Source organism: Chrysemys picta, chromosome 1, assembly GCF_011386835.1.
Source record: "Chrysemys picta bellii isolate R12L10 chromosome 1, ASM1138683v2, whole genome shotgun sequence".
NCBI lineage: Eukaryota > Metazoa > Chordata > Testudines > Emydidae > Chrysemys > Chrysemys picta.
This window is the reverse complement of record NC_088791.1, coordinates 165,627,004-165,699,092: the sequence shown is the minus strand read 5'-3', so window position 1 is coordinate 165,699,092 and position 72,089 is coordinate 165,627,004. Positions and strand designations below refer to the sequence as shown.

At 41.6% G+C, this 72,089-nt stretch overlaps 2 protein-coding genes across 9 annotated transcripts in view; both read right to left on the bottom strand.

Annotated features, from left to right (window-relative positions):
* Nucleotides 1-28,412: 28,412 nt before the first annotated feature.
* Nucleotides 28,413-57,819, bottom strand: NSUN3 (NOP2/Sun RNA methyltransferase 3). Its single transcript, XM_005283657.4, has 6 exons — nt 57,433-57,819; nt 50,466-50,569; nt 47,638-47,981; nt 45,840-45,994; nt 45,075-45,196; nt 28,413-29,503 (listed from the first exon to the last, which is right to left on the bottom strand). Exons 1-6 carry the CDS (start codon nt 57,520-57,522, stop codon nt 29,242-29,244), a joined length of 1,077 nt encoding a protein of 358 aa, XP_005283714.2. The 5' UTR covers nt 57,523-57,819; the 3' UTR covers nt 28,413-29,241.
* Nucleotides 57,820-67,177: 9,358 nt separating this feature from the next.
* The window catches only part of ARL13B (ADP ribosylation factor like GTPase 13B), an 80,161-nt gene continuing 75,249 nt past the window's right edge, over nt 67,178-72,089 (bottom strand). For all 8 annotated transcript variants that reach the window (XR_006175308.2, XR_006175309.2, XM_024103642.3 and 5 more), the window contains one exon: nt 67,178-69,560. Coding sequence is in view for 4 of the 8 variants with exons in the window: in XM_005283652.4 (XP_005283709.2) it covers nt 69,484-69,560 (77 nt within the window). In the remaining 4 variants the exon portion in view is untranslated. The remainder of the gene's footprint in view (nt 69,561-72,089) is intronic.

The following is a 72,089-nucleotide window of genomic DNA, read 5'->3' as shown; positions in this document are numbered from 1 at the left end:
CTCTGGAAACCTATGGAATTTAATCAGAAATTATCTCCTTCATATAAGATTTTTCAGCCATCCTACAGAATTTTTTATTAAGTATAATAGGATGGGCCAAAAACAAACATTGCTTCTTAACAGGAAAAGCACAATGTCCATTAGTGGTTGCAGAATTAGGCCACCTTTCTATGATTTGAAGTGTTTTACCTGCACATTTTATTACACCAACAGCAAATAAGCTAAATATGTGTGCTACATATAAGACTGCCTGTAGCACAAATATTTAACTGTCTCATTTCTAACACTGGATGACTCAGCAAACAGTAGCCATTAATTACGGACTGATTAAAAACACATTAAATGCTGTACTTTGGCTAAAGCTAAACTTAGATGGCAAGCTCAACCACTAATATGGATTGGCACCATGAGGCCAGCAAAAAGGATAGAGGAAGGAAAAATAGTTAAAATATAGTTAGAAAAACTAAAGAAGAGACAGAAGAATCCTAAATCTTATCCAGAGAGGTAAATCAAAGTCTCCTTAAATAGTTATGAAAAAATATAGAAATACAATACCTGAATTTAAACAAGGTCATTTATAAGAGAATATCTGTAGCATATTTTCAACCTCCTACAGTAGGAAAATTCATGAATAATATCAGGGGTATTTACATGATCCACTTTTCTCCTGGATAGTGTTTGCCTAATGTAATGAGATCTGGATTGCTTGAATAAAATACAAATTTTAGAGTGTTATACCTGAATCTGACCATGCATGTTTTTAAAAAAAGCAAACAAGAAGCATTTATGCATATAATACTTAATGTTAATATTGACAATCAACTGCATTAATATTGCAGGCTACTGGGAGTGAATTAACAATGCTCACAAATTAACAGCATTACAGGCCACACACATTATAGGAATACCTTCTGTATAACTATTCTTTGAGGTTTGTTTCTATTCAGGTCAAGGCCTTGACATTCTAATTTAATTTGAACAATTCTAATCTTATTTTGTGAGGCAAACAGTGCGTGAGAGCAGGTAATACTGATGGAAGATGGATTGGCTTTATTCACTGAAACTCAAGTTAAAAATTACTTTTGTCTCTCTCTCGCTATGTGTGTATTTCAATTGTTCCCAAACTGGGGTTCGTGAATCCCTGGGGGTTCATGAAAAGTTACAGGGGGTCCTCGGGGAAAAATTCCCTAATGGCGGACAGAGGTGTCCCTAGGGACTCCAGGCAGCACAAAGGCCAGCAGCCCGGAGCCCCTGGACTTCCAAGAGCTAAGCAGATCAAAGCAAGCACATCTATCACACTGAGGAGATTTAAATGTCAAGACTCCTTCTAAGAAATGGAAAGGGAGATGGATATTTTTTTGCTGTTTTTAAAATTAAATAGGCAGCTAGTATTGTATTTAAAATGATTACGAAGAACAAGTTTAAGCTTTGTTGTAACATGCGTTGTTTGCCTGGACTGCTCAAGACCTTAATGCTTCTGTAGGAGGAACTCTTTGAGTTGGCACCTTAAATACCTTCATGCTCTTTCACATCTGATACTCCTTGATGAAACATAGGAGCCTTGTCTTATAACAGGCTTATTCAAACTGATACAAGCTACGAAAGTGAGATCTTGGAAGAGTGTTGCCATTTTAATATAATAAAAATACTATAATGATAAATAATAATTAATGATAGTGTGTAATAAGCATATCATAAAAACAAATTTTATATTTCCAAGATCACTACTTTTATAATTTATACTCAGGTGAAGGAGAAAATTCCTGGAAATATTCATTTTTAGGAGCGGGGTTGAGAGACTTGACATTTTAATGAAAGGGGTTCACAGGTTGTTAAAGTTTGAGAACCACTGGTGGGTGGGTGGGTGGGTGGGTGTGTGTGTGTGTGTGTGTATATATATATATATATATATATATATATATGCTTATATAGCTATTTACATACACACACACACACACACACACACACACAGATGCAATCCACCATTATGTCAAGCCTTAAAAGCGGACTGAATTATATTTACGGATGCAAAAAGTAAATAATACTAGCTAAAAAACTTTCATCTTTTTGTTATCTTTCAGCACTGCATAAGTTATACAAAGCAACTGTCCCTAACGACAAAAGTACAAAAGTCTGTTGTACTGTGAGAGTAAATCCAGAGTATATTTCAACTAAAAACATGCCCATCTATGGCACAAATGAGAGCGCTCTCTTCTTTGAAACTCAAAGTAAGGAGCTTGTTAATGGTGCAGGTGTTGGATTTATTCCTCACTTCCCTCCCCCAATGCATATCTTAAAACCTCCATGGTTTCAAGTACTATGAGTATTTGTGGCAGTCCATTTGTGTACTCACCTGTTTGGGAGTTTTATCAGCTTTTGGGGATTCAGTGAATACAAACTTTCTTTCTTCTGACGAGGAGGCAGCACCTTACACTAACTGGCCTGCAGCAGATATAACTAGCACCTGATTGAGCTTGAATCCCTAAGCATGCTGGGGAATACACTCCTAAACTGATAGTTACACCATGGGAAACAAGCACTTTGATTGTGTGAGTGAGAATTTTGAGAAACTGTCTCCCTCTCAAAGGATGGGACAGATGCTCAGCTAGTGTGTTCCGTTGAAGTCGGTGGAGCTCTGCTAATTCAGACCAGCTGAGGACCAATCAATGGAGCTTTGACAATTTTCACTAGCTGAGGATCTGCTCCAGGGTTTGGCTGCCCTTTCACCCTCCCGGTTGCTTTAGGAAGGAGGGGACTAGTGTTACTTATCATGTAAATGAGCTGTGGGCTTGTCTACTTTTCAAGCACTGATGTGATACCATTTTCTTTTGTAACAAAAACTACAGATAACTTGTTTATATTTGCACCAGCCACAATGTTCTCAATATCATTTCTTAGAAAACACTCATCCTACCATACCTGCCAACCATGATAATGAAAATATAAGCTGTGGAGTACAGTGGGTCTATAGGGAAGGAGTAGAGGGCAGGGTACCTTCTGACACAGAAAAGAGATAATGTTTAAAGTGTGCAGAATCAGAACTACAGGGGAGAGCAGCTATGAAGTCTTTAAGCCTAACATTTGTATTGACATCCCTTAATGAAGTGGGTTTATGAGATAAATGTATTTATACAGATCATGGGGAACAGCTACAGGAGTTGAAATGAGAGAGTTGACAAGTCTGTATGCAAAACACAATGGTTGCTCTGAGCTTCCAGGGAAATGAAGGAATTTAACTGATGTTCAGCTGGAACTCACTTGATACCCACACGTGACAATTCTGCTACGCAGCTCAGCTATACAGAAGCTTGCAGAAGTGCTACCTGGGATGCTTTGGTGTTCACCCAGACCAGTAAGGTGTTGTATCAGTGCCTGCCCTGACAACCGTGGGTTGTCTCTGTTCTGGGCAGTTTTGGCTTAGAGTTCTGACACCAGAACTCTGTTTACAGAACCATAACCTCACCCTAGCTTCCAGCAGCCTGGTTATTCCTTATAGGGTAACAGCCCTTTTAGCCCTTAGTTTTCCCAAAACTGTCTTTCCTGTAGGATCCGGCCCCTTGTGCTAGAACATTCACAAAAGCCTTATCAAGGTCTCTGGTCCTCTGAAGAGACAGACCACAGCACCAGTTTATTAGGTTGGCTGAGGGTCTGACCCTTCAGTCTGAAACACCGCACTGAGATGGTTGTGTAATGAAACAAGATTAAGCTTATTAACAAAGAGCAGATATTTAAGTGATACTAAGTAGAAGGAATCAAGACAGAAATGGCTACAAACCAAAATTAAAAATATGCTTCTGAGACTAAAACCACACTTAACAAACTAGAGTTGTTTGTTCAAAGTAAGATTCTCACCCCAGTTGCTTTTCCAGCATGAATGGCCAACGCTTAGCCAGGATCCAATCACAGAGCCCAAAGCACTTGGTTTCTTCAACTCATCAGCTGAGGATAACTTTCCATATAGTCCAGGAAACCTTTGCAATGTATTATCCTGGAATGTATCCCCAAATATAGTTCCTTTCATAGAATCATAGAATATCAGGGTTGGAAAGGACCTTGAAAGGTCATCAAGTCCAGCCCCCTGCCTTCACTAGCAAGACCAAGTACTGATTTTTGCCTCAGATCCCTAAGTGGCCCCCTCAAGGACTGAACTCACAACCCTGGGTTTAGCAGGCCAATGCTCAAACCACTGAGCTATCCCTCCCCCCCTGCTGGGTGTACACATCATGTTGGCTTCTCGCTCACTTGTGATTTTTTACAATGCAAATGATCTTCCTGCAATCTCAGAAACAAATGAATAGCCCGCTCTCATTGGCCACACCTGACTTGAGGTGTCAGTTCCTTCTGGAAAAAAAACCGTTTATCAACTTCCCCTGACATGCCCAGTTTACACACATTTTAATTAAATATTTCCAGCACCTCTGTATAATTCTTTGTAGGTGAATCATACCTACATCACAGAAGAATATTAATGATCAGTGAATAGTTTTCCAGTGATTTATACATGCCCCCTTTTGGATCAATATCATGACAACAATGGGTGAGATATACTGAGCTGGTCAGGCTAGCTAAGACTCATTGCTATTTACGAGGGAGCCCTACGCTAGCTACTCAGACCAAATTCAGACCTTGTATAAATGGATATAATCCAATGAAGCTTATGGAGTTACACCACACTACACCAAGCCTGGATTTTGCTCTTTGTTTGCACAGGGCTTTGTAAATTTCCCTCCACCCTTCAGGAAAGATATTTGATTGATACTTAGCATAAATGGTGGTACTGTATTTTAGATAATGAACTAATGAGTTTTAGCATAATAGACCATCATAATTTTGGGAAGGGGTGGGTAAAAATGGCTGGAATCCCAAACCCTACCATCCAGATGAATTTATATATAATTTTCTTCTGAACAGGAGACTCCTTACATCCTGATCCCTTGCAGACAAAGCATTAAAATGAAGTCTACCTGTTCTGGTCAGAGTAACAGAGCTCATAGAATTGTTCAAAAAGGTCAAGGGCTAAGCCCAAACTTCTCCCAGCAGAGCATAAAGGTCAAAGAGGAGGGGGAAAGTCTTGCAGATCAATTTCACTTCATTAGTTTTCATTGCATGAGTGTTCTGTGAAAGTTGTAATATAAGGAGACTTTAATAATATCTGAAGAACATTTACACTGGCTCCATGGTAATTAATAACAAGCTGCGCCAGAAGTGTAGGATGAGACAGGCACACGACAGGAGACACTTGGGTTTCAGGCCCTGCCTCCTTCACACTGTAAGCACATTAAAATAAACACTCACTTGGAGCTATTTTAATAAGAAATCCACAAAAGAAAGATGGGGCAAGGTCAGCTGCCGAGTATCGTTCCATGTGGCAGGAAGCACTATTTTCAATTTAGGAGAGAATCCTTTGATTTCTTCCTTATGAGTGGAATGAGTGTAAAGGGCAAAATTGTAATAAGTCTTTATAGATAATGGACCGCACCCCACACTAGTGTTACACCTTCAGTGACAAGGCTTTAGTTTTTGAAGCATAACTTAATTACCCTTTGAATTCTGACCAAGCTTGGGAGCATCCTGCAGACAAGTCCTCCCAATTCCCTATGCAGTGCTCTCCCAACACACCATTCACTGGTGACAACAAGAACCAGCTTGAAGCACCTCCATCCTAACTGAAAGGAGCAGCTCCCATTTCTCTCACTGCATAATTTATATACCTATTAACAAACAAATGGATACCCAGACAACATTCAAATTTTTTTCATAATATAAACAATGCAAACCCATTTCTTCAACCAACTTTATCCCTGAGTCCTCATACTAGTCAGCAGCTGTTTTGCACAATGGGTCATGCCAGCATATGTGCATTGTTTCTTTACATGGCTATAACAGTGTCTGTAAGGTCTTATATGCACTACAAATTAAAAGGTGCTCTCTTGATGCAAATGGTTCCAACGCACAGTAAGGCCAAACACTGACTGAACACATTCTGGTCTTAGATAAGACTGAACTGGGCTTTTTTAAACTATGGTCCTAAATACACTACTGGAAATTTTACCTTTAATTATTTCATTAAGACTAAGTGGCAATAGCATTATTCATTTAAAGATATCATGCAAAGATGAAAAAAAGGGGATTTTCTTATTTTTCTTCTTCATGAAGAAGTACCAAAATCTGTAGGTTTATTTTAATAAAGGCTTTTTTTTCTGCTTGATTTATTTCTTTAATATAAACAGAAATGCCAATTTTCACCCTCACTCCTTTCCTTTGTTGGTGGACATTATGGAAGGCTCATGCTGAGAAAGATTTCTCAATCCTCGATGGAAGGGATTGAATCCCGAACAATGAGGGCTTTTCTCCCAAGCGTTCTAGTAAGTGGTTGTTAATAAAAAACAATGATGAATCATACACTCTCAATAGAAACAACTCCCTACTTTAGTTAATCATGGTGTACCTGCTTATTATCTCTGAAATCATAAACCTAGTAATACTTCATGGTGTCTTCCAGGGGAGAGGAAGCCTACATTTCTAACTTAAAAAAGTAGGGCAGAAAAGCCCTTTATAAAAATACCAACCTTTCATGCCTTCTTTATAGGAAAACAGAAATTGCTAGACTGTATCAGAGGCAGGGTCCATCTAGTCCAGTATCTTCCCTGTGACATTAGCCAGCACCAGATACTTCTGAGGAAAGTGTAAGAACCCTGTAGTAGCAGATGTTGGATAATCAGCTCTCCACATTGGCTCTCATCCTAATCTCTAATAGTTAGAGATTATTTTAAACACTGTAGCAAAAATGTTAATAACCCTTCCACAAAATGCGTTGTTATTAATTATGACAACTTGCGGTATCCTTGATATCCATATAAAAATTCAACCCCTTTTTAATCTTGCTAAAGGTTTTGGCTCAATGACTTCACATGGCATGGAATTCCATAGTTTAATTACATGCTGTTTGAAAAAGAATTTCCTGTTAGTGATTTTGAATTTCACACATTTTCATATTACTGAATGTCCTCTTGTTACTGTGATATGAGTCAGGAAGAACTAAAGTTCCAGATCTACATCATTTACATATCAGAAAGCATTAAAAAAAGGCACAAACCCAATCTTGTCCCCCCCTTTCTTACAGATCATTGATAAAGGCTTTCCACTGTTCCTTAAAAAGCTCTGTTGAAATGGCTAACACTTGGATGAATGCATGAAGGCTATAGTCGTCAGAACTTCCCCAGTCACCTATTTTTCCAGTTGTTCATTTTATGCTCACCTGCAGTATTTCAGAGCTTAAAAAATAGTTTATACATATGTGTCCCCCCCACAACTATTTGCAGTTTTCATTCCAGCCATGGCTCCTTTGGGCTTCTGTCACTGTAGCAGTAGCATCTGGCATAAGATATTTTTTCTCTTAATCTTAACAAAAGAGCTCCGAGCTCCACTTTGACCCCACAAAAAACCCAACACAAATGTTTTGTTCCGCCATGTTGTGCAGGAGCCTCCCCAGAGTAACCCCATACTCTCAGTGAACTTTCCCCTCTCAATCCCTCCCTTATCAGTATTGTTACACTCCTGCTTCCAGCTCACAGCACTCCATTTTGTTGCACATTAAGTTAGACTGGCAACTTTTTGGACCATCCTATGCCTTCTTCTCTGTCAGCATGCACACTTTGCTGGCAATGCAATATGAAGAAATGGAATAATAAATGTTCTTTGTGCTTCTTGGGTTTGGCACCAGTAATTTCAAAAAGGAGCAGCACGTTTCACATCAAGGTGAGATTGAATTGGGTGGTTGGTGGGTTTTGTATTTTGGAAAAGGCTAGGGGGAAGGTACAGGACTGTTCTGTTAAAAGCCCAATCCCATCTTTTTTATAAGAAATAACTTTTTCACCTTTTGTTTGTTTGTTTGCAGATTACGCTCTCATTTTAATATTCAACATCACTGGAGCTCACAGTATTGTCAGCCACTACTGTGGCATCTGCTAGTGAAGGTGGAACAGAAGAATTTGCAGGCTACCAACCACTGCTGTGAGTTGACAGGTTTCTTCTTGTAATATAGGATGCAGGAAGAAAGTTAATGACTAAAGCTTCCCTCAACCCTACCCTCCACTATAAACATGTAGCTTGAAATACTCCAGGCAAAAATAATGAGTTCTCTCATTCAAAAGCAGCCCTGTATTTTTAAAAGTAAACGGTCAAAGCCCCAGTAATAGTTTGTGTGATTATTGACAGAATTACGGTACTAGCTGCATAATTTCAGATTTTTAAAAGCAAACCTACATACATAGTTTTCATCACTGGAGCGCCTGTGCGCCTCAGAAATATTAGTGAATTTATCGTAGCCACCCTCCTGTGAGGCAGGGAATCATCATTCCCATTTTTGTAGATGGGAAAAGGCCTAGTGAGATTAAGAATGAGATTTCAAAACCACTCAGCATTATCCAAACTCTGCTCCCAGTGAAGGCAACAGAAATATTGACGTCAATGGGAGCAAAGCCAGGCTAACCGTAAGCACTTCTGAAAATTCCATCATCTGTGATTTGTCCAAGATTACACAGAAAGTCTACAGAGCTAGGAACTGAACCGTGATCCCCAGGCTAATGTCTTAGCCACAAAGCCATCCTCTCCTAGCAACTGTAGTAGCTTTTGCCCATCAAGAACAAGCTCCATTATGATTGCATATTTAAGCAGTGAAGTCAGGAAATATCAGAGCTAAGATTGTACATGCAACTCTGGGTTTTTGATGCTCAGTCAGGGTCTTTGAGCTCTCGAGGACAGATAGGAACCTCTAAAAGATCTCAGCGTAGCAGATCAAGTCTACCTTGTATTCGGACTTTAAAAAGAAAAGGGACAACAGCTTTCTCTTCAGTATCTCCATAAGTACCACTAAGAAAAACAAAAACACTGAACACACATTCAGAGTAGTTCTGTTATTTAGAAACATGTGTACAAACTCTGCAGGCAAGCCGATTGCTCATACACACAGAAAACTTAAGTCTAGTCTGTTGTAAACAATGCAAATATGCTTCAGCTGGGAAATATCCGACCACCCAGTTCCAGAGTCTCCTCAGCACAGCACAACTAACTGAATCAAAATGTAAAGGTCCTTTCCTCATTGATCTTCTCTCCCTGAACAGGGGCAACTGCAGCTCAATGCAATGTATATCCCTCAGGGGCTGTCCTGTCAATGAGACATTTTGTAAGTTTTGCACAAACCAATTTCAGGACGTGCGACTGCAGCCTGAGCATTGAATGAGAGAATGCACTGCACCATAAGACTAGGTGATCAGTCACCTGCAGCGCAGTCTGATGAATTATTTAGTCTTCCCTGGTACACTACACTTTAGGAGTTTAACTTCAAAATCTCACACTTCCCATTTGGGATCTTTGCAAACCCTGCTCTCTCATTAAGCTGTGAATGTTAATGCCATTGGATAGACATTCTAGAAATCATCAGTATAGAGGAGAAAAGGACGGTTTTCTAGATAAAACCTGGGACTAGGATATCTGAGCTTGGTTTCCAGCTCTGACACAGACATCCCGTCTCACACTGGGGAAGTGGGGTTGGTGATACAAACTCTACCTCGGAAGGATGCTGTGAAGCTAAATTACATCTACACTGCAGACTTCTGCCAGCACAGCAGTGTTGGTCAGGACAGTGAAGAGGTGAGATCCCTGGCGGACGTAGCTATGCGGCAGTAAGCCTAGCATAGGTACAGCTATACTGACAAAGCTGCACCTTTACTGGCATAGCTTGTTTCTCTCATGGGGAGGGGTTTTACTATACTGGTGCAAAGTGCAGCTTTGCTGGTATAGCTGTGTCCACACTAAAAGTGCTTTGCTGGTATAGTATAAAGGTATTCCTATAGAGATGAAACACTCCTAGTGTAGACATGGCCTTCTATTTCTAAAGTACTTTAAGGGCCTCAGCTAAAAACAACTGAGGAGAGTTGGCAGTTTTTTCAAAGGGACACTATTAAGGGCCCAAAAGCAAGCTATTCCGCTGGTTACGAATGATAAAAAATGTGGCAAAAGACCATCTTGGCTTAACCACGAGATCTTGCATGATCTAAAAAATAAAAAGGAGTCATATAAAAAATGGAAACTAGGACAGATTACAAAGGATGAATATAGGCAAACAACACAGGAATGCAGGGGCAAGATTAGAAAGGCAAAGGCACAAAATGAACTCAAACTAGCTACAGGAATAAAGGGAAACAAGAAGACTTTTTATCAATACATTAGAAGCAAGAGGAAGACCAAAGACAGGGTAGGCCCACTGCTCAGTGAAGAGGGAGAAACAGTAACAGGAAACTTGGAAATGGCAGAGATGCTTAATGACTTCTTTGTTTCGGTCTTCACCGAGAAGTCTGAAGGAATGCCTAACATGGTGAATGCTAATGGGGAGGGGGTAGGTTTAGCAGATAAAATAAAAAAAGAACAAGTTAAAAATCACTTAGAAAAATTAGATGCCTGCAGGTCACCAGGGCCTGATGAAATGCATCCTAGAATACTCAAGGAGCTAATAGAGGAGGTATCTGAGCCTCTAGCTATTATCTTTGGAAAATCATGGGAGACGGGAGAGATTCCAGAAGACTGGAAAAGGGCAAATATAGTGCCCATCTATAAAAAGGGAAATAAAAACAACCCAGGAAACTACAGACCAGTTAGTTTAACTTCTGTGCCAGGGAAGATAATGGAGCAAGTAATTAAGGAAATCATCTGCAAACACTTAGAAGGTGGTAAGGTGATAGGGAATAGCCCACATGGATTTGTAAAGAACAAATTGTGTCAAACCAATCTGATAGCTTTCTTTGATAGGATAACGAGTCTTGTGGATAAGGGAGAAGCGGTGGATATGGTATACCTAGACTTTAGTAAGGCATTTGATACGGCCTCGCATGATATTCTTATTGATAAACTAGGCAAATACAACTTAGATGGGGCTACTATAAGGTGGGTGCATAACTGGCTGGATAACTGTACTCAGAGAGTTGTTATTAATGGTTCCCAATCCTGCTGGAAAGGCATAACAAGTGGGGTTCCGCAGGGGTCTGTTTTGGGACCGGCTCTGTTCAATATCTTCATTAACGACTTAGATATTGGCATAGAAAGTACGCTTATTAAGTTTGCGGATGATACCAAACTGGGAGGGATTGCAACTGCTTTGGAGGACAGGGTCATAATTCAAAATTATCTGGACCAATTGGAGAAATGGTCTGAGGTAAACAGGATGAAGTTTAACAAAGACAAATGCAAAGTGCTCCACTTAGGAAGGAAAAATCAGTTTCACACATACAGAATGGGAAGAGACTGTCTAGGAAGGAGTACGGCAGAAAGGGATCTAGGGGTTATAGTGGACCACAAGCTAAATATGAGTCAACAGTGTGATGCTGTTGCAAAAAAAGCAAACATGATTCTGGGATGTATTAACAGGTGTGTTGTGAGCAAGACACGAGAAGTCATTCTTCCGCTCTACTCTGCGCTGGTTAGGCCTCAACTGGAGTATTGTGTCCAGTTCTGGGCACCACATTTCAAGAAAGATATGGAGAAATTGGAGAGGGTCCAGAGAAGAGCAACAAGAATGATTAAAGGTCTTGAGAACATGACCTATGAAGGAAGGCTGAAAGAATTGGGTTTGTTTAGTTTGGAAAAGAGAAGACTGAGAGGGGACATGATAGCAGTTTTCAGATATCTAAAAGGGTGTCATAAGGAGGAGAGAGAAAATTTGTTCACCTTAGTCTCTAAGGATAGAACAAGAAGCAATGGGCTTAAACTGCAGCAAGGTAAGTTTAGGTTGGACATTAGGAAAAAGTTCCTGTCAGGGTGGTTAAACACTGGAATAAATTGCCTAAGGAGGTTGTGGAATCTCCATCCCTGGAGATATTTAAGAGTAGGTTAGATAAATGTCTATCAGGGATGGTCTAGACAGTATTTGGTCCTGCCATGAGGGCAGGGGACTGGACTTGATGACCTCTCAAGGTCCCTTCCAGTCCTAGAATCTATGAATCTATAAGGGCATTACATAAGTGAAACAAGCCTATTTGTAGGAAGTGGTCCTAAAATATTTCATTTCTCTCACTGTGAAAGTATTGCAATGGGTCAAATTCTGCTTTCAGGGACATTGGCACAACCAAGTCACAAACATGTGGAAAGCGAATAGGCAATCCCTCCCATGCTACTCTCCAAGGGCTGTCTACACTAGCTACACAGCTGTACTGGCAATCCCTCCAACTGGAGAGTCAGCTTATAGTACACTTTTGCCAATACAGCTCATATCAGTTCTGCTAATGGAATAAACTATGCTGGCAGGAGCACTTTTTTGTTGATATAACTGTAGGGCTTTTGTTGGCATAGTTATGTCAGTTAGGGGTTGGATTTTTTCACATAGCTATGCCAGCAAAACTTTGAAATGCAGAGCAGGGTTTGAAATAGATAGCAGAAGTGTCTCTCTTTCCATCTCTCCATCACAGGCTAATAATGCCACTATTGCAGCCCTCCAATGTTATTGCATGGAATAAAAACCCAGATTATCTCCTTTGGCAGCACACAGTGCAAAATATCATGGCTCCAAACTGGGGCCTTACCCTGTATTTACACATAATTGGTTCCCGAGCTGATGGGCAAAAACAAAGTAGTATAATTTCAATTTATTTATCAAAGTACAGAAACAAGATTCCGTTATCTCAAAGCTGAGTTCTATGAGGATCTGGATGTTCAGGGTAATGGAATACAGGGCATGTCACATCCAGATTGCCAGCATGACACCAGCCTAGTTCAGTGGAGACCAAAACCCAACGATGGCTGGTGGTTTAAGTCTAGCTCTTCGTAAATTTGTCTAAAAAAAATTAAAAAATTCACACACCATCAGATTTGGCAATAATTATTTTTCTAGCTGCAGAGACGTAATGAATAACCTACGACAGGGTGTGCATTCATAGGCCAGCAGCATACACTTCAGATTTAAGGAAGAATACCAAAATTCAAGTGTCATCCACACAAGAAATGCATTAAATTCTCATCAACACACACCCTGCCCTGGGTTATTGCTGTTAGAACATGGCTCTTTCATTTTACATTTCATTTTAAAATAGTTTTTTGCGGGAATGGCAGAGGTCTTTATGTCCTTGGAGCTGCGGTGTTAGATACATTAGCAGCGTGCCGATTCAGCAGATCTCAATGTTATTCATAAAGAGAGACCACAGGCTTGATTCAGTGGAGAAGGCGCTTGGCCAGGTTTATTGTTGCCAAAGCATGGTACTAGTGCCCCCTGGGAGCTACAGGTACACTAACATGTGACAAGTACCAGCTCAATCAACAGAACATGATGCTGTTTTGTTGATTGGCCAGCACAAAAGGAGAATGCCCTTCCTTCCATTCTCCCTTTATACCCAGATACAAACAAGTTACCTATTACATTTCATATGCTTTTTGTTATTATCCTGTGCCTTGTACCTTCCAGTGTGAACAAAACATCCTCATCCATTATCCTGTCATTCCCTCCCTTTGCTTTTAGGAGACAGAGCAGAGGCTGCACTGCCCCTTACTTTAAACTCGTAGGCAAAAATTAATGAAGGAATCCATAGCAACACTGCCTATTTACTCCAAACAACAAATATGCACATTCCTATTCTAGACCATCAGGCTGTGTAAGAGCCTTTGTTGAGTAATCACTTACTGTTACCTCCCCATTATTCTTCCTCCATCCCCTTCCTACTGTCTTGGTACCTCTGTGTTACAACATGTTTAATTTAGTCTGTAAGTGCCTCAGGACAGGGAGCATGTCTTCCTTCTGTTTGGGGAAGTGCCTGGCACACCTCTGAGCCCCTTTAATTAGAAACAAATATTTTAATTATTAAAATTAAATAAGACACTATTATTCAGGGCAGACACAATATACATCTAACAGGTACACCTGCAAGCATGAAGGAAACAACACTATGAGAATTGCTATTCTTTGTGTTAAGCTTGTTAGAGATGAGAGCTTTGCCTTGTTATTCTGTTTGAATTGTACTGAAGTGCTGGAATAAGATTACTTGAATGCCATCCACTCTCACAGAACCAAGATGCAGATCTCAGGAGACTTTCTCAAGCGGCCAAATAGGTTACCTGAGACCGAAAAGGATCAGAATGAGCTTGTGCTACAGCTGTAGAGGGCCCATCGTGGACAGATGCTAGTGTATAAATATCACACTAGTGTAATATAAATAGTGGCTGAGACACGGGAAGAACCCATCCAAAAATCTCTAGAATCCCTACAAGAGCTACCGTGACACTGCATGAGAATAAGCCTCTCATTGCTTGTTTTTGCCCACTCTCATTGGTTTGGCTACTTTTAAGGCATAAGGTCACACCAACAAACGATATGACCATCAAAATTGAATGAATCGTCTTCTATGTTGTCCACCATATGCATAATTTATTTTTAAAAATGCCCTAATAATTTGTAAAAGTGAAAGTTTTACTCACATATGGGTAAAGTTACAATTTTGTCATGGATATTTTTAGTAAAAGTCAGGGACAGGTCATGGACAATAAACAAAAAATCACGGAAGCCGTGACCTGTCCCTGAATTTTACTAAAAACATCCCTGACAAAATGGGGAGGAAGGAGAGTCCAGCACCCTGCCCATCCCTGCAGCAGCAGGGACCCCATTGCCCAGTGGCGGGGAGGGGTCCCCCTGCCCCCACGTGGGGCTGGGAGCTGCAGGGAGGAGGGGCCCTTTGCCAGCATTGAGCAGCTCCGGGATCCAGGCCGGTGCAAGGAAGTTTCGCGCCCTAAGCCAAACTTCCAACTTGCTCCCCACCCCACCCCCCCAGCAAACCCCACCTCCCCGCGGCAGCTAACCCAGCCCCCCACCCAGGGAGCCCACCCCCACCCCCGCCCAGGGAGCCCCCACCCCGCAGCAGCTACTCCCCCTCTGCAGCTAACCCCACCCGGGGAGACCCCCCCTCCGTGGCAGCTAACCCCACCCGGGGAGACCCCCTCCCCGCGGAAGCTAACCCCGCCCGGGGATCCCGCCCCAGCTCACGTTGGCTCCGCCTCCTTCGCTGAGCACGCCGGCGCCACTCTAATTCTTCTCCCCTCCCAGGCTTGCAGCGCCGATTGGAGGAGACTTAGAGTGGGGGATGTGTGCTCAGTGGAGGAGACAGAGTGGAGGTGATCTGGGGCGGGGAGCGGTTCCCCTGTGCGCCCCCCCCATTACTGCAGGTGGCCCTCCCCGAGCCCCCCTACTCCAGCTCACCTCCACTCCACCTCCTAGCCCGAGCGGGCTTTTGGGCGCCCAAGGAGGCCGCCTAGTTTGCCTAAATGGTTGCACCAGCCCTGCCGGGATCCCTCTGCTGCTGCCGGCTGGAAGCTGTGGGAGGGGCAGCTGAGCAACTGCAGGGGGCCCCCTGCCAGCAGCTGGAGAGCTGCAGCCGCCCTACCCCCCGGCCCGCAGCCACTGAGCAGCTCCAAGGTCCCTCTGCCACTAGCAGCTGAAGCTGCAGGGGGATCCCTGCCAGCAGCAGTAACGGGGCAGCTCAGGGATCGCTGCCAATGGCAGCAACCAGTCAGTTGCAGGGGGTCCTGCCATCCACAGCTGCTGGTCAGCTGCGGAGAGATCCCCTGCCACCCATGGAGGCTGGGCTGCTATGGGGTCCCCCACTGCCAGAAGCAGGGGCGGCTCCAGGCACCAGCGCTCCAAGCGCGTGCATGGGGCGGCAAGCCGCGGGGGGCGCCCTGCCAGTCCCTGAGAGGGTGGCAGTCAGGCAGTCTTCGGTAGCTTGCCTCTGGGAGGTCCACCAGTCCCATGGATTCGGCGGCAATTCGGCGGCGGGTACGTTGAATCCACAGGACGGGGACCTCCCGCAGGCATGCCGCCGAAGGCAGCCTGCCTGCTGTGCTTGGGGCAGCAAAAAAGCTAGAGCCGCCCCTGGCCAGAAGCAGCTGGTCAGCTGCGGGGCCCCCACTGTCACAGAGGTTGCAGAAGTCACAGATTCCGTGAGGCTAGTGCGGATTCCGTGACTTCCGCAACCTCCGTGACATAATCTTAGCTTTTCGTATGGGTAATCATATTGCATTCTAGTGGTTTTCCTGTAGACGTTAAAAGACTTAATGCTACTAAAACTACCAGAGATCCCTTGGTAGCTGAAGTGCTGACTGCACATGTTTACGGAGCAGCATGTTTTGAATTCTGTCCCCACTGCCCTGGTTGACCAGTCTTGGGTGACCATGCTATGGAGATTAGTTGGTGACCACAAAGCTCCTACATCTGTAGAATAATTATGCTAAAGAAAGAATGAGTGCATAATGTCAGCCTACAACAAAGAGAAAACACTTATAGAAGTAAGCACCTTAAACATAATGGTAATAGGAGATGGAACTTCAAAGAATTACACAGGCACATATATAAAAAGCAAAACCATACCAATCTCAGCTTCATACTTGGACACCAGCCCCTCCTCTTGAGAGTGGTTTCACAGCTACTCATCCATGAAAGAGAGTTTTGACATTTTTGCTGAAGAAGGAAGTCATTTTAGTTTAGTTACTACCTACAATGCATTTTAAATAAGGCCATGGGAGCTCTGCACGAAACTCTACAAGCCACTAGAAAAAAGAAAAAAAAAAATCCACCAAACTCACTACATCCCCTCAGGGCTCCACAAGCAGGCAGGAAGACCAGCCCAGGAAAGCACATTTTGACGGATGTCACATCATGGTTAAGATATCTCTTATACAAAATTATCTCCAGTTAGAAATCCTGTATCAGGGACATGTTGACACAATTTAAAAGATGAGGCTAGTGAATGGGTTTCCAATGGAATTCCCCATGCTCACTGCTCCAAGCTGACAAAGTGATTACTGAAAATGAAAGTAAGTTTCACCTTTACCTGAGGTTTTTAATTTACTAGTAAGAAACTGTCAGAATCTGCCTCTCAAATTCCTGCTGCAAGGAAGTGAACAGTACAGTCTACAGCATTGTCTTTGGTCTGTAATATTTCAAGAGTTAAGTAAATATCCCACGGGGCAATATTCTATTCCAAGACAGAGCAGTCTACTTAAATCAGACATGGCACTTGGAGGCTTTATAACACCCTTGCTATGTTACCCAACCCTTCCTAAGGCATTCTTCTCCCTCTGCCCCCTCCCCCAAGCAGCCACTGCTAGGCCACATCGACAATAACGATTTTCAGAAATCCCTCGGAAGTCAGTCTACCACTGCTCCATCAGATCTAGCAATGGTGAAAGCACTAGCATAAAGCAGGGCAACAGGGAGTTCTACCACTGTTGTCAAACCCTGTTCCAAATAGATTGACTAAGAGCGTGGTGAAGCCCTGGAATGGGTTCCATATGGAGGTGGTGGAATCTCCTTCCTTAGAGGTTTTTAAGGCCCGGCTTGACAAAGCCCTGGCTGGGATGATTTAGTTGGGGATTGGCCCTGCTTTGAGCAGGGGATTGAACTAGATGACCTCTTGAGGTCCTGTCCAACCCTGATATTCTATGACTCCAGTCCTTCCACCACTGTGAGTTCTGGTGGAGTTTCCAAAAGGGCTGGTAGGGTTTAACAGAGAGGTGAATGGAGCAGGCGTCTCTGAGGAGTGGAAAGACATTGGGAGTAGGAGTATTCATGCTATATAGGCTGAAATGGAGGGGGGGGGGCGTGATAAAGTTACTTTCTTCATTTGGGACCAACTACTGCCCCCTGCTTTCCAAGACATATTTGTATGACTTTCAAGTTTTATTGCAGTGCTTTGGTCGACTGTGTTTGCTATTTTACACATCTTTTAGGATGTCTGACTGCCTCCCTTTCCTATTCCACATCTTACCAAGAATGGCACATCACTGACCTGAGTTTTTTAGTCCCCTAGCAGAGCGCAACAGCCCATACTCATTTGTGAGTGTCATGTTTTTCCACTCTAATCCACAGAGGAGAATTCCTTTTGACAAGCCAGAGTGAATTTAATTGAGCTATGTCATATGCCATTAGATAAAGTTTCAAATTTGGCAAACATCAAAAGTGCCTTAACTCAGGCTTGCATATAATTTTTACTAGCTTCCTACACGATTTCTTATCATTCCATATAAAATAGGGAAATTGCTTTTTCACATTTGCAAATAAAAATAATGGCAGAAAGGTACAAGGCTAACTCCATAATTACACTAATACAGATATACCCCCCCACACACTCGTCTTCTCTGCCTTGCCCATATGTAGGGCCCAATGTATACAGCATAGAATGTGATTGTACAGGACTGCACAAATTATCCCATCATTTATTGCTTTGCCAAAAGGTCACATAAATCTCAGTGGGTGCTGAATAAATCCACTAAAATGGCCATTTTCGTCATCATTTAGCCCCTCGGCTTCTCCAGCTACCTTTTAGCATTCCTTCTCCCTGTCTGTCCATTAACCCCACAAAAACGGTTTGGCACATTTGCTGCACCTCTTTCTCTACTGCTGCCCTTAAAGGCAAAGTAGGAAGCTATGAGGGAGATTCTTTGCAATTCAGCACACCAGGAATTGACCTTCTCTCAGGCTTGGTCTACACTAGGAACTCATGTTGGTATAACTACGTCGCTCAGGGGTTAGAAAATCCACCTTCTTGAGCAATGTAGTTATGCCGCCCTAACCACCACTATAGACAGTGCACAGGAGGGTTTCTCCCATCAATACAGCTAGAGCCTTTCGGGGAGGCTGACAGGAGAAGCTCTTCCGTTGGCACAGGTAGTGTCTTCGCTAAGCACTACAGTGACGCAGCTGCACCAGTTCTGTCCCCACACTGCAGCCTGTAAGTGCAGACAAGCCCTCAGAGGAAGAGGGCAGAAAGTGCTGAAGCACAGTCTGGAGGGGGAGCAGAAGGTGGCTTACAGTAAGAGGCAATTGCTATGCATAGCCTTTCAGAAGTGAAACTCTGGCAGCTACCTCCTCTTGCAATTTTCATGCTGTTCTCCTCAAGACAGTGTGTCACAGCTCCCTTCTGATCCTTGTGCTAGTGCATGATCCCCGAACTTCCAACCAGCCTACACTCCAAAAAACTCTCTCTTGGACCTCCTAGGTTCCCCAGGAGCAGTGCTCCCCTTCTACAATGCAAGTAACCAACATGCATTAGCTACAGGTTGTCATTTTGTGGTGCTTTAGCCTTAGTTAAAAACATGCTTTTGGGAGATTAGTGAAGGATTTCATAATCACTTAACATCGCTGCATGACTCAGTGCAGATCCCAAATAAATCAGGAGGCCTTGCTGCATAACTTAGGTCTAATATGACACACAGTACACAGGGACTTGTCCATATGCCGTGATTTAGAGAAGCCTAACTTTCAAGAACTCTTCTGTTGTGCATCTTCTGAGTTATCTTCAACTATGCAGCTTAACCATGTTTAATTTGATTCCTGAGTAAGTGAGATTCTTGGTTTTCCATTTCAATTCCCACCGGGCAAATAAAACTGATGGAAAACATTTTGAGAAGGGTACTGTGATTTCATCCAGTTGACTTTGTAGCCTGAGATGACTCCAAATTCAGATATTATATTTAATGTTTTTAGGACAGATGCTGTTGGGTCTTTTCAGTGGAGTAGACTATCATCTGCATACATTAGCAACTTGTGTGCCTCCACAAAACACCTTCATATCCTCCTTGGTTCTCAAAGATACTGCTGCTGACAATACAATGCCAGTGGAGCAAACCAAGCTCATGGCCAGGTTCCCCCACACAAGCGGCAAGCAGGATTGTGGAAGCCCACACAGCAGAGTGCCTCACCACATGTGGCATGGAGCAGAGTCTCCCAGAGGTACATTTTATGCATCCTCCCACACCCAGGGCTAAGGTTTAGAGCTCTGCATGGTTAGAAAATTTGTCCCTGCATCCGATCCGTGATCTGCAGATAGGCTGCAGATATAAAACGGATATCCGTGGATTTGCAGGGCTCTACTGAGGTCCACCAGTACAAGGAATCATTAAATCACTGCATCTCTCCCAGAGTGGAGGCCCCTGAGTTTTGGAGGCTACCATGGCCTCAGGCCTACAGTTACAGCTCTGGGGTGGTTCCACTGCTGCTCCATAGTCTTAATGGTGTGGAACTGTCTCTCCTCTCCCATTGGCCTGGCCAGAACCCCTCTGTGCACAACATAATGTGGACAGCGATAGCAGTGATGTGACATCTTCATTTTGTTTCCCCTATGTAGTACAGAGGGAGGAACAGGAAACTGTAAACCATTGGTTTGAACTGTAGTGATGAAACGAGAACAAACCACTAGTTTATATTGTCCCCAAAGCCAACTTTCCCTGATAAATAGTACAGTAAATTCCTATTGAATGCAGTCTAAAAATGTTCTGGCATCTACCAAAGTTGCTGCCATTAGTTCTTGTCTCCGACTTGAAGTGCAATAAGCCTCTGGAGATCAGTTGACTCTTACCTGCTGTACATGAAGCCTTCTCCGACATACTGAGATTCAGGATTATTTTATCGCAATGTATCTGGCCCGCTAGCATCTATACTTGTACAAGAGAGAAGTGTGGAAGTGCCTATTTTACTGGGTGAGGTTCTGTGGCCTGTGCTATATAGGAGCTCAGACCACATGATCACAAAGGACCCTGCTGGTTTTACAATCTATGAATGTAAGGGTTGCCACGCCGCCTGCTTCTGGGGGGTGGGGAGGGAGGGCGGAGTGGGCATATACAAAAGAATTTTCAAATAGAAGCAGATCTGGGAATGGGGAGACAGTAAGGGCTCCAAAAACGAGGTTGATAGTCATACTTTTTTTTTTTTTTTAAACAAGGACCTAAAAGGAACATTATTTTATTTGTGTTCATTTTGCCATAGCTGCTGCTGCTATAAAGAAGTTCATATTTTGGTATATAAGCCAAATTACTTTAAAGCAATTTTGATGCAACGCCCTACTGCAGTAAGGCAATATCAATTATTTCTTTCTAAGTGTGACTGGGGGTCAGCTTCAAGTTCAGGCTACGCAGGCTAAGATTCACAGGGCAAAGACAGCTGGGGATACCTTGTCCATTCCAACGCCAAACTGCTGCCCCTTCATCCATAGATACAGGCAATGGGGAATGACAGGGTGTGAACTGTGCTATATTAATTCCATTCTGCCTGCATGGGACTGAAGGCTGGACTCTACCATCAGAGCTAGGTGTGCGTACACAGCACTCTCACCCGGAGAATCTTATTGAGATTACAAAATGTGAGTTTTCAAAAACGTTACTGCTTACATAAACATGCAACGTCTCTATAAAATATTTTCCAATCATAACTAGATTCCTAAATTGGGGTCTGTGGAGAGCTGGCTAGTCATATGGTGTCTGACTCGCCTCTTACTTTCCAGCTGCTAAATTGCATTAAACCAAGTTAAAAAGACATTAATTAATCTTCTACGTAAGAAATTACTATTGTTGCCACAGGGATATTGGAAAAAGGAGGGGACAACCTTTGCATTGCTGCACGGACCACGCTATGAAAAAGCTTGGGAACCCCAGCAGGGTAATATATAACCATTAGAGCCTTAACAAATTCAGGGTCCATTGTGATCAATTTCATGGCCAGAGGGTTCTAAAATTGGTCAATTTCACATTTTCAGATGTTTACATCTGAAATTCCATGGTGTTTTAACTCTGGGGGTCCCAACCCAAAAGGGGGTCACAAAGCTGCTGTGAAAGGGGGCGGGGTGTCGCAGGATTGCCACCTTCACTGCTGGGTTCTGAAGGCAGCATCTGCAGAGCTTCCTGCAACTGGGTGAGAGTCCTGGAAGTGGGTCTAATCTCCCTCGTGCTGCTGGGAGCGTCCCTGCCAGAGGCCCCTACTTGCTAGCTGGGCTGAGGAGGGATAGGACTTCTTCTTCCCCTGCACAGCTGCTCTCGGGGGGAGATCAGACCCATATCCGGGTACCTCCTCTGGCTGGAGGAAACTCCGCAGCCGCTGCCTTCAGGGCTGGACTCTGAAAGCAGTGCAGCTGTGGAGCTTCCTGCAGCCAGAGGAGGTACCTGGTGGTGGAGGTGGGTCTGATCTCCCTCTTGCTGGGAGCCTTCAGAGCTGGCAACAGCCATGGAGCTTCCTGCAGCTGGGGGAAGATACCCGGAGGTGGGTCTGATCTCCCCCCGAGACCAGCCATGCAGGGGAAGAAGAAGTCCTTCCCTCCCCAGCCTTGCGGACTAGCAGCTGGAGCCTGGTGAACAGTAGGAGTTCCCAGCCCTGCCCCTCCAACAGCTAGATTTTATGGGGGAAGTCTGATTTCACAGTCTGTGATGTGTTTTCCATGTCCGTGAATTTGGTAGGGCCCTAATAATAATGAACTAGCTCAGGGGTTCTCAAACTGAGGGTTGGGACCCCTCACGGGGTCATGAGGTTATTACATGGGGGGGGTCACAAGCTGTCAACCTCCACCCCAAACCCCTTTTGCCTCCAGCATTTGTAATGGTGTTAAATATATTAAAAAGTGTTTAATTTATTAAGGGGGGGTCGCACTCATAGGCTTGCTGTGTGAAAGGGGTCGCCAGTAAAAAAGTTTGAGACCCACTGAACTAGCTTTTGTAATACTGCATACAGATGTGGTCACTCCATTTCAAAAAAGATATATTGGAATTGGAAAAGGTTCTGAAAAGGGCAACAAAAATGATTAGGGGTATGGAACTGCTTCCATATGAGGAGCAATTAATAAGACTGGGATTTTTCAGCTTGGAAAAGAGATGACTAAGGGGGGATATGAGAAAGGTCTATAAAATCATGACTGTGGAGAAAGTAAATAAGGAAGTATTATTTACTCCTTCTCATAACACAAGAACTAGGGGTCACCAAATGAAATCAATAGGCAGCTCATTTAAAACAAATAAAAGGAAGTATTTCTTCACACAACACACAATCAATCTGTGGAATGCTTTGCCAGAGGATGTTATGAAGGCCAAGACTATAACTGGGTTCAAAAAAGAAATAGATACACTCATGAAGGATAGGTCCATCAATGGCTATTAGCCAGGATGGGAAGGGATGATGTCCCTAGCCTCTGTTTGCCAGAAGCTAGGAGTGAGCTACGGGATGGATCACTTGATGATTACCTATTCTGTTTGTTCCCTCTGGGGCACCTGGCATTGGCCACTGTTGGAAGACAGGATACTGGGCTAGATGGACCTTTGGTGTGACCCAGTATGGCCGTTCTTATGTAAGTGTGAACTTACCCTCCACTAGACAGAATCAGAACTGTCCAATCATATGTCAAAAGCTTCATACTGCTGACCAAGGTATCTTATACTTCAAGTGCTGTCCTTCCAAGCACAGAGATCTGAATTCTCTCTCTGCTGTTCTCAGGAGTTCAAAGCAGCCAGAGTGTGCAGCACAGTAATAGCGGTGATGTGCTAGATGGCCACAGATTTGTTGCCGTATTTATAAATGCAATCCTAGGTGAGACATGTCTAGTAGAAAAGTATTAAGGCCATTGTACAAGGCAATGGTAAGATCTCAATAGGAATACTGTGTATAATTCTGATCACCCATGTTAAATAATAATAATAATTAATGGCGATATCCCATCTCCTAGAACTGGAAGGGACCTTGAAAGGTCATTGAGTCCAGCCCCCTGCTTTCACTAGCAGGACCAAGTACTTATTTTGCCCCAGATCCCCAAGTGGCCCCCTCAAGGATTGAACTCACAACCCTGGGTTTAGCAGGCCAATGCTCAAACCACTGAGCTATCCCTCCCCCCAAGAAAGATGAATTTAAACTGGAACAGATGCAGAGAAGAGATACTAGGATGATCATGGGAATGGAGGAACTATTTTATGAGAGAAGACTGGAAGAGCTCGGTTTGTTTAGCCTAGCAAAAAGAAAGCTGAGAGGGATATGATTGCTCTTTACAAACATATTAGGGGAGTAAATACTAGGGATGTTGAAGAGCTAGGTAAGCTAAAGCACAATGTTGGCACAAGAACAAATGGATGTAAACTGTCCATGAACAAATTCAGGCTGGAAATTAGAAGACGGTTTCTAACCAGAGAGGTGAGGTTTTGGAATAGCCTCCCAGTAGGAGCTATCGGGGCACGCAACTCAATTAGTTTTAAGAGCGAGCTGGACAAATATACGAGAGTGATTATAAGATGGTGTTGCTTGTGATGGTAGGGGGCAGGGCTCAACAGCCCTTGGGTCTCACTTCCGGTTTAGATTCAGAAAAGCTCATGCTTCCAGGTTTCAGCCGATACCAGCGGGGGTCAGGAAGGGACACTCCAAAAGTATGTATTTAGTGAGGGTTTTGGTTTTTTTTAATCTCCTTCCTCTGACGCATCAGTGATGGGCACAGCACAGCTGGAGATGGAACACTGGGTGGGGTGGGCCAGGACTGTGAGGTGCCATTGAGCGTTCTCTCTCTCTCAGGTGCTTGGCTGGCTGGTTCTTGCTCACATGCTCAAGGTCTAACTGCTCATCATACATCGAGTTGGGAAGGAATTTTCCCCCAGGTCAGATTGGCAGTGACTCAGGATTTTTCCACCTTCCTCGGCAGCATGTCAGGACAGGTCACTTGTCAGGATTAACTGGGTATATCTCAATTATTTCCCTGCTATCGCAGGCTCCTCAGGCCCTGGTGCACCTCAATCCATCCTATTCTCTGCCTGTGGCACATAGGCTTTAATATTTTCGTCTAATTTCAGTTGTTGGGTTTAGTTTACAAGTGCTGGGTGGTGGTCTATGATATATAGGAGGTCAGATTAGAAGACCTGGTGGTTCCTTCTGGCCTTAAACTCTATGACTCTAAAACTGACAGGCGAATAGAAGGGAACAAGAATTCAGAGCTGTCACTAATTACAAAATACATTGCTAAGAACCTAAAAAAGAAAAGGGTCAACTTCAGTTTTCAGCCAAAACTATGATGCTTTAGCATTGCAATTGTAACTGTAATTAAGTTTGCAATAACAATTTTAGGGGGAAAAAGATTTCCCTGTGTTTTCCAATTTGTTTACTTGGCGCATCTGACTGCACACTGTGTACAGTCCGTTTTACTCTTGTCTCGGTAGAGTCACCTAGGTTCCCCTGTTTGCATGGTCTTTCACATGGCAATGGGGGAGAGAAAAAACATTTAAAAAAAATAGGAATACGTAATTGTAAAACCACAAAAACTGGCAGGGGAATTCATGGGGGTGCAGGACTAAAAACTGTTCTTGAGTTATTTTTCAATAATAGCAAGTTGACTTTGTCCCTTTACATTCAGAATAGTTAAATATTATGTATTAAAGTCACTGCTCATGAATTTTAGAGCCTTGTGAAATTGGTATATACAGCATGACATAACACTGGGATCCTCTCTCCCTACACACCAGATATGACATCACTAATTCACATAACATTTCATAACCCAGTGAATAAACCACTTCTCCAGATTGTCTGTAGTGCTCATTATGACTGCAATTATGTAACAAAATGCTGAACAGCGTGCAGTTATTGCAGTTATTAATCATTCTGGTTTTGTTTCAATTACTTGCATTATAGCCTGCTGGATAGACTGCATTATGCCACAAACTGAATGTCAAAGCTAAATGACATGTCTGTGAATCTACTGTTTTAAGGGCCTTTCATCATAATTTACCCTTTCAATTCATATTCTGATAATCTGAAAAAAGATGAAAAGCTCGTGTCAATATAGTCGCTGACCTTTGCAGTAAACAGAAGGCCGTTCTTACCAGTAAACAACTTGGCAAATAAGAAACCTGTTTCGCCAGAGCTTGGAATAGTCCCTGCTTAAGACGACGGACTCTGCATACAAATCAGATCTTACAGAAAACCAGCGATTTCTGGACAGATTTGGAAATAAAAAAGGCAGGAGTGAAGAGACCTTGGAAAAGGAACTTTCAAACTAACCATTACTGAGCAGAATATTTTTCAAAGCAGTTTACTTAAAAAGATGTATGATTTTAAAGAAAGAAAAAACGAATCAACGACACAACAGGAAATACTTCCCCCCCAGCCGCCCTTCCACATCCTGTATCGAGTCGCCCTAACCCCACCCCTTGTTTCCCCTGGGTAAATCCCTGCAAATCCACAGATATCCACTTTATATCCACGGGTATCCACATCCGCGGATACCCGTGGATCATTTTTGCAGATCACGGATTGGATGAGGATCCAAATTTCATATCTAGAGCCCCACCAATTTGTGGATATCTGTGGGTGTCCATGGATGCAAATTTTGTACCCCCAGGCTTTCTGTGCCAAGGTGCTAGAGCTGGTGTGCACCATCATGGGCTGGACCATGGAGTACATCTGGGAGCATGTGCTGGCCTGGATACAGGCACTGGGAGGATGGGTGTGTCCAGACCCCTCCCTCCCCCCGGCTAGCCACCAGCCACCTGGAAGAGGTAAGCAAATGAGGTAATGTCCTAATTTACATAGGCAGTGAATGTGCATGGATCATATTTACCCTCATGCCAGCCTTCCACTTCCTGCAGCTTCTCCCAGAGCAAGGGTTCAAACCCAGAAGTCCTGACTCCCAGGCCTGCTGCTGCTCTAACCCACTAGACCCCGTTTCCTTTCCCAGAGCTGAGGAAGGAACGCAGGTGTCCTGTCTCTCAGCCCAGTGTCCAAACCACTAGACCATGCAGCCTCCATGTAACGCTCAACCAGTTGTGCAGTGTCACCCACAGCCAGCCACATACTAGCCATATTGACATGATAGTTCAAAGACCCTACCCCCCACACTGCTTCCTGCTGATCGCTTCCACTCCCCTCTCCCTCCAGGAAGGCCTGCTCTCCTACTTTGGTGCTCCCACCTGGCAGACTATCACCTTCTTTGCACAGGACTCCTCACTGCCTCTCTCAGCATCTGGATGATGTTTTAGACCAAGGACAGGGGTTGGGGTGGGGGTGTTCCTTGTCACCTCCAGCTCCACCTGGACAGCGCTGGGTTTGCCTGAGGCACTGGCTCCCTCATTCACACTCACAGTTCTGCAATAGTTCTTTTTTTAGAGCAGTGAATAGGTGGAAGTAACAGATACTCATGACAGTGGCTGACTAGCAGATAAGCCATGGACAAAACTAGCCCCTGCTGGGGTAATAGGGAGAAGACGCTTTCCAATGCTTCAAGCCCCATGATAAGCTACTCCATGTTAGGAATGTGGGCAAAGTAAATTCATTCCTGTTCCTTTTGCTTCACCTCTCCCATGCATTGGGACCCGTTTCCCCCACCCCTCTCCTGAATAAGACTCATCCCATCTCCATAGTCCCATGCTGCTGAGCACCCACTTGCTCCCAGTACACCAACAGCATCCTGCTTCCACAAGGTTCCTTTGGGCTTCATGAGTTAAATACACAAAATAAGTTAGATGCCTAAGTGCCTAGTTTAGGCGCCTAAGTCCTGGTTTTGGCACTACTGTGATACACAACCCTCCTACCCCCTCAACCCTGTAGGTGCCTAAACACACTTGGCACCTAAGTTTTTGCCGTAAAAGTTCCCTGGGTGCCTAAGTTTCTGCCTCTGGGAATGTGCACTGCTGCCTCCCTCTAGGCATCCAGGTGTCTATCTTCCACCTAAGCACCAGAATGATTCACCAACCAGGGAACAATAAGCATTTGGCTGCTTAAGTAGTGTGCAGGGCCTAATCCAGTAAGTGAACTCAGAGGCTGCCTACCAAATCGGATCCCCTTTAGGCAAGCTTGCACAAAATGACCAGAGGAGGAGGAGGGCTTCTTCCCTCACAAGTTTTATGGCCCAGTGGTTAGGGTACTCTTTCAGGATGTGGGAGGTCCCCAGCTAAAGTCTCCCTCTGCTTGACTGGGAGAAGGGATCTGAACTGAGATTGGTCACCTCTCTCGTCAGTGCTCTTACTGTTGGGACAAGATATTCTGACATGGGGGTCAGTCTCTCCTGTTGAAGCTGTTGCACTCTGGATAAATACCCATTGTAGCAGGGGAATTGAATCCTGGATCTCCCACATCCTGGTGAGTCCTTTAGCCACCAGGCTATCGAATCATTCTCATGCTTGTGCGTGCACACTCGCTCACTCTCAGAGCGTCATTTAGGCCGGTCCTCACGGTGTCAAGCACCTGGGGATTAGCAAGTATTTAAAAGGTTAACCCAAGTCTTGAGCGCTGAGGCTGATTTCTAGTATCCCACTTGGGTTCTAGCAGTCTGCCAGCTCCTTCTTCCACTATGAGAAAATGGAGGCTGTGCTCAGCCCTGTCTGTGTTATACAGAAATGTACACAGACTAGATGAGCACAATGGCCCCTTCTGGCCTTGGAATCTAGGAATCAGCATCTTCTGGGCCAGGGTCTCACATCCTGTCCTACAGAGTAACATGTGGCACCCTCATCTGCTTCCTTCACGCCCAAAGAGATCCATTTACCCTTGTTTACTCTCCATCGTACTCTAGTGCAAGGAAACACGGAGGATAATTTTTCCTTTCTTCAGGGTTCTCTCACCCACACTCCCCCAAACAGTTATTCATAAGCAAAAGGCAAAAGATTCAAGTTTCTTTTATAGAAAACAATATAAAACGTGTGCATTGTACTTTCACTGCTGCCCTGATGAACAAAATGTCTCTGTAGACTAAATCATTACATTGTATATCTGTCTTCCTGTCAACAAATTTTCATTATGAAAGTATTGTAGGATTATTATTTTTTTAACAAAGCAACTTGTGTTTCTTTTTGTGCCATTAGCAGGAATGTGAGAGTATCAGGTTTGACATACTGACTCCTTGGGACCACTTCAAACCCAGCAGAGGGGATGCAACTCTGCATCCTCTTGTGAAAGAGTAGTTAAGTACTGTGCAGGTTTATTTTGTGCAGGTCAATCAGATAAGACCATGGCGAAGGTCCTGTCCACCTCAGGCAGACACTGAAGATCCTCTCTTCCTCACTGTACAGCAAGGTCTGTGCGAGTTGGTTGCTGCCCTTCACCCCAAAAGCAGATGCATTTCTGCCATGTTGCTATATAGAAGGTTAAGTGCTTTTGGACTCTTCAAGATGAAATAATACATAAATAAGATATTATGGAGTCTGGAATACATTTGCCTCTGTAGACTTATACATTAATGGGCTCCACATGGGTCCAGATACCAGAGGTTTGTGCCAACTGATCCAACTGCAAGCTTAGGCCATACTGGATATTGTCCTATTTATAAATTAAACCTCAAATTTAATGATCATTTGACAGCACCAGTTCACAACTCTAAATCCAGGCTACTTGGACAAATATTTGGCACAGATTGCATATGCATACAGTGTATTAAAAATAAATAAGGATCTGTCAATATGACTTACAAAAGCCTAATAATGCCACCTAGACTACGTTTTCTTTAATTTAGCTACATACATAGGCCCCCATGCTTTCCCCTTTGCTGGAAGTACTAAAAGTTCATGTGGCTGGACACCAGCAACCAGAGAGAACTCATCGGAAATGACATTGGCCAGTTCACTTATATCTACAGGCAGAACGTTACTGCAGGAGTTTAGGATGTGACTGATTACATCACTGTTTTCTGCCTTCGAGAGAGTGCACGTAGAATAGACCACAGATCCTCCAGGACACAAAGCTTTAATGGCAGACCTGTAAGTAACCAAAAAAAACCCAAATTTAGATCAGTCAGAGTCATTAAACATAACCAAATGGGAAAAAACAAACCACACCCACAGGAAATAAACCTTCATCAAACTGTCACAACTGAGCACTTCATTGATAACCAGGGAATTACCTGTGTTACGTTCTGCTATCTCATTTAAGTGTGTATTTCCAAACTACCCTATGATAATCTTAAAGGCATATAACAATGTACAAGTAGCATTTTAATATACAATTCTAAGCGTGCTTCAGAATGATCATCTTGCCAACATTTAACCAGTGCTCTTTGGACCTGATTTTCAAATATGGGCATGCACAACTGCATGCCTAATTTGCACATGGGAGTGTTATGATTGTGCATACAAACTGGGTGATAGAACATAAAAATGGCCAGCTAAATACCTAGCTGGCCATTTGCACATGCAGACACCAAAATGAACATGCAATTGCAGTAACAGCACAGAATTATTAGGCTTGCAGTTTGGCATGCATTTCTGCAAATCAGACTTACTGCTTACTTGAAAGGTGCCCTACGACTGTATCATCTTACAATCTCCCTAGGATGGGTCAATAACTCTGATCATTTAGTAACAACATATTTTGGGGCTGATCCAGAAGCTTTTCCATGTATTTAACCGCTGCAGGATTGGGCCCTTAATCAGCAAATGCTTTGTCTAATCAAATGTCTCTAATTGCATGAAAGCTAAAAGTTAAAATGCACAACCGCTCTGTTTACAAAAATAAAACCATAGCAATTACATACAGTCTCAATGTTACAAATGGCATCTTATTTTTCCTCAATCTCCAAACACAAGAAAAAGAAACAGGGACCCCATTTGCTTTCAATTAAAGCAGACATCTTATTAAGAGGGGGGAAAATACAGCACAAAAAGTTCTTAAAACACTGAAAGGAGATCTGTAAGGCACATTCAACTATCACAGATGAAATGTTATGGGAGCAAGGGGAAAAAAGCCATCGTACAATACAACCTATTTTTTTCCAATACTGTAGTATTCTTCATACCTAGCATCATTAAATGTTTAAAAGAGTTACTCCTGGTGGTAAAGCTGTTGTCCTAAAACAATCTCTCTTCTAGCAATTTTCACCCTGAAGACTCTTAAGAGGGATTTATAAACTGGTATGTAAATAGATCACTTCAGTCACTACTGGAATATGGCCACCTCTGGTTGAAACGTGCCCACTTCAGTAGTTGGCAATACTAAATGCAAGTTTACTGAAGCATACCCCTCTCATTTGAAAAGGCAGCTGAATGCAATTACTCAACTTGGAATAAACAACTTAATGTTTCCAAAGGGCTATGCAAATATTAATGTATTCGAGTGGTCAGGACCCAGTTTTATATCTCCTCTGGAAGACTGCACCTGCAGAGACAGCACTTTCTAGGACCATGCCAGCCTACGGGTTCAGCAGTGATCCAGTAGGAAAAATGCTGCCACCACCACCACCTATTCCTATGCAACACCTTGGTGTTCCTTACAGGGATCTCACGCAAAACTAGCTTAACCAGGCCATGCTTCACTTTTGAGATCTGATGGGATAGGTCATATTAGAATATATATTTAATCAGCAGAAGATATTTGGAAGAAGTGGGAATAAGTGATGTACGATGTCTCAAAGAAACAGTTATGATAACATGGGAAAAATTCTTTTTTAAAATACTGCTCTTGTAGTGTCATGGAATAATAAAGTCATATTTTTGGTACTGGCTTTTCATACAAAGCGTAACGGTATTTATATCCTAGGAGCATAATTAAAACACTATTCAGCTGGATGCGTTGTTTGAAGAGAAAGTTAAAATGAGAGGTATAATTTCACTCTAGACCAGTGGGGGGAGCTGTTCAGTGCAGCTCCCACTTGGCAGATAAGTAATGCCACTTCACAATGAGGACAGATGGAGGAAGGAAAGCGGACCTTGAAGAAAAGAATGGGCTCTTTCAACGTGATTGGGGGAGTTTCCCCCTTTATTGGTGAAACCTCAATGAAGAGAAGCCCAATCCAAACCGGGTTCAGGATAAGTCAAGGGTCAGAGGAGCTCTGCATGGAAAGGAAAGCCCTGCTCAAGGAAGCTAAGGAGGCACGAGAGGGAGTAACTTTTTCAGTGATTGTTATTACAGTAAAGTTCTGTTCAGCTTCCCGAGTGGGTGTTGCTGCATATTCCTGCCAACCCTCCTTTCTGTTCAGAGTGCAATATTCACTCCCTTCCTCCCACAAATCCTATTTAGCTTTGTTACCAGAACGAACACATGGCTTCCTGTAGTTTAATCTAATGCAGTGCTAGCACACACATTTGGGTAGCTAACCTCAAACCTGCCATTTCTGCACATCATTCTCAGCAGGAAATAGGGACATGAAGCACCAATATTGGCACCAAACACACTGCGATTTCTCTGCCCTTTCTCTCTCACCCCACCCATTTGCCTCTTCACCCTCCTTTTCTTTCTGCATTTGTCTCCATTCTCTCACCGTCCTATTGTTTGTAAAAGAAATGGGGCGATGTTTAGGCCAGCCAAGCCACCAGAGTGCACCTGGACTAGTGGAGCACAATTGACTGGAAAACAGGGCAGGTAGCCAGCAACACATATTTGACTTCACAAATAAGCACATTGGGGGAAGTGCTGTAAATTAAGTAATATTCTTTCCTGCTTAAGGACAAGTTAGACCAGGTGCTTTAGTGCCTCTGTTGGCTGCCTGTTCTGCTTTGTTTTCATTCTAGCATTTGCAATTTATCTTTCTGAAATTAGTTAGTTAAGGCTCAATTGGCAGGACTGTTTTCTAATCCAAAAGACTTTGTGGTAAAGTGTCTCCTCAGAATTCAGGCTAATGTCTGACACTACAGCACAGTATTTTGAGAGGGGACAACACTGCCTAGTTAAACGGCCAGTTTTGCTTCTGTTGGGCGGAGGAGTTTTTGTAGATAATGAAAATATTATAATACTGAAAAAAAGTTGAAGGATAAGCCCTATGCTGTGGTCAACATTATTTCCTGAATTTAGGTCACTTCTCATTGGATAGAACTTGGAGATGCTGAAGAATTCCTGAATGCAGTTCCACAGCAGGCAGTCCCTATAGAAACAGGGACCTGAGAGGATTCATGTAAATAGAATTATGTACAGTACTGTAACTAACACTATTTACAGGGTTCAGGGAAGTGCTGAGATTTGGGGTTATGCCATGCAAATTACAAAAACTTCTTACTTATATTACAGTAGTGCTTAGAAGTTCCAACCAAGATCAGGGCCCCATTACGCTGGGTGCTGTACCAAAACACATTGGAAGAGACAGTCTGTGCACCAAAGGGTTTACACTATAAATAGACAAGGCAGACACAGGAAAGAAAGGAAGTAGTACTCCCCCTTTCTTACACATGAGGAACCGAGTCCGAGAGATTAAACAACTTGCCAAAGGTGAACAGTCAGTCTCTGGTAGAGCTGGGAATTGAATCCAGGCCTCCTGAATCCCAGTCCAGTGCCTTAATCACAAAACCATACTTTCCTCTCATGGGTGTTTTGTTTACCAACATATCTTTAAACCTCTAAAATGGAAAGAAAGGGCGAAGTCCTGACTGGGGAAGCAGTATATGTTGGGAAGAATTCCCCTCATCTTGAAAAAAGTATCTACTGTACCCAATTTCACAGAAGTAGATCCCCCCTCTCCCCTGACAAAGCTTTCTAGATGTGCAAAGCCATGTGGCTCAGATTACTATCGAGCTACAAACGTATGAGATTTCACTGCTAAACATGCAGAGTCTCTTACATTTATATAGCACCTCTTCCTAGAGAATCCCAAAGTGACTTACTAACTTTAAATATGCAGAAATCTCTTCACCCAGCACGGAAATGCAGACAGCTATCAGGAGAAGGCACCAGCTGTTTAACAGTACAGCAAGAACACTACACTGCAGTTTAGGAAAGGAAAAAATATAAGCAGCTGAAACTGCAGGAAGAATTTACAGTAGATAAAACACAAATACCAAACAGGGATTTGGCCGTAACTACAGGGTTACCACTACTACACTTATTAAAGATCCCATAACACCTTTCACAAGTGCAAGTGGTCAAGACCTTGCCAAAAAGCACAGTGCCCCTAGAATATTAGGCTGCTGCAGCGGTGATTCAAAGGAAAGAGCAGCACCTTTGGAATGACCAACATAACCTCCTGCTGCAAGTCTTGGAAATCTCACATCAAAAACAGACCAGCTTTGAGCACTCTTAGCTTGTGAATTTTGACAGGATTGTGCCCCACAATGGTCAAACTGCAAAATAAAGAAAGGTTTTTAATTCTTACATCATGATCTAGGTTCAAGAATCTAAAAGGATTACTTTACACCGCAAGGTTAAAAGGAGATTGATACAGCTTGTAATTGCTCACATAGAACTTAGTCATTAAAAATCCAGTCCTGTCAGATGCTCAGTGCGCTCGACTCCTGATACAATCAATGGCTGATCAAAAATAAAAATAAAAAAAGATAAGGCACTGAAGGCACTTGTCATGAGGTGCTCTGCACATTTAAGAAATGGGCTCTAAATCTACAAACGTAATAGCATAGTTCACTTATACATCTACTACTTATTTCAAAATATGTATGATTAAAATGGAAGCAATGTCTGAAGGGCCCTAAAAATACTTTGGTGAAAATGAAACTCAAGTACATTGCTTTAAAACAATCAAACTGTGATCATATTTGTTCCTAGCAATGCAATTTCCTTTAATTATATTTCTTAACGCATCATAAGTCAATCTTTAGTAAAACTTAACTATTAAAATATAAAACTAGTTACACTAAATGTGTTTTCAAAAATTTAAATCCAAGTTCATGTATTCACCATACTGGATTAAAAATGGTATTACTTTGCACACAATTGAAGCGGTTTGGAATTTAAGCTTTACTTCTTTATACTGAAGCCCTAGTTCAATACAGGAGCGACTGATACTTCAAGCCTTATTTTGACCTAAACTTTAAAGTAATCCAATATACATTCCTGTAAGACTATTTGTTTAAAAAGTCATAAGAAAGACACCTGTGACTGCTTATTAACAAGGATGGGCAATTGTTAACGGGAGACTCTGTAGTACTTTTGATGCACGTAATCCCCATTTTTGTTTTATAGACAAGAGAAACTGTTAATAGCACTAACATTAAAATGCCTACTAACAAATCACTGCTATCAAAAGATGACCTGCACAGCAGCCTGAAAAAGAAGCTTCCCAGTTTGCTAAGTAGGTGCCTAAAATAATTACACCACTTCAGAAGAGCCAGATTTTTGGGGCTTCAGAGGCTAACAAGCTGTTGAGTATGGAAATGTACCTATAATTTATGATGCTAAAGAAAGTAGTATGGTAAGTTGCTGAGGCTCGATTTCATTCATTAACAGGCTTCATTTACAATTTCCAGGCCTACTCCAAGATATCCTCTTCCAGGTAGCCAGGACTTTCAGGCAGATAATGCACATCTGTATGTGTATAGGAAGAGAAGCCGCAAAATATGCCATTAGGTTTTATAACAGGAAGAGGATGAGGCAAGAAGGAAGGGAAGAAAGGCACTGAGGAAGAAAATAAAATGTTCAGAGGCAAAAATAAATCCTTCTCTGGGTGTCATGTGGTACTTTATGAGATATCGGATTAGTACAATTTATGTGATATCAAATATTCACAACCGTTTAATAATGTTTTCAATCACTAAAGGACTGGGACATGGCAAATTAGATTTGAGGGGGACTGGCAGATATGTCTGTGGAAGTTTGCATGAAGCTTGCCCACACTATGCATGGCTTAAATAGTGATATCAACATTTTTGGATAATTAAATTAATCTTTAAATAAATTAAAATATTTCCAAAACAGACATATGTAAAAGTCAGGGCATAGCTGTATACCATTTTTCAGATGGATGTTTAGCAAACCCAGGTACAACTCTAATGCAATTAAGAGGAGTGTAAATTCCCCTATGGTAGAAATTATGCATTTACAAAGAATTCATTATCACTCATTTTTTACTGAATATCTCTTTGGAGACAGATTTACTAACATGCATATTGAATTACAGCAGTCAGAGGTGGAAAAGACCTATTAAGGTAATCTAATCTGACCCCCTGCCATGCAGGGTTGTTGGATGTGATTTTGAAAAACTACATCGTATTCTAACACATACTTAATGTTTTCTTTGGTTAAAGTCTCAAGATTCACATTAAATGTAACAGGAGAGGAAACTGACACTTAAAAATTAAATTAGAAATTAAAAAGAAAAACAGAGCAATAAGATTACTTCAGTATCTCAAAAAATAAAAAGATCTGTTGTAGAGACATGTATTCAATGACTCTGAAACACTTTAATGTCACAAAAACTTTGGAATTATCGAATGCCAAAAAGTGGGTATTTCACACTAAAAGTAAATTAAATGATGTGATAGGTTGCCATTTTATCCCTTTTTAAAAAAATGGCATTACAAACCCAGACTTTTATAAAACAGACATATAAGTGGATATCAAAACAATACCGGTACAGTATTTCGTATTACCAATCCCACGTCCCCAGACGGCTCTTTCTGTGCATGATTATATGTTCTACATCTTTTCGGAAGGGTCAGCATTAATTATATCACTAATTTAACCATTTTCAGTGTTAAAAAAAAAAAGATTATATGGGTTTCAGGGCAAGTTACAAAAAAAATGTAACATTTCAACAGTGCCATCTTTTGGTCACTAAGCAGAAAATGGATTTTTCTGGTTTTGATAAGGGAAAAAGAGCAATGAATCCCTTCTAAAGCATTCATGCAGCAAAGAATCTGAAGTCACATTTACTTTCATCCACACCCCTTCTCATTTGAGATCAATTAGATCATAGAATTCCACCCTCCTTCTTTAAAAATCAGACTGAGTCCAGTCATCCCAGAGTCATGTCAGTTATATCCCATAGTTTTTCCAAAATCAAGCTGTCAAGGCCAGGGAAATTCCCTGTGTCTACAATACCTAATGCACAATATATTGTGATGACAGCATGGCATGGGGATGGCGTGACATCAGTACAAATATTCTCTGTGTCCCAAGCATTATGCTTTCCTCTCTCCTCATTACAGTAAGCTTTCTTGTCATATAGAGACAATGTCGTTCCGAACAATAATTAAGATAAAAAAGGGAGTTATAGCAAGTAATTTTTTTTAAAGGAAAATCTCACCTGTTTTGTTTTCCCCAGCAGCCTGAACAATTTGAAAGACAACAGGCCCCTCTTACTCTGAGGCAAGTCCTGGGGATGATCCTCTTGCTAACAGAGAGCTACTGTATGTCATTTACGACACCAGAAATATAGAAGCCCTGTACTAGAGGCTGACTACCACTTTCCTTCTTGCTCCCATGATGGTTTAACCATCAGAATTGTAACAATCAGCTGTGCAACATTCAGATATATATTTTATTTCCATATTAAATGTCGCACGTGGTTTGCAAGTTCCCACTCTGGGTTTCCATGCTGCCATTATCACAAGTGGCAATGCTATTTTTAAGCAAGACAGCCTCCACCAGCAGGAGGCATTCCACATATGCCGCAGTCACAAAACTTAAATACCTTAGTCATGTAATCGTAATGGAAATGGCTTCTTTTCTTGCAAACTTTCAAATGCCTGAGCTGAATGAATGTTCTTTTTTATGCCAACAACTTAGTTCACTAATTAAAAAACACCATGTTTGTCTGCAACCCAAGCAGCACTTCCTCTACTAGGGAAGGGAGAACAAAAGACTCACAAAATCTCCTAGGGACTTCATCCTGCAGCCCTAATTATCCCAGGCAGCACTACAGATGGGATATTAAAAAGCCCCAAAGGGAGTTAGAGCTGGTCAGGAATTTTCTGACAAAACAGATTTTCCTCAGAAAATGCCAATTTGTCAAAAACAAAATGTTTCACAGAAACATCAATTTCAATGAAATGCCAATGAAACACATGCGGGCTCTGTCACAAACTTGTCTGATTTCCTGCCAACTTGCCCGGGGACTCTGGGCTTCCAGGGTCCACGGCTCTAGGGGGCAGCCCTGACATATGGGCTTCCTTGGAGTCAGGGACCACAGGTCTTCCAGGCTCCCTGCTCCATGGCACCTCTACTGGAGCACAGAAGCCCTGAGAACAGCAGCTGAGTCAGAAACCTGAGCTCGGGCACCGAGAGTCAATTTTGTTTAGAAATTTTTGAAACAGTTTTAATTATTTCAAAATGAAATTGGGGGGAATTTTCCCTTCCATCAGATATTTTGAATTTTTTTACGCTTTGTTCCAAAATGGAATGAGTTTTTCCCTTCAGAATTTCCCATAGAAGAGAAATGCCGACTTTTGACCAAGTCTACTTGGTATTTATGCTTCTAAGTCACATAGGGGCCTTTGAAAATCCCACTCTATAATGATGGATGTTAGGGTTTTCTATAAGAAAAATTCACATGTAGCCACTTAGCTATGCAGTCAGTTTTCACTTACAGTTTATAAGGATAAACTAGATTTTTCAGTCTTTTCATACTGAAAAACAAAGATGCTAACTTTCCATTCTTTTCTCTTTTTCTACTAAACTTAGGACTAGTGAAAAGCAGCAAACTGACACCCCAGGAGACTGAAAACTCCACAGTACAATCCTGCCCACGTGCCCTATCCGTGCACTGAAACACCAGCGCTGACAACCATGGGTATGTCAACATGGCAATTGAAAACCCGGGGCAGGCATGTGCTGGCTGACACGGGCTCATGGGCTGTTTAACTGTGGTGTAAATATTCAGGCTTGAGCTGAAGCCTGGCCTCTAGAACCCTATGAGGTGGGAGGGTCCCCGAGCTTTTAATTGCTGTGTAGACATACCCCATAAGTTTAATTCACTCCCCAGATGCATTCAGTTCTTGGCCTCTCTGCGGAGACTAATAACAGCGCCAAATTAATGCCAAGTATGATATTTTGTGACAAACACACACTTGTTCATTAGGAAATTAACCAATTCCTATTTACACACGTCACTGAACGACATTTAGATAGTAATACTGTAGCTTTGATGTCACTACTGACTTCAGCTGGACTTGAATGGAAGGGCTAAAAGTGAAGAGCCCTGTATCCAACTGCTACTCTCTTGAGCTACTCAGACCACTGAGATACAGACCTTAAAATAAATTTATTTTCTGGAATAAATTCACTGCTGTTAATTGTCACTTATAGTAGTTTTACCCTGGCAACACTGGGATTTCTGCTGGCGCAGATACATTGATGACAGGTTGCTGATGGCTAAAATAAGAGCAAATCCCCACTGGCGATAAGACTTTATCTGGTTAACTGAGTGAAAGGTGACTTCAAGGGGACTACTCATTTGCTTAAAGTTAAGGACATGCTTAAGTGGTTTACTGCATGAGGACCACAGCCATCATCTGATTAAAGAGGGACAACTAACTGCAAGGAAAGGCTTGTGTGAAATGGATACAGTAGAACCGCAGAGTTCATGAACACCAGAGTTACAAACTGACCAGTCAACCACACACCTCAGTTGGAACCAGAAGTACACAATCAGGCAGCAGCAGAGACAAAAATAAATAAATAGCAAATACACAGTACCGTGTAAAACAAACTACTAAAAAAATAAAGGGAAAGTTTAAAAAAACATTTGACAAGACAAGGAAACGGTTTCTGTGCTTGTTTCATTTAAATTAAGATGGTTAAAAGCAGCATTTTTCTTCAGCGTGGTAAAGTTTCAAACCTGTATTAAGTCAGTTGCAAATTTTGGAAAGAAATGTTTTGTTCAGTTATGAATATTTCAGAGTTACAAACAGCCTCCATTCCCGAGGTGTTCATAACGCTGAGGTTCTACTGTACATGTAATCAGAGAAATCAGACCCTCTTTAGCAACATATGGAAGAAGAGTTCAATCTCTGTCTTTCAAAACACCAGAAAGCAGCAATAAATAGCAAGACCAAAAAAAAAACCAAAAAACCATGAGGCTTACAAAAAAATGTGAAAGTGAAAAAAAGTCTTGTTTTTCTCTTAAGTTTAAATAAAGCATCACAAGAAATATTCACCTGGGTTAGGACCTTGTATAGTGATCTGTGTACCTTGCACTGCCCAATGCAATTAAATGACTGAATTATAACTCCCAGAAAAAAAGATAGGAAATTAAAACAGTCAATCTTTTCTGCATTACTGGATGCTGCTCTAGTAAAAAATAAGGTTTTTTATCTATTCACATAGAGACAGAAAATCCATCTCTCCTCTTTCTGAACACAAAGCATGATAAAAAATGAAAACGAATGGAAAGAAGCGCTGTAGTTTATTTCCAATCATGTTAAGCAAATTCACCACCTCAATGGAAACGTGCAAATAACCTAGAAATTTTGAGGGGGAAATATATCTGGTAATGTACAACATTTACTCCATATTAAATGCCATTTTTCATTAAAAATGAATAAATTCTTTAGTGAGACCACATCACTATTTTTCAACTGCTGGCGAAAGTAGATAAGCATATAATAGCTGTGTTTTGAAAAGCAGTAGTCTGTTCACTCTCTTTCAGAAGAAAGAATATTTTCAAAAGGCTGGACTCAAGGGGAAAGTGCATGTTAGGAGGCATATTAGGTTACCGTATTAGCTAGTCACCTGGAGAACTGTGCTGAAAATCCTATCTTATGACACAAGGGCAAGTGGTGAGCTCATTCTAGTTCACCCATTTGTGTAGATCTCTAAGCCATCATGTAGTGCGGCTGCATGATCAGCGATCTCTGCTCAGGAGAAGCCTAGGACTGAAGCACCAAGAGTAACACGGACCAGAAGCTTTCTGAGGAAGCTTGTGCAGCATCTACCTATTTGCACCTGGGTTTAAAGAATGCTATTAATTCTCTATTTTTCTGAATTCACTCACTCACTTTTCTTTTCTTTTTTTGTAAGCCTCCTGGCTTACAAAAAGAGATGCTAACCAAAACCATTTAAAATACATATTATTACCAATATTCATAGTAAAACTGAAGTTATATATACACACAAGCGCATACACAATACTGCACTACAGCACTTCAGTTGCACAACAGTAATAATAAAAATACATATTATGGATTACCTGTCACAGTTCCATAGTTAAGGTTGAATTGTATACAGCAATTCAAACACTTCATTACATACAAAGAATACCGTGTGTACTCTCCAAAATTTCAGCTCTTACTCTGAGTACTGGATGAATTTTCCAAAAGTTTACAAATAAATCAATGAGTGATTTAAAATTAAAATAAGACCTTTAAGAAACTTAGCATTCTGTGTCAAAATATTTTTCTGTATCAAATGATCAGAATAATACAGACTCTTCAAGCTTCCGATATAGTTAAAATGCACTGAAATCCTGAGCACTGGCTACATTTTTTAAAGTATTACCAATGAATTTTGGCCCAAACAACCTTAGCTCTGCTGTGCAATGACATCATAAAGCAAAAAAGAGGGGGGGGGGGGAAATCAAATTTGCCTTTAAAAAAATCAGTTTAATCTAATCTGGGCCTGCAAACACTATTATACAATAATCATAATTGTACAGTCATCACAAGTTGTTACTACAAGGAGGAGTTACAATTGTTTGGCTCTGCATTTCTATACCTTAACTTGAAAGTTGATTTACAAAAAAAAAAAAAAAAAAAAATCACAAATTTTGGGCCATTTATCTCATTTGCATTTCATCCATTTTATTATTATTCTCTTTCCTTCTACAAGAATTACAGCTAAACAATGTAAATGTTCAGCCTTTACAAAGAACTAATTAATCTAATAAAATCTCTGAAGTAAATAGGTATTTATCCCTGATTTACAGTTAGGGAAACTGAGGTAGACACTTTAAACAACTTGCTCAAGATCAATGGTAAAGTCTCTATTAGAGCCACGATTTGAACTCAGTTAAAACAAATAAAAGGAAGTTGTTCTTCACACAGCGCACAGTCAACCTGTGGAACTCCTTGCCTGAGGAGGTTGTGAAGGCTAGAACTATAACACGGTTTAAAAAAGAACTAGATAAATTCATGGAGGTTAAGTCCATTAATGGCTATTAGCCAGGATGGGTAAGGAATGGTGTCCCTAGCCTCTGTTTGTCAGAGGGTGGAGATGAATGGCAAGAGAGAGATCACTTGATCGTTACCTGTTAGGTTCACTCCCTCTAGGGCACCTGGCATTGGCCACTGTTAGTAGACAGGATACTGGGCTGGATGGACCTTTGGTCTGACCCAGTACGGCCATTCTTATGTTCCTCAATCTTAGTCACGCACAGGCCATCAGAGCAGTAATTGACAGTGAGTAGAACTGTATTCTATTATTATTGCTGCCACTGAATTGCTGACTCATCTTGCACAAGTCACTTAGCTTCTCCCTGACACTGTTTCATCCTTTTTCTTGATGAGGTGTTGTGAGAATTCATTAGTGTTTGTAAAGCATCCTGAGATAAAAGATACTATAGAAATCCAAAGCATTAGTAAACCATTTATTGAACTCATTGGGACTATGCACATGCTTAAATAACTTGCTGAATCTTAATTCTTGACATACTCCTGACAACAGGAGCCTAATAAAAATGTTTTAGTCCCTAAATTCCAAAATCCGGACAAGTGAAAAATTGCAGTGAATATGTTGTTGAATTTACAGTCTTATTGAGCCCATTGGAAGGAAAGCTATATTAACATTTTTCTACTAGAAGTTACAGATCAAAAATATATTGTCCTCACAAATCCAAATTTTTGTTGCTGCTACTGTTTGAGGCTAGTTCACTGCACATTCAGCAGATGTGATGTTTTTCTCTTCTAGATTTAAGGATAATTGTATTAAATGTTATTTGGGGTGATAGGCACTTTTTTGGCTTGCTTTTTTAAAAACCAGGTTCCTGCTGTCAGGAGTTTTCTACATCAGGATTATAATCCAGAATGATTTATACAAATTTGGAAAATTTCAGTGAATGATGTATGCTTCCTTTTGCTAGAAGTTCACAAATTAGATTTTATATGTCAAATATTGAAAAGAGAAAACCGAAGGAGGTCAGTGTTTCAAATGTGATTGATTTCTTCAAAGGAAATGGGTGACATGATGCATTACTGCAATAAGACACTCATATTTCTGTTATCAATCATAGGTTTCTGGGAGGCCTTTTTTCTCTGGAAGTCATGCAAAAGTATCTTACACTGTTCCTATGGAGCCTTCCATAAAAAACACTCTTTAAAAAAAAGATTACTTTATTCCTCTCTCAATTTGCCTTGACAGCTGGATACTTCTGAAGTGAATCATTGTGCGCATTTAAAAGTTTAGTGTTTGATCAATAGCTATAAAACAATATACAGCTGCAGAAACTATTTTTTGGAAAGAAAAATAATTCTTCTTTAACCCAGCACCAAAAACATGGTCATTTATTATACCGTATTGCATTATTTAATTGTTTGTTTCAACTTTTAAAAATTATTTTCTATAACACATATACAAGGACAACAGTTGTATTAATAGTAAACCAAAAGGCTTTAATAGGAAAAAAATATTAATTTTCATGTGGTTGGAGGCAAAAACTAAATCACTGCTAAAATAATAAACTTTCAGCACTATTCCTTTTTCACCAAAATATAGTCAAACCAAATCTGAAAGGTACTGTCAAGGCTGAATCCCCACTCTGTCAATCCGAGTGCAGAAGGTGTGGGCCCACAAGGATTCTAAAAATTAATACTTGCCACTCTCAGACCTTGACTTGGTAAATGCTGCCACCACCCAAATGCAAAAACACTCTTGGACTCAGGAAGGAGCACTTGGGAATTCCTCCCTGTGGGGTACCCTCAAGCCTTTCACACTCTCACACACACTCTCACACACACGGAAGAGCTGAGAAAGAAAACAAAGGAAATCAGCTGTTGCAACCAGCTAATCAAACAGCATATGCACAAACCTCGTAGGACACCAAAAATCCAATCCTGTTCTTAAAAAAGGTAAATTTTATTAAAAACAAAAAGAAAGAAAATACATCTGGAATTTAGGCTTTTGCTAGATTTTAAAAGAGCAATCCAAAAATCAAGCACTCAAACTAGCTTTCTTGGGGGTTCATCTTGAAGGTTACAAGCAAACAAAAGCATCTGGGGTTAGCACAGACGAATCCACAAGCCAATAAGAAATAAAAGAAATAACCCTAATTGTGTCTTTTTAGACATTCCCTAATTTTTCGTACATATCTGAGGCGCCAGATAAGTAGGTTCAAGGTATGAATTAATAATCTATAATCAGAACTGGCTTAAAGCTGCTTACAGCATTACTGCTCCGTGTCACTGCAGCCCAGAGAACAACAGACAAAGGGAAAGTTTCTTTACCAATTTTAAAAAGTTCTACCTTCCCATTGGCTTTTTTGGTCAGATGCCTACTCCTTTTCTTTACCTGTGGGCTTATTAACCCTTAACAGGTAAAGCAAGCAGAGAACAGACCAGGAGGGATTTTACAGCTAACTGGCTGGCTGGGTGTCCATCAAAGGGAGCTACTCCCCCTTTTCCCCCCCCCGCCCATGTATCACAGGTATTGTGGGGAAGCTTGCATTGCTGTTTCTCATGCTCTGGATAAAGAAAGGGCTTCAGTTTTCCATACTGCTGACCTAGAAACTTGTACTGGAATGAAATTTCTTTTCAAGTAAAATTTTTACATAAACACTACCATTTGTATTGCTGCTTAACCTCTTATTTATAAGCATGTGCCTCAAACACTGCAAAGCTATAACAATTCTGCAGCAGCAGCACAGACAGCTAAAAACTTATGGTTCAATCCTGCAAACGCACATGGGTAAACCTACTGAGTTTGTGTGTATAAATGTGGACAACACTGGGCCCTTACGCTCCTCCTGGAAACAGTCCAAACAACACAAACAGAGAGGCAGAACAATCTGAGATCTAGTGTGACAACTCTAGTGGTAACCATCACTGACTGGCATGTTTGTCATCAAATTAGCCTAAAAGTGAACTTCAAGTGATAATTCTGCTGAAAAGTAACAGAGAAAAATGCCTGATTAGAACTTCCACTATTGGACATGGTTACAGACCACTTCATTGAAAGTAGACATGGATTCTTGCAGGGTAAGCAGACTTTATAAAATGTTTTTTTTTTAAAAATTATAAACCATACTCAAACCTCTGCTTAAAATGTGGAATACGGCCAGAATAAAAAATACCTCTAAAGCCACAATGAACTTTTTAGGTGCTCCCTCTCCCTCTGTGTTTGTTTCTGTATGATAGCAGGGTGTTTTGAATCATTCTGCAATTGAGGCCAAGTATTACATGAAGCTGCACTCGTAATGAAGTCAATAGAATGGCATGGGCTGTATGTCAGTTGAGGATTTGGACCCTGGTGTTTATATTGCAGTTCTACATTTAAATAGCTCTACATTAACTCTTATCTAACTTTAAATTTAACAATGCTACAGACTGCAGCACATTCTGCACTTACCGAGTGGAAGGAGTACTGTACATGAAACTTGGAATTGGTTGTTACCAAATCTTGCCACAATATTATTTAATTTAATCATGAGAAAGCTTCTTTAACAGCTTTTCTTTCCACTTCTCACCTTAGTAGCTGTACCTGTACAGCAGATAACTCCTTCCTTTGGATGAGTCTAAGTGTAGCCTGCTGAATATCCGAAGAGAATAACCAACTTCTGTCATTTGAACACGGAGCATCCAGCAGTACCTGTACAGCCAATGAGTAAAAGAATGAACAAAAGTATTAACTGTCAAGAAGTTAACTATCTGTGCAATGCATCTGATGTGAAAGTATTGGAAAATAATTTCTGTACAAATTTAAAGCATAATTTTTTGCTTTTTAGAAGCATGAAAAAAATACAATTTAAAATGTTTTACCATTTTTGTGCATGTCTGAGAAAACCACACCCTAATTACTGCACCATGAATACCATCAATATTATTATAATTATTATCATCCATTTGAATAGCGCCCACGCTTGATCACTCTTGTTTATTCATCTATTTAAATGTTACAGAGTACTAACTGCTGTGTATTATTCATAATTCAATGTGATGAGTCAATAAGCAACATCATGTAACATATGCTCAAAGACACATGCACAAAGTCTCAAGTATGCAGAAAACATGTGGTCAGCTCAGTAGACTCCTCCCAGACAAATCAGAAGGACCATCAAATGGAGAATAAGTTTTAACATTAAAATAAAAAGTTTCATCTTCACTTCATGAGCATTTCACAGGACATGGTCAAATAGCTACAGAGCAGGTCAGGTTACAGTGGGAAGGGAAGGAGGAGAAAAATAAAAGTATAATTTTAATTCCATCAACTTGCCAATACATAATGGTGCTACCTTGTCGTACAATTCAGGATGGAGATCTCCAATCTGTCTCCCATCCAGTTCAGAGAGAGTAATTAAATTCATCAGAGGCTCTGGGATGAAGGATTCTAGTGTCTGCTTCAGCCACTTTGATCTCAGACTATCATACTCATTACAGTGCAGATGGCCTAAACACAAATTACCTAGAATCAGTGCTCTTATATTTTTATAAATATTAGAAGTTACAATTACAGACGTTTCAGTATTTCCCTGGGATTGTCAGAGATTATAACGTATGTGCTTATGTTACTGCACATTTTACAACACTAATGGATTTTTATAAACCCTAATAAAATGTCAACATGCTCCTAAAAGGTGATACATAAATATTTAGTAATAAATACCTACAGAGTGAAAAACTTTCACAGTAAAACAAACTTAAAACTGTAACCCATATTCAAAGAGCAGTGGTATGAGTATTTTTCTGAGATCTTTCTACTGCTATGGGGAGGATGTACATGTCATTTTTTAATTAATCACAAGCTTGGTCTTCATCTTATGTTCCCAAAGCATTTCAACTCCTCGCTTACCAGAGGCTGTAACCTACTAGTATTGACATAAACACACTTGCTCTTTTTATTTTTAGCACTATAGCAGGGGTCGGCAACGTTTGGAACGCGGCTCGCCAGGGTAAGCACCCTGGCGGGCCGGCCAGTTTATTTATCTGCTGACGCGGCAGGTTCAGCCAATCGTGACCTCCACTGGCCGCGGTTCACCGTCCCGGGCCAATGGGGGCGGTGAGAAGCGGCGCGGGCCGAGGGATGTGCTGGCCGCGGCTTCCTGCCGCCCCCATTGGCCCGGGACGGCGAACCGCGGCCAATGGGGACCGCGATTGGCCGAATCTGCCGCGTCAGCAGGTAAATAAACTGGCCTGGCCCGCTAGGGTGCTTACCCTGGCAAGCCGCGTGCCAAATGTTGCTGACCCCTGCGCTATAGCCATGACAATTACCCATTTAGATTAAACCTTGCTATGTACAGGCATTGGTCCAAGCAACAGCATCTCATTTTCCTCCTGCTCTTGCCCTTAGATACTCAATACTCCCATTCATTTTCCTTGCCTTTAGGACCTCCTGACACCACAAGAACCATAGCGGGCTGTGTATATGACCTATGTATATCATAACAGTCACTCTCTTTTGGTTGAAATCGTCCTCCTAAAGCTTATTCATTTCCTTTGCCAACAATCTGATCCCCTTACAGCTAAAGTGTAGAACAACCCCCTGGCACAGGTACTCCATTCTCCAAAGATTCTCACTCTGCTTAACGAACTTGGGCCTATCCCTTTTATGCACCATCTACACACGCTGAGATTGCTGTATGTTCTTGTCCAGCCAACCCTGTGCAATTACATATCGTATTATCACAAAAGTGTAAAAATATTAGACTTGAAAAAAGCTTGTTTTCCTGCGCTAAGAACTCTGTGATTAATTTACAGTTACAGTAACATGCTTGGCAGCAGTACACAATACACAGAGTGCATTCTAGACAGGAAGAAAAAGCAGTACCACTCTGTTAATGGTTTTTCAATCTGCATTAATATGAAGCCAATTTACATATTAACATGTCCAGGTTTTTGACCTTACTACTAATACTAGGACAAACTGACTCCACAATATTCTGATTTCAACAATCTGAATCTACTCAGTACCGTGTCCCTTTTAAACTGAAATTTAATCTCATAACAGACACAAACATGCCTTCAAATAACTTTGATAACTGCATCTGGAACCTGATTTCTGTATTTTAATTGCATAACAATAAAATACATTACCTGGCCAGGCACACTGTAGCATAGCTATTGATTTACCACCTGGAGCAGCACACATATCCAAAACCCTTTCCCCATTCTTTATTTCCAATGCCAGCACCGACAGAAGTGAAGCAGCATTCAGCAGATAATATTCCTTGAGTTTGCCAATGTGGTGTTTTTGTGCAGGGAATCTCCCAGGAGTTCTACTAATGTAACATTTTAATGATCCTGGGAGATAGGGTAAGGTTTCCTGAAAGAGACTATGATACCCCTTCAAATGCAAGTTGTTCTCCAGTTCAGAGGAATAGCTGAATTTATTAAGCAGAACAGCATATTGCCAGCACAATGGTGATGTGAGCACCTCCCTGGAGGTTTAAAAAGGAAAAACAAAGAAGAGTTATATTAATAAGTGGCAGGTTACAGTTAAGTTTCCATAATGTAGCAAGCCCTTCATCTCAGGGAATTAAAGCAAACACCACAGCTAGGTTTTGTGCTCGCCCACAATTTTGATATTTTAAGTGTATTCTAGTAGTTTGAGTCTGTTTCCACAGGTTAATTATGAATTATGTAATAGAGTATTTTCTTCTATAGTTTTAAATGTGTTATTTTTCAATTTCATGAAATATCCCTTTGTTCTCATGTCAAGAGAAAGGGTAAGTCAGAACACTTGGTTCACCTCCATTATTTTTATATACAGGATCTCAGGAGCATACAAGCATAGAGAAGCTGTGAACTCATTTGTAAAAAAAGATAGAAACAAAAAACCCAACGCTGCTCCCAATTACTTTTTCACCTTGCTCTTTTAAATCAACCCTTCATGAATTCTTTAATAATCATAGTATAATACTGTGAATCTCACAAATAAAAGGTATTTTATTCCATAGTAAAACTTATCACATAGTAAATGGTCTCTGCAAATAATTAAATTTTCATGTCTGAAATCGGGGGCTGAGGGTGGAAGGGGAGTTTAATGTATTTGGTTTTCATTGAAAAGGATAACAGTGTTTGCTGATCTGGAATCCTTTTTTGCAGTCTTTGAAAAAAATAAACCCAACAGGGTTTTGTTAGCATTTACATTTTGGGAGACGTAAGTCACACCATGGACTGATCTGACTGATACTGACTAACTGAATCCATAAAACTAAAAAGTGACTCCAAGAGCAGATCAAATGGGCACCAAAATAAACACACTTAATACAACATCCATTACAATCTTCTTTGAAGAAGCTTTCTGAAAATAAACAAGCAAACAAAACAAAAAATAAACATTACAGATGGTCTTTTAATACTAGGGAAAGTTACCAAATAAATCAGATTCAAATCTGTTTATTTATTAGGTTCCTCAATCTTCTTTGAAAACGGTTAGAAAACAATTCAGAAGGATCTGTGTTTTAACAATTTGACTAGCCAATGAGTACAGAGACAAAAAGCGTTTGAAGTGTTTGAAAACTAAATGTTTGATAATAGGCTCTGACTTACTCTAAAATATTTTTCAGTTCTATCCCATCATGGTTTGGTCCTGCCCACACGGTACTAGAAAACTATCTAACGGGAACTATATTCGAAATACCGGTATGTTTTACCATCCTGCCAATTTAGAAAACAATGTTCTCCAACTCTACCTCTAAGGGGCAGATCTGCAGTTGGGTAAACTGTGAAAGCTCTGTTGAAATATCTTGGGGATGCCATGTAATTTCGATGCGACTCCGTTTCCCCGTTTGTAAGATAGGGATTATGATCTCACTCAAGGATATAGCAGGAGAAGAAGCTGAATAGTGAGAGAATGTTAATTTTAATCAGGCAGAGCCTAGAAAAGTACCCAGGGAAATAAATATAATTAACGGTAAATCAAGTTACTGTTTGTTCTGTAATTGGAGTGATTCCTCTTTTATAGTGTGAATATTTCTGAAGTTCATTTGATTTTTTTTGGTCACTGTCTCTGATATAATTATTGTTTCCTCATTTTTCAATAAATTGCTACAGGAAATATGAAACTTGCTGATGCACCTCCCCTCCTTTGACCCTAAAGGGCTTTCCATAGGCCAAATCCTGGTGTTATTGGAGTCAAAGCAAAAATCCCATTGACTTCAGCCAAACCATAATTTGGCCCTAAGTATTCTGAGGAAGAAAGAACAGAAAGAAAAAAGGAAATCAGGAGGGAGGAGGAGAAAAGGAAAAAATATGTTTCTCTTTACTTATCGTGGAACGTTACAGAGACCAAGGATTTGTTTGTCTTATTTTTCTTAAAACTGGCTGTATTCACAATTGTTTTGCTTTTTTGATATTATTCAGACACGTTAAAACCCCTAAAGATAAAAATAATAAAAGCTATTTTGTTATGAAATATTCCCTCGTTTTAACTGTTTTTCCATTTTGTAAGTCTGTCTTGACGATCATCGTGGCACTCACTGATGAAGCAATTCAAGGCTATGATTAATACTTAGCTTTCAGCTCATAACATTGTCTCTTTCTCTTTTCACAACTAAGTGGAAACTAAGTGAGTTATGGTTATGGAGAAGACATCCAGCCTTTATATGTTCAATTCTTTGAGGGGATTTGTCCAAGTGGGATAATGTCCCATCAAGAATGAAAAGATAAGATTGCATATGATAATAGAAGGGTCATGTCACCTAAACTGTATCTCTACATCAGGCAATGTGATCTTTCCTGCACATTCCCTCATTTCCCAGATGCTTAACAGGAATTATTAAAGACTGTGCTCATCTATCATTCCATGCTGGTATCTTAGTTGATCCGTAAAATAATCAAAAGCACAATGTCCAGTTTGTATGAATTCTATATAGATCTTTGCAGTTATTTTATGGGGTAATGAAAAGAGAAAAAATAACCTGACTGTGCTCCATGCCTCTCCCAGCTCCTTCATGTATTGCTTCTCAAAGTGATCCAGAACAACTTGGCAGATCTGCTTTTGAGGCTTCCCTTCTGATTTCAGCTTGGGGGGGGGGGGGGGGGGGAGGAGAAAGTCGAAATGAAAAACTATTAGCCAAAGATTGCAGTACATCAGATTTTAAATACGTGTTTGGATTAATAATGACATTAAGGTGCTCAGGTACCCCACTGATGGGCATGGTATACATGTTTTCAGGGCTGGCAACAGAAAATTTGGAGCCCTCTGTAAAATAAGATGTGTGAATACCATCTCTCCTGACCTGTGAACAAATCATCCAAACTGTTTGCTCAGGAGGCTCTCTCCCTGGACTACTAAATAAATTAAAAGGATTCTGGGGCGCCAACATACCAGGAGCAAAATAAACAAACCATCATTAAGTATGGGGTCCGGGTGCTGGGGGCTTAGTAGGGAGGTTCGGGTGCAGCTGGTTGGGGCTCAGTGGGGTGGGGGTTCGGGTATGGGATGCTTCTTGGGGTGGCCCAGGTGCAGGAGGGTGGGACTTGTCAGGATGGGGATTCAAGTTCAGGGGGCTCAGCAGGGAATGGTCTGGGTGCAGTGCTGGGGGTCTGGATGCATGGAGGAAGGGCTTGACAGGGGTCTGGATGCAGGGGTTTGGGCTCAGCAGGGGGTGGGGTGGGGTGGGGGCAGGCCAGGTGCAGGGCAGGTCTGGGAGCACGGGGTGAGGCTCGATGGGGTATGTGGCTGGGGGACTTGGTGGGGGATTCTGGGTGTGAGGGGTTGAGGTTTGTTGTGGGGGTCTGGGTATGCGGGGGTCCAGATGCATGGGGGTCGGGCAGATGGGGGAGCAGATCCCCATACAGTGACTCCTCCTCCTGCAGTTTAGGAGCGATGGGGGCAGGAAGTGGGGGCAGGGGGATATGGAGCTTCCTGCATCCGGGGGAGGTTTCCTCGGCCACTCCTTGCAGGGGAAGAGGAAGTCCTGTCCTACCATACCCTCAGCCCAGCTGAGACAAGTAGATGAGCCCTTCCCCGCAGTGATTTACCTCTAAATCCTCTACAGGCTGGTTTGGGCGCATGAAACTACGTGCCAACACTGCTGGGGAGGGGCACATGACCACTCTTACAGCTTCCCTTTGCTTCCCCAGCATTTTTATGTGGGGCAGCAAAGAAATCTGCCAGGGACATGAATTCTGGTGCAGAATTCCCCCCGAAGTATTCTTTAGGCTATATAAAGAGGGGGACTAAAAGGTTGGAAGGAAAAGTGCTTTTAAAAGAGGAAGGATTGGGGGGGTTGTTTGTTTTTTTTTAAATAGAATTGAGGTCTTGTGTTCCGTTTCACTTGGAAGACTAAGGATGACTGGAGAACTAGTTGGATTACGAAATCAAACCTATGATGGCAGTGAAGCTTGAGCGATTCAAAGGAGAAGGGATTTTTAGATACTGTTTATAATGTTGCTTTTGTTTGTGGGCCTTCATTAAGCATGTGTGTTAACAAAAACATCTAACACATAATTAGGAGGAAAAATCTCTTGGCCAAAGTGTCACTACTCCTCCGCCTTCAGTTAAGATATGAAAACTTCTCTTTCCAGTTCTGCGGCTCAGCAAGGAGACCTCCAGCAAAAAGCAAGAAAGAAAAACTTGATATTTCTAAGGTATAAAAAAGCCAAGAAAGTAAACTGAAGAAAAAAATGATTTTTTTTCTTCAGTCTTCTTTATGAGATATGAAGATACAAAAATAAAAACCAGCACCAACATATTCCTTCTCCGGCCTCCCCTCCCCCCACACATTTTGTAGATTACCTTTAAGCAGGAAAATTGACAGAACCATGGAACCACCATAACCAAGTTTTTCAGATTATTATTATTTTACAGAGAAGGGTATTGGGGCTGCACATGCATCACTGAAAATATAATCTGAAGTTAACAGGTATAGTTGAGAACATAATTAGGACAGCAGAATCTCTATCACTGGTGATAATACAAAAGAACAGATTTTGACTGTCAGGCTATTTATCTACACTAGAAAGGGTTGTACTTGTTTCCAGTAATGATGCAATTATATTTTTGCGGGAAAACTGTTACAGATTTTTCTTCCTCAGAACATAAAGTACATATGTGGGGCTGGTATGTAGGGGGAAAAATTTACTTGCATATTAAGTAAGTCTTATTTAAAATCAGGGTTACATACTGCATATGGACCTCCACATCATCATTTTTATTATGTCACTTTTCAGGGTAGAAATATACTTATAAGTACCCAATGTGGAAGTGGCCTGATAACCACAGGAGCTGGGATACACCTACTGTATTTCTTAACCTGCTAGTTCTGTGGTGTCAGAGGTTAAGGCCCCAGTACTGCATGTGTGTGTACCTCTGGTCCTACACAGAGCCCCTGAAGTCAATGCGGGTCTGTCCACAGGGTGCTCTATGCAGGACTGGGACCCACAATATCAGAGCTGATTGGAATATTTTTGACAGTGCACAGAAGTGAAGACTACCACAACCTGTCAAGACCACTTTTTCTATTTTCTGGCCAACTATTAAAAATGGAAGAGGTGTGTGTGTGTGTGTGTGTGTGTGTGTGTGTGTGTGTGTGTGTGTGTGTGTGTGTGTGTGTGTGTGTGTGTGTGTGTGTGTGTGTGTGTGTGTGTGTGTGTGTGTGTGTGTGTGTGTGTGTGTAGAGAGAGAATAGAGCCAGATGACTTCTTGTTTGTATTAAGTCTAATACTTACAGGCATTAACAAATTAAAAATAATCAAAATTACATATAAAAATAGTCCATAGAAGGCTAATAATATCTTACATTAAAAAAGTCCGCAAATGAGTACAGTTTACTTTCACTGCTTATGCTGTTTCTTATCTTCTTGCACTTCTCAGTACTGCCAACCCCAAGCATTCAAAAAATCTACTCCTGGGGAAATTCTGCTGGACTGCTCCATACTGGGTCAGACCAAAGTTCCATCTAGCCCAGTATCCTGTCTTCCGACAGTGGCCAATGCCAGGTATCCCAGAAAGGATGAACAGAACAGGTAAACGTCAAGTGATCCGTCCCTCGCCCTTTCCCAGCTTCTGGAAACAGAGGCTAGGGACACCATCCTGCCCACTCTGGCTAATAGCCATTGATGGACCTATCCTCCATGAATGTATCATGTTCTTTTTTGAACGCTGTTAGTCTTGGCCTTCGCAACATCCTCTGGCAAAGAGTTCTACAGGTTGACTGTGCGTTATGTGAAAAAATACTTCCTTTTGTTTGATTTAAACCTGCTGCCTATTAATTTCATTTGGTGACCTTTATTTACTTCTTCTCATAACACAAAAACTAACACTTCTTTATTTACTTTCTCCATACCAGTCATGATTTTATAGATCTCTATTGTATCGCCCCTTAGTCATCTCTTTTCCAAGCTGAAAAGTCCCAGTCTTATTAATCACTCCTCATATGGCAGCCGATCCATACATCTCATCATTTTTGTTGCTCTTTTCCAAACCTTTTCCAATTCCAATGTATCTTTTTTGAGATGGGGCAACCACATCTGCACACAGTATTCAAGATGTGGGCATACCATGGATTTATATAGAGGCAAGATGATATTTTCTGTCCTATTATCTATCCCTTTCTTAATGATTCCCAATGTTCTGTTCACTTTTCTGACTGTCGCTGCACATTGAGTGGATGTTTTCAGAGAACTACCTAGGGAGGTGGTGGAATCTCCATCTCTGGAGATATTTAAGAGTAGGTTAGATAAATGTCTATCAGGGATGGTCTAGACAGTATTTGGTCCTGCCATGCGGGCAGGGGACTGGACTCGATGACCTCTCGAGGTCCCTTCCAGTCCTAGAATCTATGAATCTATAACTATCCACAATGACTCCAAGATCTCTCTCGAGTAGTAACAGATAATTTAGGGGGTGGGGAGAAGAGGCAGTGGGGAAGGAAGGGGGGGTGGAATAGGGCAGGGGGAGGGAAATGTGGGAGTGAGGGGTAGGGGATAGGGCAGTGAGGGAGGGGGGTGGGAAGGTGATAGGGGAATCGCAGGGGGAAGCGGGAGCCCAGCATGCTGCGTTCCCTCAGCAGCAGCTGGGGTTCCCCTGTTAAGCAGGCTCATTGAACCGTCACCCTGACAAGCACTACCCCTCTACACCTGGACCCCCCTCCACAAACAGGCTCCCCTCCTCCGATCCCCTCCCCACTGAGCCCCAACCAGCTGCACCTGGACCCCCACCCAATCAAACCCCACTCCCCCAGCACCTAGACCCCACCGCTGAGCCCCATCTCCCCACACACACCCTGCTGAGCCCCCACCAGCTGCAGTTGGATCCTCTGCAGAGTCCCATTGCCCCTGCACCCGGAACCCACCAACAAGCCCCTGTGCATCCAGATCTCCTACTGAGCCACCCACATCCAGATTGCCCCACACAAACCTCTCACCCCACACCTGGATCTCCACACACTAAGCCCCTCCACACTTGTATCCTGCTGGGCTGAGCCTGCCTATCCGCACCTGGTGCACCTGGCAGAAAGGGGCAGGGCCCACGGGTGTTTCTGGGAAAGGCCCAGCCCTTGCATTGTGTCAGGGTTGGGTGCAGGCCCTTGCCGAGTTCCCGTACCAGGGAAGGTGGGGGCTTCAGGGCGATCTCCCACCTCAATGCAGCCAGTGGTCTGTGCTCCCCACTGCCAGGCTGGAGCCTCCACATTTATTTATTGACAAATAAAATTTGCAGAACTTTGAAGAATTTTAAAATATTGTATGCATACTTTTTATTTTTTGGTGCAGAATTCCTTCAGGAATAAAAAAAATCAAAAGTCAGGGCCCTCCAAAACCATAAAACTGTCTTAAAAAATCATGAACCACTAGTTTCAAGTAGCTTTTTCTCCACCTCCTTTCTCAGGGCTTGTCTACACAGGGAAATTTGCCAGTATACCTATAATAATTATACCACTATGACTTTCTGTGTGGACATTCTTATTCTGCAAGAATAATATCCACCCAGGGAGTTACATTGGTAAATGGCAGATTCTGTATGACTTTAACTGTTTAACTGTGGATTCTGTGTAACTGTAGTCTTTAAGCCATGATTTGAGAACTTCAATAACTCAGCCAGAGGTTAGGGGTCTATTGCAGGAGTGGATAGGTGAAGTTCTGTGGCCTGCAATGTGTAGTAGGTCAGACTAGATCAGAGGTGGGCAAACTTTGGCCCGCAGGACCGTCCTGCCCGGCACCCGAGCTCCTGGCTCGGGAGGCTAGCACCGGGCCCCTCCCCTACTGTCCCCCCACCCCTGCAGCCTCAGCTTGCTCACTCTGCCGCCGGCGCAATGCTCTGGGCGACGGGGCTGTGAGCTCCTGGGGCAGCGCAGTTGCAGAGCCCGGCCTGACCCGGTGCTCTGTGCTGCACGGTGATGTGGCCCGGCTCCAGTCGGGTGGCGCGGCTGTAGCGCTGCCAGCCACTGGTGCTCCAGGCAGCGCAGCAAGGGGGCAGGGAGTGGGGGGGGGGGGGGTTTGGATAGAGGGCAGGGGAGTTTAGGGTGGTGGTCAGGGGGTGGGGGTGTGGATAGGGTTTGGGGAGGAACAACGGGTTGAATGGGGTCAGGGGTCCCGGGGGGGAGGCAGTCAGGAAGGAGGGGGGGGTGGTGGATGGGGCGGCAGGGGGTAGGCAGGGGACAAGGAGAAGGAGTTGGTTGGATGGGGCACGGGTCCCGTGGGAGCCATCGGGAATGAGAGGAGGGGTTGGATGGGGTGGCGGGGGTCCCAGGGCGGTCAGGGGACAGGGAGCAGAGGTGTGTGGATAGGGCAGGGGTTCGGGGGGGGGGAGCATCAAGGAACAGAGGGGGATGGATGGGGCAGAAGTCCCAGGGGAGGCAGATAGGAGGTGGGGGCCAGGCCATGACCCCCTCCCCTAACCGGTCCTCCATACAATTTAGGAAACTGGATGCGGCCCTCAGGCCAAAAAGTTTGCCCGCCCCTGGACTAGATGATCATGATGATCCCTTCTGACCTTAAAGTCTATGAGTCTGTAACTATAACAGCGGTTCTCAAACTGAGTTGTATCACCCCCACTAACGCGAGATTAGTCCCTATGGTTGGGAACCACTGCTCACAGGAAAACTGTGAGCAAAATCATGTGATGTTAAAGACAGCTACCTTTACCCAGTGTGGCATTGCCAACATGCAGCATTCAAAAATCGTGAGTCAAACTCTAAAAATTCATCAGAGTGGCTTACCAAACCCACAACCATTTCAAACAACAAAAAAGACTGGATTTCACGGTCCCTGCTGCATTTTTCATAGCCGTGAATTTGGTTGGGCCCTAATCACGAAGGCCATGAAAAAGAAATTGAAATGAACACCAAGGTTGTGTCAACCCCAGGAACCGGCGCTTTAAAAATAAAACAAACTGCCAAATACTCTGCGAGTCTGGCAGTCGAGAGGCAACCCTGGGAGGGAGCTCTCCCTACAGCAATCATGGAGAAGAGGGGAGAGGTGCGGAAAGTCAGGGGGAGAAGAAGTGGTGTTGTGCCCTCCTGCTGCTCTCCTCTCTTGAACCCCCACGTGCCCACTAACATCTCCGTGGGTTGCTTGGGAAGAATGATTTCTCTCTCCCCCGCCCCTTCCTATCAATCAAATTCACTCCTGACCCTTTGCTCTTTTGTGCTTTTTTGCAGAGAGGAGGAGACCGTGTCCCCTCGGGCGCTCAGCTGCCCTGCCAGCCTGGCCCCAGTGCAAGCTTGCGGTTGCAATGGGGCAGCAGCAGTGGGTCAGGAAGAAGGGCTCTTTCCCAATAGCAAGGGGGCCTGGGTCACTCCCCAATCTCCTGGGCTGTTTGCCTACTGCCAGCCAATAGCTTTTGCTACCGCACACTGACCCACCCCGCGCAGCAGCTGCTCTGGAGGAGACCGGCTGTCCCAGTCTCTTCCGGCGGCACAAGGCCCGGCCCCCGCCTCTCACCTGCTCCTGGGCCAGGGAAGGGCCCCCCCGCAGCCCACAGGAGGCAGCGAGCTGTCGGCGGAGCCGGGCTGGGGCGCGCAGCAGCCACATGGTGAAGGGGCGCCGGATCCGGCGTGTGCGCAGCGGCTCGGGGGAGGGACTGCCAGCGCCTGCTGCGCGCCCCGGCCGGGGGGAGTGAAGCGTTGCAGAAACGAGAGGGCGGGGCTCAGAGGCAAACAGCGCCGCCCACACTGAGGGGGCAGAGGCGGGCCGGGGAGGAGCGGAGCTGAGCTCGCTCAAGGGCCGCGGGGACAGCTCGCTGCTGGAACTGAGCCGGCAGCGCTGCGGAGCACAGACCGTGTGGCCTCCGCCCACGAGAAAGGCAGCGGTGATGCACCGATGAGGCTGTAGCACCGAGTGCCGAGGCTGATTGACAGGCCATCTCACTGACCACCTCCCCTCCTGGCGCCCTGGCACACGCAGCTGCGCGGTGGTGTGTCATCATCCCTAGCCAAGCTACTGGCCTTGCTTGCAGGAAGCAGCACCTCACAACTCAATTCTCATTCCTACTATCAAAATCTATCTGCCGCACTCATTTTCACAGGGCAGTTTCCCGTCACCCTCCAAACTCACAGGAAGAGGAGTTCCCCACCTAGCATGCAAACATCCTCCCTCTCCACCACCACCACAATCAATCGACCCCTCAGTCCCGGTTACCAACGGCATGATAGCAGGGAGGCACCAGACAAACCCTGGAAGATCACTAGATGTAGCTGTTTAGGCAGTCAAAAATGTCACTGAACAAAACTTCCAAAGAATTCAACATAGAATTAATTATATATATATATATATACACACACACACACACACACCACACAGGCAAGTATAGTCACAAAATCATTCACAAGCAGCTCAACAGTGTTAATAAAAAGAACAGGAGTACTTGTGGCTTGTAGGTTAAACAAGTCCTCTAAAAATTGATAGGATTTAAAAGGGCTGCATTAGTCTGATACAGTACTTGGCTTTCAAAATGTATTACTTTTGCAATAAATTCCTTTATTTTCATCTTTTTCATTAGGGAGGCTAGCTTTATAAAAAACTAAGAGCATGCCTCCTACAAAATACTGTTACCAAATTTAGAAGCTTGTCTAAGATTAGTCAAGCCAAACCCCAGAGAAAGAGCCAAAAGACAAAATAAAGCTTTATATATATATACACTCTCAACTATCAACTGCAAAAGGTCTGGGGATTTTTTTTTAAATGCCAACTTCTGTAAGATACTGAACGTGGATAAAAATAGTCATAGTGAAACATACAGGGCCAAGTTCTCTGTGGTGTAACTCCATTAAAGCCAATTATTGTTGCCAGAAGAGAACTGATCTCCTGTTTACCTTACTGATCAAACAAATACCATAAACATTTTGAAAGAACCATCCCACTCTAAACATTTATCAGTCCATTAGTGTATGGTGCTGCTAATGTCATTCACTGTAGCAGACAGCAGGAAGTCTGCAGCACAGTTCTCAGGATGTTAAAAAGGCAGTTTGGTTAAAACACATTACTTTTACTTTTTAAAAAACAGAAGACTTTTTGGAATCTTACTGTGACATTGCACTCTATATGATTTTATGAAAATATGCTAATGAGTATGAATATAATGTAACTGGAATATGCTTCATGCAAAAGGTCTCTTGTAAGGTATCATTATAATCTACAGGGTGTGATCATCCTATTTGTATAAATGTATCTGAAACTGGAAATATAAAATATAATTCTGAGGGCCTATTGTAATTATGCAAAGTGGGGGCTATTAATGGTGGTTTGGAATCTTGATGTCTCCCATTAACCAGGACAATTGTCTATAGATAGCTCTGTTTTACTTCTAAGTCTTCCTGTATACCTGTATGCTGGCAAGTGGGTAATGAAGTCTTGCAGTGACATGTGATCATGTCACCTGAACTGGAATCCATCTTTAACCTGGTGGTTTTCCATTGAGAAGGAGGGGTGGGAACCTAGATAGACAAAGTGTTGTACTTAAAGTACTGCACAGGATCTTTTTAGGGGGAATAAGGCAAAACGCCACATTTATTAGTAATACATGTATTTATTAACACTGTATTATATGCATATAATATATTACACTTACACTTACACACACACACACACAAACCCATTCCGTCTTGTTGTTACCAATTAGTTGCTTCCCTTAACTTTACTGGCCAGGTGAGTTAGATGGGGGAGGGGGTGGAGCCGGGCTTCTGCCGATCCGGATCGATGCTCCCATGTTGACAAGACGAGACCCGGGGTCCTCTGCAAGACACCTCACTTTTATAGCAGCTTTCCTCTTATGCAAATTTATACCAGATTTAAACTCTGTGTTTGTGTCCATTGGTCCTTTGTGCTGCTTTTTTTTGAGTGTTGTCCCAATGCTGCAAAGAGGGTGTTTCCAAAAGAAGGTGCTTGCTTCTAACCCCCGAGGCTGTTAGTATGTCTGCTTGTCTTTAATGAGCCCACTTGACACGTTTTATTGTCCTTGGGTCTGGCTCCCAGCCCCTCTCCAACAATTGAGGCTGTTTGCCTTTTATGCCTTGCTCATTCACACCTCATTCATTTAACAGGGCAATTGATTAAGAGTGGGGGGGGGGGGGAGAGCTCTTGTTTTACTGCTAGCAAAAAGAAATGTTTCTTCTATCTTATTCTATCCTTAGGGGCTATAATATTATACCAAGGGCAATGCAAAGTTTCTAAATGAGGCCTTGATACAAAGTTCCATGAAAACAGAGGTCACACGTGGGTAGACCCACCACAAGGTTATATGAAGAGGCACAATGTAAAGTCATATGAAAATTATTAGAGATTGATCTACATTGTCCCCCTTTTGACCTCTCAAGAACAATTCTTGAGTGGTCACCATATAAATCTTTTGTATTTGTTGCAAACCAACCAAACAATTATAACCAGGTGAATATAACTAAAACCATTACAATTGACTAAACACCAGATATAACATAAACACAAATGCAAACAATTATAATTATAATAATTGGAAATACAACAAAACCATTACCATTACAATAATAGGGTACATTGACAAACAAAATGAGGCCCAAGTTTGATGCTGCAATAGCCATCAAACAATAAAAGTCACTTTTTAAGCACACACAACAAATAAGATTTTGTAGGAGTACCACAGTTGTTATGCAAGCTTAAGCTGATTTGGACTTAAACTAACATTCAGTTGCCAAAATGTTGCAGAATTTTTTATTTTTAACAGTTGTTTTTAAGAGGTTTCTGGGGACCTAAAAGATGGGGCCATACAATTATGGGCCAAGGTCTTACAGGTTATGGGGGCCCAAGAACTACCCTTTAGGGCTTGGGGAAATAAAACCAGAGTGCATAGAGGAAAGTGTGGAATTAACAATACAAGCAAATGTAACTAACAATACAAATGTATTAATAACAAAAATTAACAACAAAATGACTATTAGAGAACCTAACAAAAAATAAACCTGATGCATTGGGGACCAAAGTCTTTTGGACACAAGGGGTGATTGATAAATTGGATGGACATGGGGGAAGTAGAGAGAGGAAAAGACATTTGCCCTGTCTAGTGTAGTATCCCCTCTTTTTCTGGACCCAATGCTAGCACAGGACACCACCAGAGACAGACACAGAACATGCAACACAGAACACTGAACACAGACTTTGTTATGACACTATAACCATGGTATTTTATAACTCTTCAGCTGGTACCAGCTTTCCTGATGTTCCGGTTTAGAGCCTGAAAGATAGAAGCTTGGAAACAAATGAGCACAGTGCTTTTACCCTGGCAGAACCTGCTTGGTCTCTGCCACAGTGTGTTTGGTACTTGGGGCTGCACAAATGCTAATTAAGTGGTGCATTTTTTGTGAGTGTAAATTCTCCCTTTCTTTCAGTAAAAGGGCGTTAACACTCCATTTAGAAAAAATAAAATTCTGTTTTAAAATTTTCAGCCATTTTGCCATGGCCTGGAGATTTGAGGCAGAAGCAGGCACTGTTGTTAACTGTTTCAATGGCATTTTGGCCCTGGGAGGAGGAATTTACCCAAATATTTTAAATATCCCCCTTCCCAATCTCCAGAGGGGTCCCAAAGGTTTGCCCCCTTCTGGGGTTTTAAATGTTTCTTCTCCTGATGTTACTGCTGCTGTAAGATTTGAGAGTGCTGTTTTAACTCTCTGTACCCAACCTGTTTTTCAGTTTTTTTATCTGTTGCTTGCCTGGGCCCAATCCTGCTTTTTCCAATAAACAGTTCCTTTCCATGGGCACAAGCCTTGTTCCACTAACAATTTAGCAAGGAGGGTGGGCTTTCCAACTAGCCCCCACCCTTCCTGGTTCCATTCCTTAAACATTTTTTTTTAAATTGTGAAATTACCACAATATTACTTACAAAAAACAAACAAACATAAACCACACTACACTGCCCAAACTCCTATATTCTTCAGAGTTTGGTTTAACAGAACAAGATCTGTATCTTATGATTTTAACCCACTTTGGGCCAGAGGGAGAGACGCTAAGCTTCCCTCTGTATTACTCGGTCTGCTACCACCGAGGGTTCATACACCAATTATACAAATCCTTCCCCGGATTAGATCCTTCCCCGGATCAGAGTGAGAAACACTAAGTTCTCCTTTTTAGCTCAGGCATGAACACAATTTAAACCTAAACTCCTATATCCTTCAGAGTCTGGTTAATCCTTCCCCGGATCAGAGTGAGAAACACTAAGTTTTCCTCTTTAGCTCAGTTATGAACACAATTTAAACCTAAACTCCTATATCCTTCAGAGTTTGGTTAATTAACTGAAAGTTTACGCTCTTTTTTCTATAGTGCCAGGCTTGCTAAACCTGGCAGTGTGCACACCACTTTTATAATAACTGTGGATTCTATGCTTGCTCCCCCTTTCGCATTCTCCACCAAAATGTTGTACTTAAAGTACTGCACAGGATCTTTTTAGGGGGAATAAGGCAAAACGCCACATTTATTAGTAATACATGTATTTATTAACACTGTATTATATGCATATAATATATTACACTTACACTTACACACACACACACACAAACCCATTCCGTCTTGTTGTTACCAATTAGTTGCTTCCCTTAACTTTACTGGCCAGGTGAGTTAGATGGGGGAGGGGGTGGAGCCGGGCTTCTGCCGATCCGGATCGATGCTCCCATGTTGACAAGACGAGACCCGGGGTCCTCTGCAAGACACCTCACTTTTATAGCAGCTTTCCTCTTATGCAAATCTATACCAGATTTAAACTCTGTGTCTGTGTCCATTGGTCCTTTGTGCTGCTTTCTTTTGAGTGTTGTCCCAATGCTGCAAAGAGGGTGTTTCCAAAAGAAGGTGCTTGCTTCTAACCCCCGAGGCTGTCAGTATGTCTGCTTGTCTTTAATGAGCCCACTTGACACGTTTTATTGTCCTTGGGTCTGGCTCCCAGCCCCTCTCCAACAATTGAGGCTGTTTGCCTTTTATGCCTTGCTCATTCACACCTCATTCATTTAACAGGGCAATTGATTAAGAGTGGGGGGGGGGGGGGAGAGCTCTTGTTCTACTGCTAGCAAAAAGAAATGTTTCTTCTATCTTATTCTATCCTTAGGGGCTATAATATTATACCAAGGGCAATGCAAAGTTTCTAAATGAGGCCTTGATACAAAGTTCCATGAAAACAGAGGTCACACGTGGGTAGACCCACCACAAGGTTATATGAAGAGGCACAATGTAAAGTCATATGAAAATTATTAGAGATTGATCTACAAAAGGATTCCTGCCTTATGCAAAAGATATACAAGTGGGTGGAACAGAACAAATGGGGAGCCATCATGAGAAAGCCCCTAGCTACCACCTGAGCTGGCACAAGGGCTGAACCAGGGGAAAGGATTGTGCCCAGACTAGGAAGGAATCCAATCTGTGAAAGAAACTTATTGAAACTTTTCTGAGGGTGAGATTTTATCTGTATTCAGTTTTATTACTGTGTTAGGCTTAGATTGCACGTTTTATTTTACTTTACTTGGTAATTCACTTTGTTCTGTCTGTTACAACTCGGAACCACTTAAATCCTACTTTCTGAATTTAATAAAATCACTTTTTACTTATTAACCCATGGTATGTATTAATACCTAGAGGGGCAAACAGCTGTGCATATCTATCAGTGTTATAGAGGGCAAACAATTTATGAGTTTACCCTGTATAAGCTTTATACAGGGTAAAATGGATTTATTTGGGGTTTAGACCCCATTGGGCATTGGGCATCTGAGTGTTATAGACAGGAACACTTCTGTAAGTTGCTTTCAGTTTAGTCTACAGCTTTGGGGCAGGTAGTTCAGACCCTGGGTCTATGTTGGAGCAGACTGGCATGTCTGGCTCAACAAGACAGGGTGCTGGAGTCCCAAACTGGCAGGGCAGGAAAGCAGGGGCAGTAGAGTCTTGGCACATCAGTTGGCAGTTCCCAAGGGGGTTTCTCTGATCCAGCCCATCACACTTACAAATTAACTTTTTAGCAGAACCTTCGGTGGCCAATGAACTGCAGTGGAAGTTGAGCTCAGCAGTTTTTGAAAAATCAAGCCACAGCTATTAATACTAACAGTTTCTGCACCATAAAATGTACAATAAGTTATCTGCAGTAGTGATTTTGGGGGTTACTTTGGATGAAAAGTTAAACCATGTTCCCTACAATGACTAGAAGTAAAATTAACTTCTTTCAAGATTCAGGGCTCCATTTCAGGGAAGCAGAAGCAAGGTGGACTAGCACTCAAAAGCCTCTGGTATTATCAGAAAGAGGGGCACAAGCCCCGCTATCTTGGGCTGAGAGAGCGATCAGTATTCAAAAATACCATTGAGTCAGTGCCACCCCTCTCCAACTGTGCATCTGAATCCTCAGAGAGTACTCCCATGAACTCCAGAGAAGGCACGCCATTGTGCAAATGTTGATTTCTTTACCTCTGCACAGCCCAGCTGCAAGGGTTGTGGGGTTTCTCTTCTTCCCCTGGAAGCAAAGTAGAATACTGGGACCTTGGTGTTTCTCCTTTACTAGCTAAGACACAGGCCTTCAAAGTTAGGTATAACACCTGCAGGTGGGCATGGTCCTGGATGGTATGAGGTTAGATTTAGCAGGAGTTCAGCAGATGTTACTGAAAGTCTGAATCATATCCAACATATCTTGATTGCACTGGGTAGCAAATTTAAAGCTTTAGTTGAAAGTTATCCAAAATTTAAAATTATAGGATCATGTAAATGAATGCTATCCTCCCAGAGCCTGTGGTCAGGAAGTTGCTGAAAATTTCAAGGTATTTCTCCCTCCCACTGAATAATGAATGCGTTGGGGCTAGATAAATTTTGAGATACTGCTTATGTGCAATTGTACACTGTATCCAGGGGAAGGCTGATTAGGAAATAATTTCCAAGAAGCTTGCAAAATATGCCACATTCCAAGGAACAGGAAAATACTGAAATAGATATGTAAACCAGAGATTAGTGGTCAAGGGTGAGAGGCACCTGATTTCCTCAAGCATTACAGTATTCTTTTTTGGCACAGAAAGCTATTTGGCCATTCATACAAGAATGAATAAATCTGGCTCTAAAGTGATAACGTTAATAAAATGTGAGAGTTCATGCTCCAGTGGGCCAGGTTGACAGATAAATAACTCAACATTATCTCTACAGAATAAATGCTGAGCTGAAGCATGGATATTTTAGAAATCTGGAGCACATCCATTTCATTAATGTAAACACTTATGCCAAATTTTAAAAATAGTAGGACTTCTAACCTGAGCATCTGGATTTCCACTTCTCAAGAAGAGAGGAAATTCAAAATAGTAGCCATATGGGACAGTGCAGTCAACCAAGCACAAACAGGTTTAGTAAACTTATATATGAAAAAAAACCATCCTAGGGATGTGATTTTCAAAAGTGCCCAACATTTGTCTAACTCTGCTTGGGCTGAAGTCGATTTAAGCCAATGCTGAGTGCTTTTGAAAATCTCACCCTACAATTTCCCAGTTAGAGGTCAATTCATTTTTATGACCCTAGGTGGTGGTGGTGGTGGTGGGGTGTTACTGTGTGAAACGCAGTCACAATCCTATAATCTTTCCCCTCACTACCAGTGCAAGGGGAGTGAGGTTAACCCCATCTTCACTGGGGAGCAGGCAGTGCTTTGCAGCTTGCCACAGTGCATTATTTTCCTAAAACAGTCTGTTGTGGAGTACAGCTCACCCTCTAATAAGTGCCAATGTGATCTTTGGTAAGATAGCAGAGTGTATCCAAACAACAGCAAAAAACAGCTTGAACATGTCTGCCCTAAAGTAAACTTTTATCTTTCTATTCACTTCTGTGAATCTGATTAATGGCATTTCTATTGAAATAATCTAGGATGGTGTTTCCTTTTGAGGTAATAACAGTATCCTGAGCTGAATGAACTCCAAAGGTGGCAGCCAAGGAGAGAGTTATCACAAAGTGAGCAACGAAGCATCCTGAAGTTATCATACTGAACATTATTGCTGTCTAAAGTGGCATCGCTAGGCCGAGAAGCACAGCTTTCAGGCCAAAAATAAAAATAAATAAATAAATGTTTGTGATGGAGAGAGAAGAAAAACAGGTACAGAATAATCTCCACAGAGCTGTCTAAGTTACCCCAAGCCTCCTTATGCTGCCTTAGGGGCAGAGTGCTGTTCAGAATCTCTGCATTGCTGCACCCTTTGCAACTGACATCCCCAACATCTCCTTGCAAGGGGGTACTTTGACAGCTATCTACAACTGCCTTTTGCAGTTCTCACCCTGTGTGAAATCTTTTAGGTCCTCTGTAGATTGCTCTGTCCCCCTAAACGGCTGCAACAGGATGAGGATCTCATCCAAGATTTCTAATATTATGAGTGTCTGTTATTTCAGACCCAGGTTTCTCCTGGTCCCATGTAAGTGTGGGGTTCTCTCACTTACTGTAAATTTACATAAAAATGATAAATCAGAAAAATGTGGCTGTAGACAATGTCAATCTGAAATGATTGTACTGTACTTTTAGAATACACAGTTCTAAATATTATTTACACTAAAAAAATTCAAGCATTTCAGTCAACTTTGTGTCCCCCTCTCCTTCCCTTATTTGGAACAGGGTGAAAGGGGTTAAAGAAAAAGAGACTGATTTGCCTTTTGAGGCATTAATTACATTTTAACATTAATCTAGCATTTGCAGCCACTATTTCCCATATGTTATGAAGCTATGTGGAGATCTTCTCTCACCTATCTTTTCTCATGTCCCATGAAGTTAAAATGTTACACAGACAGTGGCTTTATCTAACAGAACAGTTGCATGTGTGAATCATCCATGTATTTAAGAGCAAGTACCTTTAAGAGTTGAATACATTGATAAATGCACAAGGATAAAATCTCAAACACAGAATTTAAAACAAATATAGCAGAACCTCAGTAGCCCAATGTTATAGTTTGCTCAAAACTGGTAGTACCTCCTACCGTCTCAAAGATTAATAGTTAAGTGCAGTAGTGAGGCCTTAAGAAATCATTTAAAATAGTATTTTTTATATAATATGCTACAAATATAAATACTAATCTATAATTATGCTTTTTCTTTTTTAAATTTGTTCACTCTCTCACTAATTCATGGTATTTTGCTATGCAAATTGAAAGATGGTTCCCACAGTCATTAATAAGAATTCATGAGGTTCTTCTGTACTTGTCCCCCAAAAGTATTTAATATGTAATAAAGAAAACACTTAGATGATGTACATTAGTTTTATTCTATACGCAGAAGTCCTCAGGAAATGTGACCTTCAACAAATAAAAAGCTCATGTAGTATAAAATAATGAGAAAAACAATGCAGTCAATTACAGTAGGCTTTCATATATAAAACTGTATGAAAAATATTTCTAGTAATTTGGTCTCATAACAATATACATTTATTTTAACAGTAGAAACACATTTTGAATGTGAGAAATATTCTTTTAAGTTTCAGTTCCTCATTTAGTTTCCATGCCAGCTTTCTTTTTAGTTGCACTTTAAAAAGAGAAACAAAGATTTTCATTAATTTAATTTGTTTTGCATATGGGTAAAAAAGAAAAAACTCAAAGGTCAAGATGAAACTGAAAAAAGTGTCAAACTACAATACATAGGCCCTTTGAGCCAAAGGAACATGTATGACAAGGTAGCTAAAAACGGTAAGATTAACAGGATCTTGCGTGTAAACTTTTAAGCAAAGAATGCTAAATATTAAGACACATTTACTGAAAGCAAGCCAAACTACATCACAATAGTATCATTATTTATTCAAAGAGAACCTTGTTACCATATCATAGCCTGTTACCACTACCAGGGAAGTATTCTCCTGCTATTTCCAGTCACATTCAAATGGTTTTATACATACAACGTTACTCATTGAATTGGAGTACTCTCTCTTCCCAATGCAATACAACATCCTTAATGTTAGTGACTGTTTTGCTTTAGTTAAAACAAACTAATGTTTTAAACCATTAAGTAAGGGTTATATTTCAAAAGAATTACCTGGGATTTTAGCTGTGTCACTCCCATGGACTTTAACAAGAGTCATGTGGCTAAAACCTCATGCAATGCTTTCAAATTTTAAGGTAGCTGATGAACATATTTCACTGCATTAGCACTGCCTAGTGTCTTTTGCTAGTATGAGATGCCGGGAAGCTGGTAGTGTAATAGAAAGTCACCATTGCCTGCCTATTCCAAAAACTTTTGATTTAGGACCTGTGCTTTTTTCACAAATGCTTTCAACCTCACTAGAACATTGTAGGGAAGTTCTTCCAGTCACCAGCAACTAAGCAGTAAAATTATACATACACACATGGTATAGAAATTATTCTCCCAAATGTAACAGAATACAAACTTATATCAAAACATCTGAAGTACTATAAATCCAATTCTCTCCTCCAACACACCATTCCCTTTTTAAAAAATAAATATGAGAGGGGCACATTATTTGGAAGGTTAGAATTGGGCTCATTACATTGACTTAAAAATCTCAGGTTTTACATTTTCAATATGACATTTTTAGTGTTTATAGAACACATTAAACAGACATGTATGCTAACTGATTTGATTTTTCACCAGAATTCTTAGTTGAAATGAGTTCAACATTTCAATTGTGTGCAATTTTATCTAATAGCACATAATACAATAGCCAATTAAGATATTTGAAAATATATTTACTATGCATATCAACACCCATTTAACAAAACAAAAGAAAATGATCCATAAGAAGAAAACTTTTAGACAGTCCATTCAAGTACCATAATTATGTGCAAAATCCGTTTATCTTAAAAACCCCAGAGACTGCCAGAAGGGCAATATATGAATAATTGGGCAACTGGTGATGTAAATCCCAACCAAAATGTATTGCTATTGTGAAGTAAACATAAAAGTCAATATACTCATATGGATAAAGCTATCAACAAATTTCTAACACTTTCTAGACATTTTGATGGTAACAGGCATTAATGTTAAATCAAATTCCCAAATAAAATATTAGAAAAAATTATAAAAATATAGTTAACATTTGTAGTGTATAATTCTCTATATTCACTCTAACATGCACACATCTTACAAAATGCCTTAAAATTATTAGCTGTAGAAATATGGATTGCGACAACATATGAACGACAGTCTTGATGTGCACACCCAATCCAATTGCATTTGGTCTTGAAGGTCTTTTTCTTCAGGGTTATAGCTATATAGTCTGGCAAGTAAACCCCAATATGAAACCCAACAGTACTAACCTGATCCCAAATTCCATGTGCATGCAAGTGCTCTCAAACATTTCTGTTCTCCATCTCCCTGTTAACCCCTGAAGAAGAGCTGGTGAGAATGTGAACAGTAACTAATAAGCCAAGTAGAAAATCTCATCAATCAAGTCCGGTAGAACTAATCCATGGCAGAAAAGAAAATGGGTTCTTACTGTCTCATCTCACAGCAACTTTTTAAACAGTATCAAGTTTTCTTCAAGTAAGAAAATTGTTTAATATAATGTTGTGATTAAGTTAAAAATGTAGCATGTGATCTGGTTAAGAAATGACATCATGGGTGTCACTGTTAGGTCTCTGCCGTATAGTCAATGGAGGTAGCGGCTTTCCATAGAAATCTGCGTAAGAAACATACCAGAAGAAAAACAAGTTAGTATCGAATTTACAACATCTTTTTCAAAAGGACAGATTAATTCTGTTGAATTCTTGCTGCCTTCAAAACCAGTTAATCACATTATTAAGCACTATGCCCTGTAAAGAGTGTTTGTAGGACCGACCATTTAGAAAAATATCCAAACACAGCACTGTTGAATACTGCAGGCATATACAGGCTTGACTAAGTCTAGCAATTATGCAACTGCAAAATCAGGGACAGGGACACCTATTCTAGTAAAGAAAATTAGGCCTAGTTTTTCAAAAATTACCAGCAATTTTGGACACCTGACTTCACACACCTTAACGGGGCCTGATTTTCAGAAAGTACTAAATTGCCACTCTCTGAAAATCCTATGTTCTAATGGAGTCTCAAGTTGGGCAGCCAGACATTAAGTTATTCAAAATCACTAATTACTTTGGAAAATTTAGGCTCCAATCTTTAATTTTGACACTACAGCAGTCTAATATATATAAATATAGATATATATCTTGTATTTCTGCTTCTTGGTCTAAACATCACCAATAAAAATAACTTCATCAACGTGTACTGCTATTACCAACTTCATTTTTCATTTTCTGACCATATTGACACAGGACCACAACTCACACAGACATGCTCGAACGATCAGATTACTTGATTGGATGACCTAAAATTATGGCAAATTACAAGTATACCATGTTGCCCAGGTAAGATATAAATATTTCATATGAATTAAAAATGGCAGTTATTTTATGCTTTATTATTGTTTCCTTGCTCATATCACTTCTATTATAGGGTATTCATGTTTACAGTGTCCAGGCTAAAAATCACTCATCTTGGTGGTTCTTTTGCTCAAAATGCTTCTCCGAGTCATTGTACAATACATATTAAGAAATAGGCACTTTGGAGTAAGCATATTAATGGATTGTAAGAGTAACTTGTAAAAAATAACTAAAAAAAAAAAAGCAATATATGGTGGTTAGATTACATGGTTAGGCTTTATTTTGTTTCTCTTTCCTTGGAGGAACTGCTCAGTTCCTTCAGGAAGATGCATACACCAGACCTTCTGGTCTCAGCTATGTAAAGTCCTGGAAACATTCTGAACACTGCACATTCTGAAGAAGACAGAACTGAATAGATAACACCACTTAAATTCATAATAAAAGATTGAGAATAATAATTCATAGGTGACAGAAATTGGCAAGAGCTACCTAGACCTTGCAAGAAGAAGGTATCAAAATTAGAATTGCTTCTGTGGTCAAAATGGCATTGCTCCTCAATGTCTGCAGTTCTCAACTGTGCCGTTTAATGAATTACATACATAACTTTTGATAGAATTTGACTAAAGCCTCTTCTTTTATTCTCCTCTAAGTGAGAAAGTGTCCAAAAGTCTGAGACCACTTATATTTTAGTTCTTATAACAATCATGCTAGCCCTCTGAATTGGATGTTGTAGTCATTTTTAGCCATCAGTGCAATGTGTTTACAGCCAGTAATAGGTTTTCAGGTGCGAAAATTTGATTCCCAGCACCAAGTTACAAGCATGACAAAGAGGAAAGAGATCCTGCCTTACATAAACAGTTGTTATTTTTTACAAACTTACATGCGAATTAGTACATGCAAAATATTAAAAATAAAATAAATTGTCAAGAATGGTTGGTAACAAGAAACAGGTGGAAAACAGGAAAATGAACAAGCAGCTTTTAGAACCCTTTGAATCTCAATTTCAATAGTATTGACAATGGAACTGTAAATCTTAAACCAAGTATAGTTTGCCATTGCAAATTTTCAGATTTTTTTTTAAACTCACAACATTGAATATATATTACAATTCACATAAAAATTCTTGTAAAGGCATATATATTTTTAATCTATAAATGTAATGACCTGTGGTTAAATAGTTTTTAGAGTTTAGAATTAACAAACGCAAGCAAATTCAGGTCTTACTCCTTAAGTACATGTATACATGTTAGCAAGATCAGGGTTTTATTTTCCCCCATAATACTTAGGATAAGATCGGCTACTGAAGACTAGTTTTACAATGATGTAAATCCATTGAATTACTCCCATTTTACAGGTGTGAGAAGAGAATCAGGAGCACAACATTAACAGAACCATTTTGAATCCTAACAGGGGTAAATGAAAGCTTTTGAGAGGCTTCTGTTATAGTCAGCCTCTCACTAAGTAACTAAAAAGGAATTTTAGGAAGATTGGGTTTGGAGGGCAATCTAAGCACTATATCAAAGCTGAAATAGTTTATGATTGATGCAAATATATCCTTCATCAGGAATAATGTGACACTCATTTACAAGTGTTGTGCTACAGTCACTTACCTAGCTGGCAAAATTTCAATCTTTGTTGGCTCTGCCTAAACATCCTGCATACAACTCTACTCTCCACAAAGAATGATGGAAGAATGATAAGATTCAGATCCTAAATAGCCTGATCATCTGTTACTATAGCAAGTCAACAGTATTAAGAAAAAATTACTTCTCTCATAACGCTCAAACAGC

Excerpts from the sequence above, each read along its gene's own strand:
- NSUN3 (XM_005283657.4), bottom strand. The coding sequence starts at position 57,522 with ATGTGGCTGCTGCGCGCCCCAGCCCGGCTCCGCCGACAGCTCGCTGCC. Across the intron at positions 45,995-47,637 it reads GCTACAGTGTGCCTGGCCAG|GCCATCTGCACTGTAATGAG; the intron begins GTAATGTATTTT and ends ATTTGTGTTTAG. Across the intron at positions 29,504-45,074 it reads GTACAGGTACAGCTACTAAG|GTCTGCCATTAAAGCTTTGT; the intron begins GTGAGAAGTGGA and ends GGTTACTTACAG.